At 42.1% G+C, this 68,040-nt stretch overlaps 7 protein-coding genes across 18 annotated transcripts in view; 4 read left to right on the top strand and 3 right to left on the bottom strand.

Moving 5' to 3' along the window:
• Window positions 1–6,997, top strand: part of GNAS (GNAS complex locus) — a 132,383-nt gene extending 125,386 nt beyond the window's left edge. For all 4 annotated transcript variants that reach the window (XM_042884863.1, XM_042884864.1, XM_042884861.1 and 1 more), the window contains 4 exons: window positions 449–569; window positions 1,063–1,193; window positions 2,229–2,296; window positions 3,151–6,997. In XM_042884863.1, coding sequence (XP_042740797.1) covers window positions 449–569; window positions 1,063–1,193; window positions 2,229–2,296; window positions 3,151–3,297 — 467 coding nt within the window. In that variant the 3' untranslated portion in view covers window positions 3,298–6,997. The remainder of the gene's footprint in view (window positions 1–448; window positions 570–1,062; window positions 1,194–2,228; window positions 2,297–3,150) is intronic.
• A 4,215-nt stretch (window positions 6,998–11,212) lies between these two features.
• NELFCD (negative elongation factor complex member C/D) lies at window positions 11,213–20,581 on the top strand. The gene is made up of 15 exons (XM_042884925.1): window positions 11,213–11,334; window positions 11,607–11,722; window positions 11,836–11,945; window positions 12,447–12,556; window positions 12,857–12,964; window positions 13,952–14,104; window positions 15,419–15,549; window positions 15,984–16,149; window positions 16,799–16,933; window positions 17,298–17,437; window positions 18,079–18,193; window positions 18,460–18,555; window positions 18,783–18,923; window positions 19,182–19,311; window positions 19,681–20,581. The coding sequence occupies exons 1-15, from the start codon at window positions 11,269–11,271 to the stop codon at window positions 19,713–19,715; spliced, it is 1,752 nt and encodes a 583-aa protein (XP_042740859.1). The 5' UTR covers window positions 11,213–11,268; the 3' UTR covers window positions 19,716–20,581.
• A 1,548-nt stretch (window positions 20,582–22,129) lies between these two features.
• On the bottom strand, window positions 22,130–27,584 carry CTSZ (cathepsin Z). The gene is made up of 6 exons (XM_042884866.1): window positions 26,860–27,584; window positions 26,296–26,459; window positions 24,798–24,977; window positions 24,071–24,221; window positions 23,567–23,729; window positions 22,130–23,042 (listed from the first exon to the last, which is right to left on the bottom strand). Exons 1-6 carry the CDS (start codon window positions 27,582–27,584, stop codon window positions 22,929–22,931), a joined length of 1,497 nt encoding a protein of 498 aa, XP_042740800.1. The 3' UTR covers window positions 22,130–22,928.
• Window positions 27,454–34,536, top strand: TUBB1 (tubulin beta 1 class VI). 2 transcript variants are annotated; one of them, XM_042884850.1, is made up of 4 exons: window positions 27,454–27,544; window positions 31,815–31,923; window positions 32,101–32,211; window positions 32,332–34,536. In XM_042884850.1, the coding sequence occupies exons 3-4, from the start codon at window positions 32,151–32,153 to the stop codon at window positions 33,393–33,395; spliced, it is 1,125 nt and encodes a 374-aa protein (XP_042740784.1). In that variant the 5' UTR covers window positions 27,454–27,544; window positions 31,815–31,923; window positions 32,101–32,150; the 3' UTR covers window positions 33,396–34,536. The 2 variants fall into 2 exon arrangements, with proteins under 2 accessions (XP_042740784.1, XP_042740783.1); XM_042884849.1 differs by lacking the exon at window positions 27,454–27,544 and adding an exon at window positions 30,023–30,195.
• A 641-nt stretch (window positions 34,537–35,177) lies between these two features.
• On the bottom strand, window positions 35,178–36,322 carry ATP5F1E (ATP synthase F1 subunit epsilon). The gene is made up of 3 exons (XM_042884860.1): window positions 36,212–36,322; window positions 35,996–36,131; window positions 35,178–35,308 (listed from the first exon to the last, which is right to left on the bottom strand). Exons 1-2 carry the CDS (start codon window positions 36,241–36,243, stop codon window positions 36,008–36,010), a joined length of 156 nt encoding a protein of 51 aa, XP_042740794.1. The 5' UTR covers window positions 36,244–36,322; the 3' UTR covers window positions 35,178–35,308; window positions 35,996–36,007.
• Window positions 36,323–36,436: 114 nt separating this feature from the next.
• LOC122187394 lies at window positions 36,437–59,447 on the top strand. Of its 5 annotated transcripts, XR_006181304.1 has the most exons (8): window positions 36,440–36,720; window positions 39,656–39,770; window positions 40,260–40,354; window positions 41,451–41,527; window positions 48,939–49,037; window positions 52,750–52,895; window positions 58,049–58,327; window positions 59,054–59,445. XR_006181304.1 is itself a non-coding variant. In XM_042884853.1 (6 exons), the coding sequence occupies exons 2-6, from the start codon at window positions 39,705–39,707 to the stop codon at window positions 59,194–59,196; spliced, it is 660 nt and encodes a 219-aa protein (XP_042740787.1). In that variant the 5' UTR covers window positions 36,437–36,783; window positions 39,656–39,704; the 3' UTR covers window positions 59,197–59,447. The 5 variants fall into 5 exon arrangements, 4 of the variants coding, with proteins under 4 accessions (XP_042740787.1, XP_042740785.1, XP_042740789.1 ...); XM_042884853.1 differs by lacking the exons at window positions 48,939–49,037; window positions 52,750–52,895 and having other exon boundaries at window positions 36,437–36,783; window positions 59,054–59,447; XM_042884851.1 differs by lacking the exons at window positions 48,939–49,037; window positions 52,750–52,895 and having other exon boundaries at window positions 59,054–59,446.
• Window positions 43,510–49,489, bottom strand: PRELID3B (PRELI domain containing 3B). 4 transcript variants are annotated; one of them, XM_042884858.1, is made up of 7 exons: window positions 49,384–49,489; window positions 48,626–48,794; window positions 48,197–48,286; window positions 47,453–47,523; window positions 46,257–46,359; window positions 45,963–46,081; window positions 43,510–44,429 (listed from the first exon to the last, which is right to left on the bottom strand). In XM_042884858.1, the coding sequence occupies exons 1-6, from the start codon at window positions 49,413–49,415 to the stop codon at window positions 45,980–45,982; spliced, it is 567 nt and encodes a 188-aa protein (XP_042740792.1). In that variant the 5' UTR covers window positions 49,416–49,489; the 3' UTR covers window positions 43,510–44,429; window positions 45,963–45,979. The 4 variants fall into 4 exon arrangements, with proteins under 4 accessions (XP_042740792.1, XP_042740793.1, XP_042740790.1 ...); XM_042884857.1 differs by lacking the exon at window positions 43,510–44,429 and adding an exon at window positions 45,551–45,642; XM_042884859.1 differs by lacking the exon at window positions 45,963–46,081.
• Window positions 59,448–68,040: the final 8,593 nt, after the last annotated feature.

Raw genomic sequence — 68,040 nt, 5'->3', positions numbered from 1 at the left:
AGGTAGAATGCAGTTTAGAACCCTCTTCACTGCAGTTACTGTCACAGTAGTATCAGCTGCATACTGTTGATATACGTGAGACTACGGCGCAGTATTTTCTTCTGTGCTATTTATAACAGATCTGTTTGGTTTCTACCTCTGCTCCTTCCTCTTCCTGTTACCTCATGATCTGACTCATCTCTTCTGCTGTTGATGTCTGAGGCAGATGATCTGAGAGGTCAGTGTAGTGGCATAGAGCAGCACAGCCACACAGAAATCTGAATTCTGTAACCCTGCGAATATCTCCAGACCTCTTTAGATTTCTGGTACATATTACATATGTAAATAATAGCATTCTGGCCTTATCTCCTAATGAAGCTGAAGGATTGGCAGCTTTTTTGTAAACTCTTAAATTCTGGGATGTTTCTTCTTTAGGTTGGTATTAACTGATGAGTATTTCTTGATTTAGATGTGACTGCTATCATATTTGTGGTGGCCAGCAGTAGCTACAACATGGTCATACGAGAGGACAATCAGACCAATCGGCTCCAAGAAGCACTAAATCTCTTCAAGAGTATCTGGAACAACAGGTCTGTGAGTTGAAGTTTCATTGTTAATGCCAAATAAACTGGTAATCCTGATGAAGACTTGTTAGAGAGTAAACTACATTATTTGCTTCTCTTGGCCCTGTTTAAGCCAGCCTTTGCTCACAGCTGCCTTCTTGTTACATTAATGTCTCATGCACTCAGCTTCTTGAAGAACGCTTTGGAGAGTTACAGACTGGTAGTATTGAGGGTTAAGTAATTAAAGCAGTGATGACCACTTCTTAATTTACTATTGTAAGCTCACTTGTTGTGTCTGGAGTCAGAGGGTAAATTGCATTGCCTGCATTGGAATCACATAAACCAAACCTCAGGGAGGTGCAGTCTGAATTGCACTGCTGAATTCCCGTGTTAAAATCGCGTTTCACAGTTACTGTATTGGATCATCGTGACATGTTGTCTTCAGAACTAGACTGTGTTTCTTTTTACTAAATGATCCCAGCTATGCCATCTCAAGTTACCCAGCTTCGATTTCTTATAGGTGGCTACGGACCATTTCAGTAATTCTTTTCCTGAATAAACAAGATTTGCTAGCAGAGAAAGTTTTGGCAGGGAAATCTAAAATTGAAGACTACTTTCCAGAATTTGCTCGCTACACTACACCAGATGATGGTAAGATATTTATGTTTTATCAGCAATTTATAATTTTGTTATTAATCTCATTTGCTGTGTTACTGTTAATTTCAGGTAAAATTTGAAAATTCTTGTTGTTTCTCAGGCATTAGAATTAGAACACAAGGGAGCAGCACAAAGCTGTGATAGAGGAGGTTACAGATGAACATTGGGGAAAATTTCTTTAGCATGAGAGTGATCAAACACCTGAGCAGGTCTCCTAAAAAGGAGGCTGATGCCCCACGCCTGTCTGTAGTCAGAGGCATTTGGAAAATGCTCTGACATGCTTTCACTTTGGCTTAGCTCTGAAGGGGTTGGGTGGTTGGAGTAGATAGATGATCTTTGTAGATCCCTTCCAAGGGAACTGTTCTATTCTGTTTTAGGTTTCTGTAATGTGACAATCCTATCTTTTATTTGTTTAATATATTAATAGTTTCGTCATGCCAAAATCCTGTTACTTTGCTGGTAGAGTACAGTGCAGCTTACAGCAGTAGTGCCGGGGCGACGCTGCAGCAATCTCTGACACGTACCGAACGGACCAACTTTGACCCTGCTGTCTGAGATGGTTGCCACAAGTCAGCAGACTGAACCTTTTTTCAGTAGGAAGCCTATAATGAGGGGCCTTCCTCACAGAACTGTGCAGATCCATACCTCTGTACATGGATGGACCAATAGTAAATGAAATGTATACAGTTAGCATTACGATTTATCTGTAACCTCATCAGTACTGTTCCCAAGCTACTGCTATTGGTGTGAGACCCAATAGTAGCAAGAGTGTATTCCTTTCAGTCACATTTGCAGTCATTGTTCTGATCTGCCAGATGTCTGGTATTAGAGACACTTTAACAGTACTTTGTTCTAAAAATTTTAATGTCTTGCTGTTTTGAATATAATGTTTTGTTTAATTTCTTAGTCAGGTTTGCATAATACAAATGTTTCTATCACATGCAAACAGAAAACAGGACAAGTTAGGATTTTTAGGGGAGATCAGCAAAAAATGTGTTTTAATGAGTTGCTTATTCTGTTATTTATCAGCAACACCAGAGCCTGGTGAGGATCCCAGAGTTACAAGGGCCAAGTATTTTATTAGAGACGAGTTTCTTGTAAGTATTTTCTTTCATTCAATATTACTTACGTGATTCTTCTAAAATTCAGGCTTTAGCACTTCTTAATACTGAAAAATGCTGCTGCTTCTTGTGTAGCTTATATTTGATGTCTGCACTGCACGAAACAGGCACATTTTACAGCTCAGCACTTTGTTAGTTGCTCTTGCAGGTACGTTTGTTGATGCAGACTGTAATTAAGCAGCAAAAGCATTGGTGAGAAATAAGAAACCTCAAATGGAGAATAACGAGTGAAATGCTGCTGCTGTTGTGGGGCCAGGCTTTTATTCATCACTTTTAAAGACAAAGACTAATGAAAAGATGCACCATCTGCAAAATGTTAATGATACATTTTCATGTAGTTTTTCCATTACTAGTCAGCTAAAGCTATACTAACCATAGGGGTTTTAAGTATTACTAAATTCAGTTGTAATGGTGAGTATGGCAGTCGAGTTGTGAACTCATTTTATACTGGAACAACGTAAGATTTTCAGGCAGGCTTTTTTAGTGTGAAATGGGGCTAAAGAGGTTTGTACTGTGAGGCAAGTTCTCACTTTCTACGTGCAGTGATTTGCCAGGAGTTGTGTGACTAAATTCACTGAACATACATAAAATAGCACTTTTCGAGTTCTCTTTCAACTCTTTCCCTGGTACATGATGACCTCTCACCATATAATTACAGTCATTTTAATTCACGTTCTAGGTGAGAGAGTGAGAAATTGTGGGCATTTTGCCTCTTAGCTCGCCCTATGAAAGCACAGCTCACACACACTTACCTTAACCTTCATTCACCTGAGGTCTGAGACCATTTTTTGTTTTATTGTAACCTGGTATCTCTCTCTTACTTTGAACAGAGAATCAGCACAGCAAGTGGAGATGGAAGGCACTATTGCTATCCTCACTTCACATGTGCAGTGGATACAGAGAACATCCGGAGGGTTTTCAATGACTGTCGGGACATTATTCAACGCATGCACCTTCGCCAATACGAGTTGTTGTGATGGACAGCACTTTTTTCTGTGTTTTGGACTCCTTATTCCTTATTAGAAAGAAAAAAAGCACCCTTGCCCACAAGGGATGGAAGAGAACTGTTTGAATCTCCCGTTGATTTGCACCCCTCAACTTTTTCTCCTTGCTGGACAATAGCAGCACTTCTAAGCTTGCTTCTTTACCCCTCGGACAGTTTGAGATGGCCCCTAACACTTAAAGGCCATTTCCATGAGGACTCCCTAACACTGTTATTAACAACAACCAAAAAAAAACAAAAAAAAACAAAAAAAAAAAGAGAGAGAGAAAAGAAAAAAAAAGAAATAAACTAATTAATTGAAAGCCCTGAATGTGGAGCACCTGAAAGAATTGGGGTTTGAAATTTAAAGCATAAAACAAAAATTGGGGAGAGAATACTTTAGGTAATTTAGCACTGTTGTGGGCATAATCATATAACCCGTGATCTCCACTTTGTACCATTCACTGCATCAGACTAAAGAAGGTGCCAAGTCACAGACCAAGTTTGAAGACAGACACTTGAGTTTGGCTCTCTGACTGTAATGTGGCTTTGAACGGAAATACTGACAGTTCTACAACAGACCTAGACAGTGCAAAAACCATCTGCTACCTTTCAGAAGGGTATTTTTAAAACCAGTCTTGGTGGTCTTAAGACAACCGTGGACGTTTATGAATTGAACTGCATATGGCCTGTGATCGCAGAAAGAGTTCACCACACACTGTTTTCAGTTTGTCCACTGATGATCCCGTCTGCTATAAGAATCATTATCTGGACTGTAGTCCTCACAGTCTTTCCCTTCTTTTTCTTCTTCCCTCCCCTCATTTTTTATTTTACTGCTGGATTATTATTCTTGTACAGACTGTAAAATGTATTATTTTGTACAACTTTATTGAAAAAAAAATAACTTGTAGAAGATCTTTGTGCCTTGATTATGGCTGTACCTGTACAATGAGCTAAGATGTAAGTATGTTTGATTGCGCTGTACAGCTTTGTCAACCCTATCTGCAGCATTAGCTCAAGGTAGGGAAAATTTATCTGTAGTTTAGTTTTTCTGGTTTATAAAAGAAGGAAAAAATGCTGTTTAGTAAAAAAAAAAGAAAAAAAAAGAAAAAAAAGATAAAAAGGAAAAAAAAAAGAAAAAAGTATAAATTGTGCAAACTTAACCACTTTAAAAGTGAGGTCTTCAACAAGTGACCAGATGTTGCAGCATCATGCTTTTTAATTTTAGCTTTAATTCATTTAAATCTCTATCCAAATGCAAAACATGGCTTGTTTCTACATAAACCAAATTTTGCTACCAATTATAAATGTTAGTCTTTGGTCATTCATAGTCCTTTTTGCTAAAGACAAAAACAGAACAATAACAAACACGTAGGGCATCATGCAGGTCTGGTGACCATCTCTAGACTGGGCCAAATACCCACCAACCTCCACTTCCACTGCGTGGGCATAATGCTACCAGAATGACAAGGTGTGCACTGCCCTTGGATTTGGCCACTGAATTCCAGTTTCAAATGACATTTTTATTTCTCTTTTAATAAAGAGATACTTTAGAACCTTTTTGTTTTATATTAACTATATAAGTAGCTTAAAGTGAAGATGTGTGGATTTTTCTTAAACTTGAATAATTTATGCAAATTATATGCTTAGAACAACATGTGGTACAGTAAAAAGAAAAAGAGCAAAAATCACTGTAGCAATAAGAGAGCATGTAATTTTAGTAACTACTACACTGCTTTATATTTTATACCTAGGTGTTTTATGTCTCTGTGAGTGTGTTACTTTTTCATGTGTCTAAACCTACGTGTACAATTTGTACAGAGTCAGAAATTACAACTGTAATAACACATCTAGAACAGTGTTAGCTTATATTACTCAAACCCCCCTGTTCCCTTTCATTTACACCCCTAAACTGATCTGGATCTTAATGCAGTGACTTTAAAAGGAAAACAAAAGGAAATTGAACACTTGCCTCTTTGCCTTTCACGCTGGTTTCCCTTTATCTGAGATCCTGTGATTCTTTTTTGGGAAAAGGTCCAGTTTAAATTAAAAAGAGAGTGTGGTCAGTGATGTCTGTGCAGCTAGATTTGCTTCAGGTATCAGATGCCTTCAGTACTCAGACTGCAGCTGTTCAGGATTGCGAGTTGGCATTGCTTTTGTGGCTGAACTTGTAAATGAGAATTAACTGCCTAGTCCATTGTCATGTATGTGAAGAGCTGGGATTTGATGGAGTTCCTATCCCAGTCGTTCCAAATAATTCAAAATTGCTGTGGATTTTTCAGAAGACACTAAATCATCTAAACATATGAGCTGCAGTTGATCTTTGTTTTTGGAAAATTGTCTTTCCTGTTCATGCTTTTAGAAAGTTGTCACCTGAACCTGACAGAAACGTAGGAGAACGTGACTCAAAATGGCCCTCAGTCCCTTCAGAAAGTATCCAGTGCCTGGTGGTTAAGGGAGGTAAAAACGGGACACGCAGAGTGAGGAGGAAATCCATTGTGAGCCTTAATTTTAGTTACAGGAGCCAAAATGTTTAACGTAGTGCCAACCCTTAATCTTCTTAAGCCTGGGAGGAGTTGCTGTAAACAGCAAATGTATGAAAGGGGAGAACCTGTTGTGGTGGAAGGAATGTAATCTCTCACCTGAGAGAGGCAAAGCCCCTCCTTCAACCAACCAACAAATAAACCAACTTCTGATAACGAGAAGGGTTCATCAGAACAGTGAGCTGCAGTAACGGCTCGAGAAACCTTCCTGTAAAGCTTTACATGAACAGAACTGTTTAGGGGATGCGTTTCTTTAAGTGAGGAGAAAGGCAATTGTTTTGAATAGAGTTGAGTTGCACAAGTATGGAGTGTGTATGTGTCTTAATGTCTCAGTATTGCCTTTGTTAGTCTCTTTATTAGTCCATGCAGTTTGGTGGCCTGGTAAACGCAAGTCTTATTTTTAACAGCTTCTTCTTTTTTTTTTTTTAATTACAAAACCATAAAGCTTTAATGCTTGCTATTTAATAAGTTACTGTGTTTTCTTCTGTCTCTCTAATTTAGCGGCCATAATTTGCAGTTAATTGAACCATTCCAACCTAATGCTTACCCATATTTCCTAGTTTTGTTTTATTTATTTATTTGAACTTCTTGTTTTTATGATTGAGGACTTTCACTTCTGTCTCATTCATCTGTTTGGAAACTTCTGACCTTACAGCCAAAATTTTACTCATTCTACTCAGTATTCGTTGTGATGCTGAAGTGTAAGATACCTGCAAATGTAAACACTACCACTTTTATTAATAAAAGCAAATACAGTGTTTTAGGGCACATTTGCATCACTGTAGTTGAGGTTGTGTCAGTATTTCCATTTTCAAGGGTCTATATCTTGGCACTAAATTGCCCTAAGCTCAATCTTTGCCATACAAGGCTACTGCTCTAGCATGATTCGGTGGGTTGGTTTTTAAGCAGTCTCCAACACAAACTCTTGTTTCTGTTTTAAGTTATTCAACTGTTCCGTTGGATGGGGGTTGGTTTAAAAAAAAAAAAAAATACTGGTTCAAGATTGTTTTTGGCACTTCTGTAACTCAGAAATGGTTTTGATTTAAAAACATAACCTTTGGCAAGCCAGTAACCTACAATATGGTCTGATCACTTTGGGTATTTTGTAAAAAAATAATAATAAATTGTAGAGATGTTGTGGTTTCAAAATCAGCTACTGTCCATTTGCAGTAACTTATTTCAATGCAAGAACTTTTAGCAATCTGTACATCAGTACCCACTCAGCAGCCACTGTGATGCAGCAGGTTAGTGATATCTCCTGGAGGTTCTTAATAATGTGGAGAGATAAATTGACTGCAGACTTACAAAGCAAACAAAAACATTCAGCAGCTTCTGAAAGCATCAGGAAACTGCTCTGTTAGAGGCTCAAACTGGAGCTGTGTGAGTTGCTGGAAGCAGGCTTTGATGCAAAAGCAGGATGGCGCATTGGGGCAGTTGCCAGATAGGAGCCCTAAGGGCCTATCTTCGTTTGTCTGAGAAGTATTTTGAATCACAGCACTGAGGATAGGATTTAACCTAGAGAATGCCATTAGCTTTGGAGGAGCTGAAGCTAATTCTGTTTCAGTGTGTTGCATGCAATTGATACCGGCAGCATAATTTCCTTTTCCCAGTAAATCTATGCACAGGAATATTAACAACCATGCTTTAAAGTCCGAGCACCTTGTAATTAGTTGTGGCACAGCGCTCCTCTAAGTGATTGGGATGTTTTGTATTGTATTCCATTTTCAGATGTCGAAAATGATGTACCAGGAAAAACAAAAGTTACAAATATGATTGTGGAGGAAATTGACCGCAGATGAGGAGATAGAACCCGTGCAGTCAGATACCATGCAGTGCCTTGGTGATCCCAGTACAGCGTGGGATTGGTGCTGCACAGTGTCCAAGATGAATAACGACGATGTTGCAGCTGTACAGTGATGTAAGCTGTCCTGGAAAAGAGCAAATTCTCTTCTTTCCCCCCAGCCAATCTCATGGGCTGTGTGTGTTCCTAACGGTGCCAACACTTACAACACCTCTTCTGTGGAACTCAGTGATAAAATTCCCACTAACCACAAGCAGCAGCATCAGGGCTGCAGGCTGCTGTCAGTGGAAACCGGAGCAGATCCTCATACCTAAAAAAAAAAGGATAGTTTGTGTAACAATAAAAGTACTTACGAGCAAACATCTGTTTGCAGTCCAAGAGAAGAAGTGAACCCTTCTTCTGCAGCTTGACGATTTCAAAACTTGTCCACTGGGAAGAATTCTTTCTGAAGAACTTTGAAGTATCTTTGGAAATAAAATAAGCTGCAGAATGGGTTCTGAAGCTCTGCTGGTGAAAGCCTTTCACTGAGAAATCTGCTGACTGGTGGGACAGATTCACAGAGGGGACGTGTTCTAATGCCGGTCACAACCAGTGAGCTCAGTACTGTGAGCAGATGTGTTTTGGTGACTGGATAGAAAGAAGTGCTTCGGGTGTTTCTGTATTGCAGTGACAGCTGAAATTCCAGCCCTTAGTACTGCCCTTTGATTGTTTGCAGTTCTGATGTTTCATGTTATCAGACGTTAAAGCTGTTTTTTACCCTGTTTCTGTACTGAGCTGAGCAAAGTGGGTGCAGTTTAATGCACATTTCTGCTGGGGAGAGCAGCTTGGTGAGGCGCTATGATCATTTCTCACTGCATTAAACACATAAAGATGATAAGGTTTCTTAAAAATAAATTCTGAGCTCTATGAACCTGGCACGGTTCTGAGCAGAAACAGGGAGCTCTTCTGTAGGTTAACAACACAAACAAGTGCTTATGGATACCTGTGCAACAAGGGTAACTGACCAAGCCCCTAATTTTATTTTACAGAAAATGTTAAAGTAGGAACAACAGCTTTTCCCTTTTTTTTTTTTTTTTTTTTTTTTCCTCTTAGGAATTCTGCTTTGGAAAGCTTTTAATGACAAGAAAAAATAAAGGCTTTAGGCATGGTCCTCAGCCCAGAGGGAATGGTAAAACTTAAAAGGGGAAGATGGGTGCCGGCTCCAGGATGCTTTTATGTAACATAACGTGCTGCCCGTGGTTGAGGTCCCACTAAACGAATGGGAACAAATTAAAATGTGAATGTTTCTCTTCACTTTAACTCACCCAGTTGTGATATTAAATCAGAGGGTAATGCTTTTGTTCATAATCAATTACTACTCCAGTTTGGATGAAGAACAGGCTTAGCCCAGAGGTAGTAAGGTCAGGACTTCCCTCTGTGCCATCCTGGTGTGCAAACTAGGTAACGTTTTTAAGTTGTGAATTTTATATGCATTATTAGCAGTGAGGAATAGTGTTTCTGTTTGTAGTTTTCCCTGTATTTGACATGAATTTGGAATGTTATCATTCTTACAACCAAAATGCTGGGGTGCCAGCAGAGATCATGCAGAGAAAAGAACTGCTGTGTAAGGGTTCTGGATCCCCTCATCAGGTGTGTGAATGGCAGGCTGCTTGGAGAGGGGCTCCGTTCCTCTTCACATCTGGTATTTTATTGGTATTCTCATGGCAGTATCAGAAGAGGAGTGCTGTGTTAAAACCAAATGTGTGTCCATGTAAAACTTGGAGGTATTAATGAAAGATGTTTTGTACTGACCTAGAGCACAGCATGCCTTTTCTGAAGTGTGTGTGATGATTCACATGTATCTCAGTAGTTTTAATTTTTGCTCACTTTTTACTTGTAGACATAACATCCAAAATGAAGGTTTGGATGCTAACCTTGAGGTCTGTTTCCCACAGCTTTGCCAGTAGTGCTGGGCTACAAAGGTCCATCTGAAGGCCCAGTGCAGGCAGTGGCTGTTGTCATCTATCTGTGACTTAAAACTGGCGAGCCTGCAACCAATGGTTCTGTCCAACAGAGCACAAGAGTGCTCCCTTTGGATGCAGGGTGTCCCCAAGCAAGGAATGACAGAACGTGCACTTAGGGAACTGGGGGGAGCTGCAGTAGGTGCAGTTTAACGTGTCCATTGACCGGTATGCAAGTGAACAGTGGAACATGCTTTTGAAACAGGAAAACATTTCCACTGTTGGCTTATCTTGAAAAGTACTCAGAGCATTGTAAAACTGCTCTCAAGCAGCCCTTGGGATATAAATAGAGCTCTAATTTTTAAGCTGAAATTTGAAGGGTGTTAGAATGATGTTATGTCTTCAAGTTAGCTACCGTGTTCTGTCTCTGGATGCTTCTTTCTTACAGAACAGTTTTGTACTCTTCAGTTCCTGGAATAGCCCTGCTACCAGTGAGTCTCAAGGTCATGCTTGAAGTATCATGCTGCAGACAAAACTCACTGGCCTGACTTGATGCTGCTCTACTTTCCTCCGGAATGGGAAAGTTAATGCCTTATCTCATGTTAACTGTATTGTCTGATTTGCAGAGGGCTAATGCAAAATGCAAGTTCTTTTAGCACCAATTTGTAGGGGGCAAGGAGCAGAGAGAATGAGCATACAGAGAATTCCAGGATGGGTATTTTAAAAATTGTGGCTATAAGGCAAACGTTTTTGTTGGAGGTCAGCCCTTCAGTCTGGGATATCTCTCTTGTTCCAGGCAGGAAACCAAATGAAATTTGGTGATTTCATACCTGTACCACATGAAGCACTTTAGGTTTGAAATCTCAAAGCCGTTCAGCAATTTGCTCAAAAGACCAGTAACAAAATTGGATAAACGGGTGGGTTCTAAACATCGCCATTAGGTACTTGGTGCATTTGTTAATCCTTCAGAGGAGCAGTTCCCATCCCCACCCCTACAAAAAGGGTTTCCCCCATTCCTTCACCCACATCTCTCAGTTCCCTCCATGGCCGCAGTGCCGCACTGAGCGCTTATCCAGCTCAGACATCGGCGCTCCGTGCCCCGTCGGACCCTCGCTCCTTGGGAACCGCAGCTGAAGGATTTTTCACACAGGAGCCACGGTCAGATGTGTGCTGGGCGGGAAATGCGCTGCGTTTGCGTGCAGGACAACAAAAGCTGCCGGGGACACCTGGGTTAGCCTGAGTGCTGTTTCTTCTTTGTATGCTGTGGTGGACAGAAATGAGAGAAACACAGATGAGAGCGCACAGTTCAAACCAAGGGCCACTTGTTCCACTGAAGCTGTCAGACTGATTTTCATTATTTCCGAAGCCGTTCTCTCCGCTCCGGCTCTGCCTGCCGCCCGTCGATCCGCAGCACTCCGCCGCTCTCCCGCTCGTGTGGGCGCTGCGTTCCCGCGCGCCGCAGTCCCGCTCTCGGCCCGTTCTCCAGCTGAAGGCCCACGCCCCGTCCCGCGGCCCCGACACAGCGACCTCCGCCCCGCAACGAACCGCAACGAACCGCTCCGAGTCCCGGCGCCGCCCCTCGGCCCCGCCCCGCAGCCCGGCCCGCCATTCCGCGTCGCTCCGCCCAGGGGCGGGCCGCGGCCTGGTTCCGGCTGTGGCCGCGGTTCTTTGGCTGCGGAGCCATGGAGGATGCGGATTACTTCGAGGGCGGCGCGGCGGAGTGGGGCAACGAAGCGGACGGAGGAGCGGTGAGCGCTGAGGGCGCGGGGCGGCCCGGCGGCGGGCATGAGGCGGCTGGGCGGGCGGAGCCTCGGTGCGGGCCGGGGGGCTCGGAGGGGCGTCGAAAGGAAGGGAACGGCAGCGAGGTGGGCTGGGTTGGTGCCTGCTGTGTTACAGCGTGTTTCTGGGGAACGGGTCGTGTTCTGCGGTGCTGCGTGTGAGCAAAAACGGCCTGCCTATGGAAATAGAGGGGGGGCACCAGAAATAGCGGAGGTGGCTGACGTGTTGTGTTTGCAACCAGCAAGATGATGAGGATGGGGAGGGAGAAGATGATGCTGAAGTCCAGCAGGAGTGCCTGAAAAAGTTTTCAACCCCTGACTACATCATGGAGCCGTCGATATTTAACACGCTGAAAAGGTGAGCGCAGCTCCCTGTGCGGTGCTGCTGTTTTATATGGAAATGTGAGTATTTTGCTTTTTTTTTCCTTTAAACTTAATTTTCTAGCAGCTCTTCTCTGATCTTTCCATCAGGTATTTCCAAGCAGGAGGTTCTCCAGAGAACGTGATCCAACTTCTGTCTGAAAACTACACAGCAGTGGCACAGACGGTGAACCTGCTGGCAGAGTGGCTCATTCAGACAGGTGCAGTGGGTGATGCTCTGTAACTGGGGTCTGTAGGCTGGCTTGCACCAAAAGAATGTGAATTGGTGGTAAACCCACGAATCCATGAAAATATCTTCAGGATGAGTATTACCATTCCTTCCCATCCTCGTGTAACTTCTCAGTGCTGCACCATCCTGGTAATTCCTTTTGTGTTTAGGGTATTTTCCTGTAACATCCAGTAACGACTGTGTGATTACTGGCGTTGCCATTATCCTGAGAGAAGATGGATGGTGTAACCTGCTTGTGTTCCTCAGTGCAGACTGCATTTAGGAAAAATGAGTGAGAATTTCTGAATCTGGACGTGTGTAACTGTGTGGCTTGATAGTAGAGCTGATGGCTCTTTTCCCATCTTTTGCCTAACGATAAATTACTACTAAATTGTTGAGTGCTTCCTGTTCCCATAACAGAATGTTATTGGAAAATTTAAGAGGCTTGATCAGATTGCATCGGCTAAGTTTTTTCTTTCCCCCTTCTCTGCAGGTGTTGAGCCAGTGCAAGTTCAGGAGACCGTAGAAAACCACTTAAAGAGCTTACTGATCAAGCACTTTGACCCTCGGAAAGCAGATTCCATCTTTACAGAGGAAGGAGAGGTATGGATGAAAGCTGTGTCGTCATCATACATGAGTATCCACTTGTGCTTGGGCAGAAGTCTTTGTGTGGGTGGTGGGTAAAGGTGTCTCCCAAGCTCTTTAGTTAAGAAATAACCACGTTTGGAAAACCATCTGTATTTCAATGGACTCCTGAGAGGTTTTGATAATTTAGGAAAGTTATATGGATATGATAAAGTCCCTTATAGCAACTCATTGGATTCTTAAAAGTAAAATGCTTACTTTAACGATCTTCACAGGTTGAAATTCTTATCGTTGTTTCTGTTGCTTTAATCTTTTCAGACTCCAGCTTGGCTTGAGCAAATGATAGCACATACAACATGGAGAGATCTCTTCTACAAGTTGGCAGAAGCCCATCCAGACTGTTTAATGCTTAATTTTACTGTGAAGGTAATTCACTGAAGTGCAATATGTAAGAATGTCCTTAACAGGTTTATTGTTCTGGCATCAAATGTGGGCTGTAGTGTTACCTGTAACTCATCTGTGTTCCTGTTGATGCTGCTTATTAAAATGCGGAAGAAATTGCCCTACAAGTTGTGAATGTCATTTTCCAATTTGATGTTCTGCTTTTGGAGGTTTTTTTGCTCTGCCTGGGGTTTGGAAATTCTGCATCACCTGTTTTCTAAGCAACATTTTTATATTTACTGGGTTGTAAATTTGCTTTCAGGTAAACCTTTGCTCTGATTTAACAGTGAAACTTTAGTATGCTGCTTAAGAGAAAAACAGCAAGGCTGTCTGTTTCCCTTACTTATTTTCCTTGCTTTTGTGCCATAACAACAGATTTATTTTGTACGTACTGGGAAATACTTGTTTGCAGGGTTTTTTCCCTACCTCTCCTGGACTTTTGCAGATGGCATATATGTGTGTGCATAAAGCCCTGTTACTGCTAATTGTATTTATTACATATGTACAGATCTGTATTTATGAGTACAAAATACACCAATTCTGATCTTGCCTTATGGATGTTGTTGGCTCACACAAAGTAAAAGCACGAAATCTCATGTCAGAAGATGGTCTCACCTTATAGGAAGGTATTATACCTTATGGAAGGTATAATTCCTGTATAATATACCTTATGGAAGGTATAATTCGTGTAGTTTCCTATGCAAACCACAAATATCTATCAATTTGTGCTTTAATGGAACGCTTCAGCTTCTTATGTCTCTGAGATAGGGAAAGGAAATATTAGAATGTATCTATTTCGGAACAAAGCATGATGGTTTACTTTCCTTTTGTGTGGTCTAAGTAATGAGCATGAAGTGCAATAAATGTATGCAGGTGAAAATGTCATATTCTGTGTGTTCTAGACTTGCTGGGATATCTGAAATATTAAGTAATACATGTCTGCTGTGACGTTTTATTGTTGTTTTGTTACAGCTTATATCTGACGCCGGTTATCAAGGAGAAATAACCAGTGTTTCAACGGCCTGTCAGCAACTGGAGGTGTTTTCCAGAGTTCTGCGTACATCTCTGGCAACAATTTTGGATGGAGGGGAAGAAAACCTTGAAAAAAACCTCCCAGAGTTTGCTGTAAGTCCTTTATTCCTTTTTATGTTTCAAAAAGTAGTTTTTGTTCCTTTCCAGTTAGGATGTACAGACCATTGTGGGATTGTAGGATACCTTGGCATCTTATGAAGTCATGCAGAATCTTACAAAGAAGAGTTATATATGAATTCAAAAATAAAAATTGGTTTGTTCTGTTGCCAGGAACGTTTTGGGCTAGGTGTGTGGCGTTTCCTATGGTTATCAAATACATTGTGTAAAGTATGTAGGTCACTCTGAAAGTAACTCCTCTTATTTATTTCCATGGGAACTACCACAGGTACAAAAAGCACAACGACACAGTTTGTTAGTGCAAATTCTCAGCCACAAAACACCAATTTTCAGTGCAGCTACCACCTTTAGCTGTGCGTTTTTGCCAGCAGTGACCCAGAGCTGCATGCTGCGCTCCTACAAAGCTGCACCAGCAGAGGTGGTCACTGTCAGCACTGCTGAAAGACACCACCCACCACATCACTGTGCTCACAGCCCCTGTGTGGTCTCCATAAACATTCAGCAAGCATTGATGAATGCCAGTAGTTGCAGATTTTCCCACACCAAGAGTTCATGGGCACACCTTTGCTCCATACGCACTCCCATGTCAGATGCTGTTCTGTCAGTCTGCCCCTCTGCTGCCATCCATCACACAGCAACAGCATATTTCAGGACCCTGGTGGGAAGGTTCAACCTCACTGCCATGGCACCAACATCTGCCCCTGAGGTGGTGGGCCGACATCATACAGCCACAGAATCATAGGGGTTGGAAGGGACCTCCAGAGATGATAGAGTCCAGCCCCCCTGCCAAAGCAGGTTCCCTACATCAGGTTGCACAGGGGGCATTACTTTCAGAACAGCCCTCATAAAAAGCAGTACTGTCTTCTTTTACATTAATGCAAGATCTCGAGGTCAGCCTCATCAGTTCCTTGGCTAATCAAAAGAATTGTTTTATCGTCCGTGTCAGTGTGAAAGTTTCTAACTAAATTAACATAGCATGTGTTCTTTAATGTGAGATGGTGTGGTGACTTAGATGGCTTTCTATTTGGCTTACTTTTTAAATAGTACTAAAGATTAGCAGGCTAGAATTTCCTCTGGCATCTAACAAATACAAGTTTTCAATGTAACCATGTCTTCTTGTATCAGTGCACAGCAGTAGACAGCTTTTCTGCACTTCCTTCTTGGCCATCGATTGCTTCCCCTTCTCCCTTTTCATTTGAGTAGATTTTGGTGAAAGCCTTGCTATTAAGGCAGCATAATCATAGAGACATATTTCTTGTCTGATAACGTTTTTGACATGTGTGTTCACAGAAGATGGTGTGCCACGGAGAGCACACGTACCTTTTTGCTCAATCTATGATGTCCATATTGGCTCAAGAAGAGCAGGGAGGGTCTGCTGTCAGGCGGATCGCTCAGGAGGTTCAGCGATATGCTCATGAGAAGTAAGTGCCTGTTGTGTCCATTAGTCCAATATGAGTCACCACGATTTGTAGAACTGCTTCTTTTAGCCATTCACACTTGCCTTAGGCCAGCAAAAGGAGGATTCTTAGCTTTTCATTCACGCTGTGGTAGAGTGAAATCACTTGGAATAGAGCACTTTTTTCTGTAGACTTAAAATCCATAGAATGAGAGATGTTTCACATCAAGTACTGGGAGACCTGAAGTGGAATCATCAGCTCTTGGTGTCCTATTAAAAATTATCACTTTTGTTATTTGATGCACGTTTTAGAATCAAACATGGGAAATACAGGCCCGTTTCTGTAATCAGCCACGGTAAAGGATGCGTTGCATCAGATGTGCCCTGTTGTTGAAGCTACAGCCAAGATGTCTAAATGAAAAAAATCAGCTGCTTTGTATGTTTGTGTTGCTCACCTAGAGGCCACGATGCCAGTCAGATCACTTTAGCACTGGGTACTGCAGCCTCCTACCCTCGTGCCTGCCAGGCTCTCGGTGCAATGCTGTCCAAAGGAGCTCTGAATCCAGCAGATATTACCGTCTTGTTCAAAATGTTTACCAGCATGGACCCACCTCCAGTAGAACTGGTCAGTAGCTGTCTCTTCATAACATCTGTAAACTTCTTCTATTACAGTAGCACTCAAAATTCTGAGGTCTTGTTGTGCTAAATGTATCAGCACAGAACAGAAGTTACACTCTGGCTCATCCCTCTACCATTTTAAGTGATGTCAAAATGTGGGACTACTATTTATACTGTATTTGCGTTGGCTCCTTGCATGGTTGTTTTTGTTTTGTTTTTATTTTTCATTATTTCAAGCTGTCTTTTTACATAGAATAAATTAATTTTTGAAACTTGCTAATAGGTTGGAGGTAAGGAATTAAATTCCTTCCTTAGAACAAACAAACAACAAAATCAGCTTTGCAGTTAAGTTATGAGCAGTCCTAAATGGCGTGTTTCAGGTTTCTTGCTGCCTTGTTCTCACATGAGTTCTGGTAATAAATGATGATGTTTGGATACTTGAATAATAGTGTGCTTTCTGCAGTGTTTGTAACCTCCTGCTCTTTAGTTTGCTTTTTTTGAGTGTGGTTGTCAAAACTTCAGATCTCTTCAGAAAACCATCTGACTTCCTCCTGAGGAGGAATATTTTTATGTCTCATTCTCTGCAAGGCGTATCAGATAAAAAATGTACTTTTTTCATAATTCTCAGACTCTGATGAACTGTTCATTTTCTTCAGATCCGAGTGCCTGCCTTTCTGGACCTCTTCATGCAGTCACTGTTTAAACCAGGTGCTAAGATCAACCAGGACCACAAGCATAAATACATTCACATACTGGCATATGCAGCCAGTGTAGTGGAGATGTGGAAAAAGGTAAAGTTCAGTCCTGGTCACAATGTGTTCTTTTCACCCTGCAGTCTAACTGTGCTGAATAAATGCATGGTCATTAACTTGGTCACTTTAAAATGGCTTGGTTTGTTTATTTTAATGAGAAATGTTTCAGGATTCATAGGCAAGTTTTTAGAAGAAAAATTATCAGTGATCTAGGAATTAAATAAATCAAATATCCTTTTATTTCAGCTCAATGATACTTTTTTCTTCTAAAGCTTGCTTATGAATCCAACTTTTGAGAAATACAAAGTAATCGTAGGGTTATGGCAAGCTACACTTCCTTTGCCAGAAACCAGAAACTCCCTGTATGTTTGTGGGCTTTGTATTCAAACTTTGCATTTTTCAGAACAAGAGAGTGAGCATAAACAAGGATGAGCTGAAATCAACTTCAAAAGCCATTGAAACTGTTCACAATCTGTGTTGCAATGAGAACAAAGGAGCATCAGAGTTGGTTGCAGAGCTGAGCACCCTTTATCAGTGCATCAGGTGAGCAGAGAAACCAGTCCTAACTTCTCTTTGTTGGAAGGAGAGTAGCATTTTATGACTAATGCTACAGGGAAGTGCCTTTGTGGGCAGCTCTGTGAGAACATCCTTACTTCAGAACAAGTGAGATGTGGTCTGAAAGCAGCTTTCAAGATTAGCCATTGGACTTCTTGAAATCCTTCCTTCATGAAGACATAAATTCTGGCTCACTGACAAATTGCCCCTCTTGCATTGCAGAGCATGTTTGGCTCTGCCACTGGAAAAGGATGACAGATTGTTTTGTCTTCCTAATGAAGCCTTCTTAGCAATAGATACGTCTTCTTAACACTGAAATAGCAGATATTGAACAAACTGGAACAAACTTTGAGTGTATGTTAATTATGTTGACTGCTTTTAGCATTTTGTGCTGAGTAGGAAGTATCTTATAGAAAGAATTTTTCTCCAGCCATTTTTTTTTCCTTCTGTTTTGATAGGACTCATCTTGATGTGATGACAACTTTTCAATCAAAGCTTTTCAAATGTTATTAGTTCTGGCCTAAAGTAGACTATGACATTCTAGCAATCATTAGAATGTACTGGAACATCTTCCAGCGGTTGCTGGTTGTTTGGATGGTCCTTTTCTAAAGTGATCTCTGCCTCTGCAGGTTTCCAGTGGTGGCAATGGGTGTATTAAAGTGGGTGGATTGGACAGTGTCAGAGCCCCGGTACTTCCAGCTGCAGACTGATCACACTCCTGTTCATCTGGCATTATTGGATGAGGTACAAATGTACAAATAAGTCCTGTTGAGAGCAAAAGCAATTTTAATCCTTGTAACTAGAATTACATCCAATTCACAGTCAGTAAACATACAAAGGTGGATCTGTTTCTCTTCAGTTATTTGGATTTGTCAGCTCTGTGTAGTGGAATAATTTTTTATAAAAGAATTTACCTCTGACAGTGAATATGAATGCAAACTTTTCTACCAGGCCCAGCACATTGGTTTTTAAAGTGAAGTTTAAAGGTGAATTTCTCATCTTGTTTGCAGATCAGTACGTGCCATCAGCTGCTTCATCCGCAGGTTTTACAGCTTCTTGTCAAACTCTTTGAAACAGAACATTCACAGCTTGACGTAATGGAGCAGGTGATTCTCAGAGGATTCCTTTTTTGTGTTCCTTCGTATTATATATGCCTGCTTAGAATAAAGTTGTTATCACAGCAGCTTTAAGAGTTTAATTTAGCAATATGATCACGGTTAGCAAGCATCGCAGTAGATATTGAATCCATGAAAAAAGCAATGAAAATAGTCCTGTTTTGAGAGTCCTGACCTGTTGGTTTTCTTCCCACCTCCAATCCTTCCCTCCTTATCAGCTGGAACTGAAGAAGACTCTCCTGGATAGAATGGTGCACTTGCTTAGTCGAGGATACGTCCTGCCTGTGGTCAGCTATATCCGCAAATGCCTGGAGAAGTTAGACACAGATATCTCTCTCATCAGATACTTTGTTACAGAGGTCAGCAGCAAAAACTGTTAACATATAGAAATAAGCTTTAATATTTGATGTATATGTCTGGATGGTAAGTCAGCTTGCCTCAAGTTCAGAAATTCTCAATGGTATGAAAGCAGATTCTGAGTAAGTTGGTAACTTGTGTGGAGGAAGAAAGGTCTCAAAAGTGCAACTATTTGAGTGCCTATGAGAAGACTGTGAATTAAATACTGCCTCTACCACTTGTCTACCTGCAAGAATGATCCTGTTCTGTCTGCATTTCAGGTGCTGGATGTGATTGCTCCTCCTTATACCTCAGATTTCGTACAGCTTTTTCTTCCAATCTTGGAGAATGAAAGTATTGCAGGTACTATTAAAACAGAAGGTGAACATGATCCTGTTACTGAGTTTATAGGTAAGTCATGCTTCTTTGTGTATTTGCTACAATTTGTAAACGACTCTTAGGAGGAGGATTGCTAAAATAGGAATGCCTACCAGATATTTTAAGATTATTTTGTTTTTATGGACCTATGTTTAGCAGTTTTCCTTTAATTAGGAATCTGAGTAGTAGTGAGGAGCTTAAAGACAAATGCTGTTTCTGAAGAGGTGCTACTGCTTACTGAGAAAATAAAGGAAGGAAGTGGTCTTTCATAGTACACCCATTTCCTGGACTAAAGTGATCTGCTTCTTAAAATCCTAATTAATAACATAATAGAGAAATCCACATGCAAGCAAATAAATCAGAGTAATGTACTGAACACTTTATTCCATTTCTTCTTTTAAGCTCACTGCAAATCTAACTTTATCGTGATGAACTAAGCAGTGGAAAAGTCAAGAATGCAGAGCACGTGGTCACTGCTCTGACATATTCTCCACCAGTGAGGTTCTGTAACTGGGCAACCCAGCAACAAAAAAAAAAAGGAAGAAAGGGCTGCAGGGCATTTGATTTGCGTGGTGACCTTAAGCCTTCTGTCAGAGGATTGTTAATGCAGTTTGGAAGATGAAACAATACTGAAGGATTCTCTAATGTTAAATAGCATAAATCTGAATATTCTGAAGAGGGCAGCAGGAGGCAGACTTGTCTCAAAGAATGTTCTTTTCAGCTACTTGCAGAACTTGTCTCTGACTCTTTGTGTAATATATATAAAAACCTGAAGAACGGGGCAGGTAGTTCCACTAAAAACATTTTTCAGATGGTTCTCTGATGATTAAATCTTGAATGCTGTCAGCTTTCATCTTGTGAGCCTAAAAAAGGAAAAAATCTGTGTACTTAGTTCTGTGCTGCAGAGAATCCATAACGCCTCTCCCTCACCTTTGTGTTATATTAGAATTCTAAATATGCTACACACATACTGCAATGAAAAAACCCCACATTTTAGGTAATACAGATGGAGTTGTAGCAGTCAGGGTTAGTTTTGTATTAACACCTGAATCTGATGTGAGTGTGGTATCCTTCAGAATCTATTTTTTGTTAAATAGATGCATTAAATGTTACTGGTAAGTTTCATTACCACATCAGAATTCTGTTGCTGTCTGAAAAATAAGTGTGCAAAAACTTTGTTACTGTGATGTGGCTTGGTTTTTTTAATATTTATCTCTACTCTGTTCTGGTCGATGCTGAACAGTGGGGGATTAGCCCAAGATTTTAATGTATCTTTAAATAAAGGTCTGTTCTTTTCCAGAGACTTCTTACAGTGTATCAGTCCATTCTTTGTTTCTGTTCATCAACCTGGATTTCTCCCGTACATGTAAAGTATTTAAAAGGGGCACAAACAAGCCTGGATGTGCCTTACAAGCACATTGCTTCCTGAGAAACCTGTTTTCTAAAAGACAAAGGTGAAAGTTTTAGGTCCAACTGTTTTATAAATTAAAAAACCAAATCGCTTTGCTCTTTTCTGCTGTCAGCGATTTATGAATGGAAACTCCAGGCTGCCATGACAGCTTGAGACAGAAGCTGGGTGCACAGATTCTTCACTCCTTTCTACAAGGAGAGCATCTTTCCTTTCTTCAGCTCTTCCCTTGCATCGCTGGCAGGTTTCCTAGGCACAGCTTCAAACCTTCCTTTCTGTGCCTATCTTTGAGTAGATATCTAAGCGCTTAAACTTGCTTGAGATCTTCTCTTTCATACTATTTGTGTAGAATCATCATACATGGTTCTTGACTTCCTCTCTTAGTTGAATTAACAGCTGCAGAAACAACTTGCCCTACAGAACTTCATTTTAGATTGTAGCCCTGCCTCATGTATCAGCTTAGTGATAATCAACAGCAGTTTGTTCCTGCCTCCATTGCAAATTGGCCAGCTGTTCAAACAAATCATACTTCTTCACATTTCTCAGCACTCAAGCTTATTATCCCTTCCTCTAAACACTTGAATTCTGCATTCACCTAAGTGATGCTTGATTAGTTAATACTTAACAGTGCTATTGTCAGTACTGCTACACTCCCTTATTCTGCTGAATGAGGCTTAACTTACACTAGGCACTGCAGTTTGGCAGAATTAGTCCTTAGTGGCACTGTGAAGTCACTTTCCTAAGGTAAAGCAAAGAGGCACATGGAACTAACCAGTACAGTTCATGAGATTCTTGGTTGTCTTTTTATCTAGAGTTAAAATGTCTATTCCAATTCTTTAATGCCTGCTGGAATGTGGCCCAACTAGTCTAAAACATGTTCTTAGGTATCAGAGAGAATCAGAACAGCACAACAATCTTAATTTCACCCTTGACTCTAGTAGCCTTATTCATTTGTGGGTCTTTACCACTCTGCCAGCCCTAACTTACCTTCTGGTGATGAACAGACTGCTCTTGCTTTGACAGATAAAGCCAAGGTAAGTTGCAGAAATTACCCACCGAGAGACAACAGATAACAGAAACTGCTTTGCTTCTTGTCTACACCAGTGAGGTTTGAGTGAGGCATAATTCACAGGTTAGTTTGATTTACAGTAGTTCTTGGAGATTGATTACTAAGTTGTATTGTACACCATGGGAATGTTTCTTTGTTCCCTGCTATCCCTCAACAGTTTCCTCCTAAGTTGTAGCTCAGGCTCCAGTGTGTGTAATGGAACTTCACTTGAGGTTATTTAATAAAAAAAAAAACCATCATAGTTGCTACATACTGTGGCACTGAGCAGCCCTCCCACAAGTTCAGTTACAGCAGTACTACCTCAGCTAACGACGCTGCCATGTGAGACTTCTTGTCAGGTACAGCAATAAACAAGTATTAATAAACTCTTAAAATTGCATACAATCACGTAAGATAATGTTGTCAGTTTATTAAATACAATTAACAATGGCAGTTAGTGACACTTGCTATAGCACTGATTGCCACTTAGTAATTGACTCAGCTTTAGGGAAGAGAATTTTGCAGCCTTTCCTCATTGGTGAGCAGGAGGAAAGCTCTGGCTTGTAGCAATTTATACTTTGCCTTTCTAGAAGCAAAATATCAAAGCTAGTCATAAATTAAAGCAAGGAATTGGAACAAATGAAAGATTTAAATCCTGCTGTCACTTTGGTTGGATAAAAACAATAAGACTTACAGCAACATTTTTTCACTAGTAGAATAAGGAGGATTTAGTTTTTGAGCCTATCATGTCCAGAGTTAAAAGTCTGTTTTTAAATCTGCATAAAGTATTAAGCAAATATCATACAATTATTTGTTACTTTAGTATAAGCTCTAGATCCAAATACTGCGTGTATTTTTTCTGTCTTAGTACACTATGCAATTTGTCTTTATAAAAAAGTACATATATATACACACAAAGATTTGGAAGACAGTCTGATTAAAGTACTGTGCAACAAGGCAGACAACCGTTTTCATAGGTGAATTACTTCTTTAATTATTAAATTCTAAATTATTATCTGAAGGCAGCTTTTATTTATTTTACTTTGAAGACTCAGTGTTGCATTATCTGGGCTAGTTTTGCACAACAGCATGATAGAGCTGCACTGTGAAAGTTTTAGGCTTTTCTTTGAACAGAACAAGGTTGTGCTGGGAAGATTCCAAAGTTACTAAAAAAAAAAGGTGTACAGTGTAGAGTCAAGGAAGGATAACATCTCCATATGCACAGTCCTCTTCAACAGCAAGGTTGTACTCTGCTCCTCTTCCACCTTTATATGCACTTGTCACAATTCTGAGCCACCCTCTTTCACCCTGCAGAGAATTAATTTGCATCAGTATAAGCAGAGACATTGTGACTTTGAAAACATAATTATGCTGTTGAATCTGTTCTGTTTTCTAAATGGGAATGATCTAGAAGTGAATCTCAGAATTCACTGAAGAAGCATTGCAGTAGGGTCACAGGACAATCCTGTTTGAAGGGGCAATTTGCCATGGTGAAGTTACATCCCCTTTAGATAAATATCCTACATCCAAGACTTGATTTTTGCCTACAACCAACCTATTTGCAGCTGCCTGTACAGAAGGCGTGTGCCCAACAAAGGGCAGCATTTGAGATCAAGTAGATGTGAGCTAAGTGACTTTAGCCAAGTATCTCAGTCCTCAGCTTAGGCAGTTCCCATTTTTAATTAACTGAAAATCTAGTTCAGAGAAAGTTTTATTTTCCCTAGGTGCAAACTCCTCTTGCAAGTAGAAAAACTACCTCTCTGCAAGTGGAGAAAACTCCACTGTTCCTCTAAAGTAATTCTGTAAGCATCTTTCTTCCCCTGCTTCCTTACCCAGGGTTCACCCCATGAGTTACGAACAATCCAGTATTCAGTTCCATTTTCTACTCCCCAGCCAGCCACAGATACAATGTGATTCACTGTGGGTGAGGGGTTGTACTCGGTATAGAGTCCTCCAGTGTAAGCATCCAGCTTCTCAGTAGCCATTATACCACAGCTGTAATGAAACAGAGCAAGCAGCTTTATACACAGGAATCAGGTTGGAGGCCTGGCTAAAAAGCAAAACAAAACCAACAAAAAACACCACCTTTTTTTTTTTTTTTTGCATTTTGACTTCAGAGCTCAGTTTATCTACAAACAAGCTGAAGTGTGCATTAGTGCAGAGCTACTATTAGTTAGCAGAGCTGCTAACATCTGCTGGAGCACAGAAATTCACTTCAGGCATTAGACTGACTGAGACATTAGACTGAGTTCCAGATATTTCAATCCAAACATTACTAGTACATAAACGTTTTCCTTTTTTCTACCTTTTGGTTTTAATATGTATTATTTATTTACCTAATTGGTCCATTAGCATAGATTTCTGCCATCATTTTTTCCCTTCCGCTGACAGCACCATAGTCAGCAACTTTCCAGAGGGTGTAGTTCTTAATCACGTGGCATTCTCCAAAAGTGACACATGTTCCACACTGGTTAAACTTCTTGCACTCTGCAAAGTGAAAGAAATTATCACAAGAGAATGCTTTTCTTTAAGTAAATTAATGATACCATGCTATTTTTTTTTTTTCTTTTACACTTAATTTGAGGAAGATCCTATAAGGAATAATTACTGATACATATCTCTAATGAACTAATTGTTTTTCTGGATATTATACTTGGAGCTTCTATCATCACCAGTTGCTGTTCTTTTCGGAATAGGCACAAGTGCTTGGATGATGAAGCATGCTTCTCTACAAAAACAAAAGCCATTCCAGTAATACTAGAACAAACATTTCATTTCTTTTTTTAGGTTGAGGAGATACTCCTAAGTATTTTGGTACATGAGAGATTACGTATCGCAGACTTAAGAGATCAAATTTAGACAATTTAGGTGGTTTAGCTTGTTTGGACACGATTTGCGTTATGCTGTCTAGCTAGAGTGGAAGACACACAGAAACCTGTTCTGTTAGTCAGGCAGCAGGTACTACACTGAAAGGCAGCAACGAGTAAATGCAAAACCCAGGAAGCGATCAAGATCTTCTACATTTGGACTGAAACCCTACCGCAAAGCAAACAGGCATCATACTTTGGTTCTTAGCTTGGTAGTTGTTACAGGTCTCATCTGGAATCCCATGGTCATGGGCATACATCCAAACACCCGTGTGGTCTCCACCTTCACAGGATCCTGCATTAGCACAGTCAATCACATTCTGCACGGAGAGATAGGCAGAAGGCCATGCACCTTTTCTCTTTATGTTGATTCGATCTGCAATATAAAAAAATAAAAGTATAAGTAGCAGTAAGTAGTTGTTACTGGAGCGCTTGGGCTGTTAAACACTGCATCTAATGTTAAAACAGCCTCCTTCAGTGAACCTGTAACTACTTGTAAGCAACAGTTTTTGTGGTTGGAAAAGCCTCTATTGCAGAAAGGCACATAGCACGAGGCAGGCTGAGTGGTTGTGGGTTTTCATTACAAGCCTTTTCCATTAAAAGCTCAGCAAGAAGATGCAGATAATAAGATCTGTTCAAACCCTTGAAGTGCCCTTGAGCTCTTAATTCAAATCAAAATACAAATCATGAAACCAGCTGCTAGTCATAAGCCCATGCAGCACAGCTGTCTGGCTCCAGGAACAGCAGTCCCAAGCTTGAAGCAGTTAAAAAACTTTCAGAAGTAAACCCACACTGCTGCGAAAACCTCTCACCATCTGCTCTCAGATGGGTATTGCCATCCTGCTGCCTTATTTTTTCTGAAACAGCTGCTTACCTAACAGAAAGGCTTCCTAATCGATATTTACAAGGTGCTTCTCACAGGGCATTAACAATCTTAACTGACACAACCGTTCTTCTAACCCTATTAGACATGTGACATTCAGCTACACTTTCAGAGAGCTTTGTCTGTATGCTGTGGTAGTCAGTTCATTTGAATTAACAGGGCCCTTCCCATAAGTGGAAACTTTCATTTCCTCATGTCTCAGCACAGCAGGGCCTTTTGCTGCCTTAGCAGGGGGTGCAGCAGGCTGAGCTACCAACAAAGGGATGGGGGCACACTGACTGCTTTTGTATTTGCTTCTACCCTCATTGCCCCTCCGAGAAGAATAATAGAATGGGTTGGGTTGGAAGGGACTTTAAAGCCCCAACCCCTGCCATGGGGAGGCTGCTCTCACCAGATCAGCCTGGCCCTGGGAGCCTGCAGGGATGGGGCACCCACAGCACTGTCACAGCCTCGCTGCTACGAGTGAAAATTCTTCCCCTAACATCTAACCTGAATCTCCCCTCTTCTAGTTTGAAACCATTCCCCTTGTCCTGTCGCTGTCAGGCCACATAAAAAGTCAGTCTCCCTCCTGTTTATAAGCTTCCTTCAACAGAATGCTGAATTCCTGCTCTAGATAGCAGCTTGACAGGCACTACAGATAGAATCCTTCTGCAAACAGCTTTTTAACCACCTCAGTACTCCCCCCTCACGTGATCCTTGGCTGCTCTTGTATCAGCTGTTTTCTAAGCTTAAACTGAACACCCTTTGCTCAGCAAAGAGCTACAGATCACCGAGGGCAAGAGGCTGGTGGTGAGAACACAGCTCTCAGTACCTGCCAGTGCACTGGTGCTGCCGTGGGCCCAGCAGGACCCGCAGTACTGAGGGATGTGCTGGTTGCGGGTGGTGCTGGCGTAGTTGACGCCATTGACGTTCCTCCAGTCCCAGCTCTGCGGGAGCTTGGCGACGTCCAGGTACTCGTGAGGCCGGGGGTAGGTTCTGTATGGAGACAAAGAAGAGCTCTGGTTGCCTGTATCTTCAGGCAAACTAGGGGAATTTTCATGGAAATTAAGGGAATTTAAAGACAAAAGGAAAAAAAGTAAAACCACAACACGGGAGTTTCCAGCATTTCGTAACGCCCGGCCCGGGGCGCGGGTCACGTGACGGCGGAGCGGTGCCGACCTTTTCCCTCAGCCCCGTGACAGCCGCAGATCGGGCAGCGGATCCCGGAGCCACGGGTTCGGGGCTGCCCGGAGCCGCTTCCCGACCGTGCCCGGACGATGTCCGCCTCGCCAAGCTGCCGGGCGCCACGGCTGCGGCAAGACGGCGGCAAGAGGGACCGGGGCAGCTCGGACAGCCCGCAGCCGGGCGGCGGCCCGCGAGAGACGGGAGAACTCACCTCAGCCCCGGCGCCCTGCGCGGGGCCGGCTTGTAGCAGTGCTGCCCTTCCTTGACGTACAGACCGGCCCGGCAGGGGTAGAGGCAGCCGCAGAGCAGCAGTAGGAGGGCCGCGAGGAGCCGCGCCGGACCGGCCATGCCGAGCACCGCAGCACCTCCCTGCCCCGCGCGGCCGCAGCGCCGGCGTTGAAGGGCGGGGCGGAGACCCCAGCGATGGGCTGGGACCGGGCGGGGCGGCTCCGCTCGGCTCTGCGGGCGCGGCCCCGCGGGGAGCGCTTGGAGCGCTTGTGGAGGTGCGAGGGGGTTGTGAGCAGCGCGGCGGGTTGTGAGGCTGCGGCGCTGCGCCGGGCCGGAGTTCCCTCCGGGCTGCCGGGGCACGCCGCCAGGCCACCCGCTCCGCTTTGTAAGCAGGTTTAGCAGCCCGCAGGCAGCTCCTCCCCGGCTCTCAGCGCGTTTTGTAAGAGGCGCGAGGACGGTGCCTTTAATGGTCAGAGAAACGGAGGCGCTGAGGAGGAAGGGAAAAAAGCCAACAGCGCGGCGAGAGCTGAGCGGGGCTGCGGCAGGACGGGCCGGGTGTGTGAAAGGCAGGTGTGTCTCAGACTGAGCGGTGGCTGCCTGCCCCTCTGCAGCGCAGAGCAGGTCTGAAAGAGCCATGGGAAGGACGGGCTGGCTGGGATAGGGATGAGGTGAGTTACAGCGCTGAGGATGTTGTTCGTGGCTCTTCATTTCAAATTTAAAATATATTCTCTGCTACTGTGGAAAAACTGGTTCCTTCTAAGCAAAACTACGTTAAAAAAAAACGCCCCTGAATGCCTCCCTGCATGTGTATATTTGTTGCTAATGTGTACTGGAGTGGTGAAAAGTGAAAAAATAAGGAAAAAAAAAAAAAAAGAACAAATAAACAATCCAACAACCCAGTAACCACAAATGCAGGTTGCTTGTGGTCCTTCCTTACACCCATCGCTAGACTTTGGTATCTCAGGCCCACTCTGATGGTGGTGGAAGCAGCGGTCAGGCTGATAACAGGAGCTGTGGGACAGGCTGGTAACAGCTGGGCTCGGTGCCAGGCTGCCCCTAATCTCTGCTGTGCCAAAAGTTGCTCAGAGCCAACCCTTCCCCACGTCTCCTCTCTCCCTTGTGACACGTGCTGCTAATCTGCAGCAGCAAACGTCTGTCCCTGGGAAGTGTACTTGTGTAGCTAACAGGCTCAAGGTTTCTCAGCATTGAAGCATGACAGAGCTGCAAACAAAACCTAGAGAGAAACGTGCTTTTCATACAGGTTTGGTACGACGGGAGATGTGAGGCCACATGGAAGCACTCTTAGGGAGGGCCAGAAAAGAGGCATAAAAGCACTTCTACAAAGCACTGGGATTCCTTGTGTCACATGCAATAGTAATAAAGGCTGCATTAGGAATTGCTTCAGAGGAGGCATATGACTCCCAGGAGATATTTTTAGCAAGAGACAAAAACAATGTTTCGTGATTCTATATTGCATATTTCCTTCACTTCCCTTTTTTTTCTTTTTTTTTTTTTTTCTTCTTTTTTTCCCCCTGCTTGTGAAATGCCCTGAAATGCCCTCAGTGAGTGCTGCTGAAATTATGTTGCCAAACATTTTGGACAAAAAATTGGGGTCTTTGGCTTCTCCATAAATCTTAGTTATTGTAAATTAACACATTGGATATGTTAACTAACATTTATTTGCTGTTAGTTGCTATCTGACACCTTGTGTCCTTGCAGCCCCCAATCAGAACCCAACAGAAGGGCTGTGGGGGGTCAGGCTCCATGTTGGGAAAAGGCTTCTGCACCAAAGGGTGGTGGGCACAGCCTTGACCTGTTGGAGTTCTTTACTTACAGATCTTTATTTACTTTACGTGTTACTTTATTATGGATCTTGCTTTTAATGACAGTTTATAGCTTGGCAGGGAGTGACAGAGCGTTTCCTAGCTCCTTTCTGTGATGCTGCTGCGTTGCTAAACTTTGTCTTGGAAGTAGTTATCTGTTCCTGCACTGGCTGGTGGGAAAGTGGAAGTCATCTGTGGTGGGGAAGTCTGGAATAAGCTGATTTTTCTCTTGTAACAAAATGAAAGCTCATAGATTCCTTATCATTAGTAACCCATAATGTGGTAAAAGTTACTTTCAAAAAGCCTAGTCCTTGCAGTGCCATCTTTTCATGCAAAATAACCAAAAGTGCTTTCCTAATTATAGTTCTTTCTCCTATCCTTAAAAATAACACTAGCAAAGCAGTGTCAGTCATCTGACATAAACAAAGTACTCTGTTTCCAGAAGACAGTCCATCCTGGGCTTCTGTTGCTCAGTGATATTGGCCCTGTTTATCAGCAGTCACGTTTCACTCAGGCTTGCATTATTTCCTTGAGTGCAGTGAAGCATTTCACGCTATGGGCGTTATAGCTAATTGCACCAGAACTGGGATTTCACTCCAGCATTTTCCTGGAGAATTCCAATGCTACGCCTCAGATACAAGAAAATAAGAAAAATAATATAAGAAATATTGTCTTTCTTAGTGGTGGAAAAGAGGAGTGGGGACAGAGAAGGCGTCTGTGCAAGTTGGTCACTGGTTGACCCAGTTCTCAGATTGGCTGAAAATTGTGGATTCCTATTAAATGTTTGAGCAGCACACAGGGAATTGGGAGTGCATTGTTATGTTCAGGTCTTACAAAGTATTTTTTCTTGCTGGCTGTGTCCCTCTTCTTCATGCAGTTGTACACTGCAAATGATGTTTAATAGTGAACTGCAAGTTTGCCAGGCAGCGTGCTAATGTTGTCATTATAGGGAATTAATGCTCAGAAGCTGTTATTGTTTTTATTATGGATGTTGCAGTGTGTGACTTTCATTATGAGTAGTTTATGTGGTAGAAGCAGAGGTACTTAGTGCTGTTCATTTTTGCTTGTACTCTTCCTACATGAATATGTGTTTCTACATACGATATACGTAAAATCATTAAGCACCAATGCAGTGCGCACAGTCTGGAGTCACACTGCTGCACAAAGAACTGGAATTAAGTGTTGTGTGTATGTGACAATTGTCTCTTCCAAATGGTGAGTGGATGCTTTGCCTCCTTGTGAAACATCTGATGAGCCACTTGTGAGGAGTCAGCTACTCCCCTTGCTGGCAGAGTGACAGTCCCAGCAGTATAAAAGGGCCCTGAGGGGCAGACTGTGCTGGGTGTAGCTGATACAGCAGCAGAACGAGGGCTTCTCCTAGGGACTGCAGCTGGAAAAGCTGTGCTAGGTTGCAGCTACCAACACTTCAGCTACACAAAATGCGTGAGATCGTGCACCTTCAGATTGGCCAGTGTGGAAACCAAATTGGAGCTAAGGTATGGTCTTTCAATATTACTTATTAGGAATAAGTGCTATCATTGCTACCGAGTCAAACATCGTTAACAGATGGGGATTTTGAAGGAGGGTCAATTGCTTTGTTGACTCAGGGATAGGATGAAGAAAATGTTAGCCATGAAAGTGAGTATATTGATGAGAACACAGTAAGATGGACCTGCTCTTCGTGTGAAGGTTGAAACTCAAAGAGTGAAGCATCTGCAATGACTGTAGTACAGTGTTTGTAAGTGCTCCAGAGTGTGCTGGGATTGTGTTCCCAGGGGCATTAATCCAGTCTACAAATTACCAGGACAAGTGAAGGAGCCAGTGACTTCAGGACTGCAAATTTGCCATGGCAGTACTTTAATTCAGGTGCACAGCACTAACCGCCACATGATGATCATTGGTATGGGATTGTATTATTCTGCAGAACACCCTGTGCTATCAGTGAACAATTAGGCTTTCCTAAGCTAAGGACTCCTGCCTACTAGCCTCCTATGAGAGACAGCTGTGTCATTTGGAGTCCATTTTTGTAGGTTAAACAGTGGTTTAGAGAGGTCAGTCACTGCTAACTTTATGTACCAGGAGGAAAAAAACCCCAAATGTTACTTTTTGCTGTGTGATGTCCTAAACATTCTTTTTTGTTCATTAGTAGGAAGTAGTACCAAAAAATAAAAGTAAAAACTAGTGACTGGGGGTGTCTTTGAAGAAGCATGGTAGTTGAAGTGCTGTTCCCCTGTGTTCTTCCTCCATTTCTCGCTCTTGCAAATGTCACCTTGGTTTCTTTTATTCACACGTGAAGCTTGGATGGCCAGGAAATGTAATGCTAGACACAGTTTAAGTGCAACCATTTTGAAGGTTGAAAGGTGAATCATGTTTCTATTGTATTTGCCCTGGGAACCACTTAAGTCTAACAAGACCTATATGAAAGCACACGTACATAAACATACCACACACATGTTGGCAGTGTTGTGTTTGTACAGTTAAAATGAGAGTGGATGTTAAACCAAAAGATCTTTAAAGTTAGAATAGCTGGGTCATTATAGTAGCTGGGTGGGTCTACATTGCCACTATGGCAGCTCCAAGATAAGAGCCCCAGCACAGGACAGCCATATGAATGTCAAGATAAAACATACTTGCTGAGACAGCTTTGCCATGCCGCAGCCCCACTTGTCCATGACAGACACCCCTCCCTGCCCCAACACTGGGTTTTTGTTACGTTCATACCAAATACTGGTGCTATTTAAACTAATTCTGTGTTGCTTAAACTTACAATAGTTTATTGCTAAGGAATGAATTGAGGTCTCCACCTTAAAAGTGCATAGGCAGTAATCCAACCAGCATAAATGGGCTACTAAGCATTTCTCCTGAACTTATTAGGTGCAGGGGGATGATGAGGATCCCTGCTGTGATGGGTACTATTGCATTTCATTCATTTTCTGTACTCAGATTGTTCTTCCACCCTCTACAGCCTAATTAACAAATGGCAAAGCCTTCCTTGCTTCAGGCACAGTTCCCTCCTTGTGTGCAGCCACCGGCACAAGAGCAGCAGAGCTCATGCTGTACACATTGCACTGAAAAAATGAATTAATTATGACTTTGAACCTCTTTCTTTTTCCAGTTCTGGGAGGTGATAAGTGATGAACATGGAATTGATATTGCTGGAAACTACCATGGGAATGCATCGCTGCAGCTTGAGCGAATTAACGTGTACTTCAATGAGGCTTATTGTAAGTGCACAGCACGCAGGGCGTCAGCAATTTGCAGGGCCAACAGGAAGGTTAAAAGAATTAATAGAATTAAAGAAATCCCCTCCCCAAGACCTGTAGGTGGGTTGAATTTTTTTGAATAGATTATAAGTCTGTCTCTTATTTCTAACAGTAGTTGTTCATTTCCTTTTGTCCTAGCCCATAAATATGTGCCCCGTTCTATCTTGGTGGACCTGGAGCCTGGTACAATGGACAGTGTACGATCTAGCAAAATTGGCCCACTATTTCGACCTGACAATTTTATTCATGGTATGTACAACTTGCTGTTAGCAAACCAACCAAGGCTAATGGTCCAAACTTGCCTTTACCTCTCCTAAAAAAGCCCTACTCTTGTTAATGTGGTTGTTCTTTCTGTAATTCTGCTTACAGGTAATTCAGGTGCTGGAAACAACTGGGCTAAGGGCCATTACACAGAAGGAGCTGAACTGATTGAAAATGTCATGGATGTGGTCAGGAACGAGTGTGAGAGCTGTGACTGCCTGCAGGGATTCCAGCTCATCCATTCTCTTGGGGGTGGTACGGGCTCAGGTATGGGCACGCTCCTCATCAACAAAATCAGAGAAGAATATCCCGACAGAATTATGAACACTTTCAGCGTTGTTCCTTCACCCAAAGTATCTGACACAGTTGTAGAGCCCTATAATGCCATCCTCTCCATCCATCAACTAATAGAGAACACAGATGAAACCTTTTGCATCGACAACGAAGCACTATATGATATATGTTTTAGAACTTTAAAGCTCACCAATCCCACCTATGGTGACCTCAATCACTTGGTGTCCCTAACAATGAGCGGTGTTACAACCTCACTCCGTTTTCCTGGTCAGCTGAATGCAGATCTGAGGAAGCTGGCTGTTAACATGGTGCCCTTTCCTCGCCTGCATTTCTTTATGCCAGGCTTTGCTCCTCTAACAGCACGAGGTAGCCAGCAGTACAGAGCCCTCTCAGTGCCAGAGCTTACTCAACAGATGTTTGATGCACGCAACATGATGGCAGCCTGCGACCCCCGTCGTGGGCGTTATTTGACTGTGGCATGCATCTTCAGGGGCCGAATGTCTACCAGAGAAGTGGATGAACAGTTACTGTCTGTCCAGACCAAGAACAGCTCCTACTTTGTGGAGTGGATCCCTAATAATGTCAAAGTGGCTGTGTGTGACATACCACCGCGAGGACTGAAGATGGCAGCTACCTTCATTGGCAATAACACGGCCATTCAGGAGCTCTTCATCAGGGTTTCTGAACAGTTTTCAGCTATGTTCAGAAGAAAAGCGTTTCTCCATTGGTACACTGGAGAAGGCATGGATGAGATGGAGTTTTCTGAAGCAGAGGGAAACACCAATGACCTTGTTTCTGAGTACCAGCAGTACCAAGATGCCACTGCAGATGTTGAGGAATACGAAGAAGTGGAAGCTAGCCCAGAAAAGGAAACATAAAAACAATGGCAGTATAAAACATTCTCCAAGTAAGCCTGTTGTCAGTCACTAAAGGAAAAGCACCAGCCACAAGCCACGTAACAAAAATAACACCTTCCTTAAGATTATTTTCCTCTCCAAAGTTACAATACAGTGCTTTTGAAATTAACAGCAGGTATGCTCTACTTTCCTGTCTACACTAAATCACTCCCAGAAATGATCCACTATGAAGACAGGTTCCCTCCTAACAGTCTTGTAAATGTATTCCCTTGTGGAATATTATTGCTAGATATACAATATACAGCCTGTGTGTGTGTATTAGGATCACAAGCAATTGCAAAAGATGTTATAAACTTGTCAGATTTACTTATTTTCAGGTAACCACAGTCCATGTTCTGCTTGTGAACTTGCTGCTGTGTTGGGAACACACACGTGTAGGGTCTATAAAGGCAGCATGCCATCATGCACTCTAGAGATGGATCTAGAGCTGCAGACAATTTCAGTTCCTTTACCAGCAGAATGAAGGGGAAAAACAAAAGACTAAATATTCACTTTTTTAAAATTTTGTTAAGAGGATGTATTTTAATAGTTCTGTCACATTGCTGGTTTGCATTACTGCAGAGCTTGTACTCATTTTGTGGCTTATTTCAATTTCAAACTATAGCTTCAGTTACACTAGCATACCAAGTTGTAAACAGTTTAACAGTTTTGGTGTGGTGTTTTGGTTTTTGTTTCCCTCCTATGTAGTAACTATTGTAAATTTTCTTCCTATCACTCAGTACAGCAACAGATGGAATGGTTTGCAGCTAAATAAGAGAAGTAAATTCAATGTCAATCACTAAATAAGAAAAATACCTTGAGGAAGAAAAATATGCCTTTCACAGCCATCTACTTAACACTGCATTTATAACATTCCTTGAAATAAAAATATATAGCATTCTGTAAAATACTTTAACACTTGAAAAATTTAGTAGGCAAAAATCATGGTTTATAATGACTAACATGCACTTAAAAATTCTCACTTGAAAAAAAAAAAAAGCTTGTTTTACTGTTCTCCCAGAAGAGATTTTGTTATACTCTGAAGAAAGCCATGCCTCATGTTTCAGTCTTTTGTATTATAGTCAGCAGTAGAAGCATCTCAGTAAACACAAATCTGAAGCCAGTCATGCAAGTACGTCATCTTCCTTCCTATGCACAGGGACAATGTTATACTTGCTGTTGAGATACACAGCAGCAGAAACATACTCCATCTTCACTTGGTTAGGGGAAATGACTGTGTTCCCCTCCATTCCTGCTGCTTCCTAGTGAATCCATGCCTGCTCCCTCACAGGGAAAGTGACCAAGTGCTAACAGGGACAGTAATACAGTCCAGAGCCTTCTGCACTTCCCACCCCATACAAGGAGCCACCTCCAACTCCTGATTCATTGATCGTGGTTCAGTCTTGGAAATGGATCGCATGCAGCACCTCCATGGAGAAGTATTCTACTTTGTTCTGCCTTTAATTTAAGTGGCATCAAAATGTCTCTGACTGAAAAAGTTTATTCTGAGCACAAAAGTATTCATTCATTATGGAAATGAAGTAGGCAAAAAAATGTTAAACAGCACTTACATCTCTCTCTTATTAATAGACCTGAAATATCAGCATGAAAGCCACAAAGAGATCTGCCTTGACAATAAGCATCTGTTGCTAACAAATGGTAGTGTGTGATAAAAAGTCATCCATTCTAACACACATGAAAGATAAGTGTCTCTGCAAAAGGGAGTAGTTTGTTTCCAAAGGAACAACAGTTGCCACACATTCATTTGTTTATTCAGCACTGAAATTTATTAGCTGATTTATGTACATGGGCAAATTTTACAGTTAATGTGTTGATGTTATACTGCAGTCTTGCCTACAGCTTGCAGTTTGCTGTTCATGTTCACAGAGCAGTTCCTACGAGAGATTTAAAATACAAATTACTCGATTCAAGAGAACACATGCAGGTAGACTTCAAGCAGTGCAATGCTTATTCTCAGATTCAGAATAGATCTGTGCAACATTTATGTTATCACCACTTATTTTTTCTGGATGTGTAACGCAATCAATCACTCCTGATCATACTTACAACAACTTTTTCAAAACCAAGCCTTATGAGCTGCAGGCCTTGGTACAGAGATGTATTTTATGACAGTCTTGTCAGTTACAAGCATCTTACAGAAAGACATTTCAGCAACAATACTCTCTGCTAGCATAATTGCAGTAATGTTAAGGTACAAACACTGACTTTATGGGGACAGGCTGTTGTCCCATCAGTGTAACAGTCCCAGTCACAAAACTGCCCTTGCAAATTACCTGTTATGTAGTGCTTCAGGCAGAGCCCAGAAGAGACCTGACTTGCTGTCTGCACGTGCAGTGTCACACACAGAGATACAAGCAGCAGGTCTCTTCCACAGCTATCAAGCAGCCTTTGCACAGATAACTTCGAACAAAACCCAAACCGTTCAACGCAGATCCTAAGTGGCGCACAGCCCTGCGCTCAGAGCGCAGCGATCCCCGCACTGCCACAGAGCAGCCCCAGCCCCGCACACGGAGCCCCGTGCCGCTCCTCCAACCGCGGCACGAGACACGCCGCGCTCACACCTATTGGCCCCGCTATTCCTTCTTGGCCTTCACAGTCTTCACGGTCGCCGTCGCCGCCCTCTCCGCCTCAGCTTTGTACTGAGGCTTCATCGCCGCTCTGACAACCTGAGCGCAGATCTGGGAGTACCGGATGTAGCTGAAAACAGGAGAAAGGAGAGGAGAATCAAGTTGGGAACCTAACGGCACCGGCCCGTCCTCAGTCACCACCGGCGCTACCTGAGCCCGGCCTGCCGCCAGTACGCCACCATGGCTGCGGATGAACGGACGCTCCGCTGCCCACAAGGTCAGCACCCACCGGAAAAGGAAAGACCGCCCCGCTGCTTCCTAGGCAATCAGCAACCAAGAGTGATCTTTCTTCCAATCAGAATTCGACTTACCTTAGGAAAACTGACCAATGGTAACCGGTCGGTTACACTGGTCCCAGTTACCGCTCTCTGGTAGCGACCAATCGGCAGGCTGAACGGGGCGCGCGACTTCCGCCTTTCTTCTCGAGGTGTCTCGCGAGAGGGAATCGACTTTCCGCGGCGGTTGCGCTGGGCGCTCAGCGTGGCTCCGCCCCGCAGTTCTCTGCGTGTTTTACCCGGGGCGGGGTGTGGGTCGGGGTGGCCTCGGCTTCAGCTCCAGATTCGGCCGGTTGGGCCCTGCTTCAGGGATCCAGAAAAGGTCTGCGCGTGGCCTGCAGTGGTTCAGAGCCGGTAACGTGCCGCATTACACGTGGCCGTAAAGTACGTATGTTGGTGACGTGTTAACTCTTCGCTAAGAAGCTCTCGTGTAATCCAAGAATTCAGGCAAGGGTTAAAGGCGTTTTGGGTTTTCTTTTCCCCCAGGCTCTATCAGTTGTCTTTCCTTCTTTTTGCCATCACTTCCCAGCATTTTCAATTTAAGAGTGTGAGGATGAAAGCGATCTGTAAACCTGTGCAGCCACTGATTGCTGCAGTGCAGGCTGCCTTTGTTTGGAGTTTAAGCTGTGCCTGTCCTGATCCGTGCCCTCAGTGTGGGATTCCTTTGGCTATAAGTTGCATTTATTTCACGCACCTGAAGTGCTATGAAGTGCTATGAAACGCTTTCTCCAAACAGATTAACCACAGAAAATACAGCAAACTCAAGGTTATGATCCACTTTTCAGTAAACGATGGGAAAACAGACAATTCCCATATATAATATGCAAATGTTGAAGTAATTAGGGCTAAGGAGATCTTGGATTGTTTGTTTTATTAAATCCTTGTATTTAAGTATTCATACCTCTTCCCTGTGTCTTCTTTCCAAAACCAAACCAGCCTGTGGGACACCCTGAGGAGCCATGCAGGTCCTGGGCTGACTTGGTTCCTCTTTGCTCACCTTTGGGACCACGGAGTGCTGTCACATCACTGTGCAGTGATGATTTAACTGATGATAGCAAAGCTTTAAAGCATAGAATAATGTTCTTTATTAGAGATCGCAGCTCAGAGCTGCTGTAATTAACAATCTGCATAGTAGCGATAACAGGATAGATTTACAGGGAAAAAACAAAACAATTTTTCACCAGGTACATTGTCATCTGTCTCCAGAATATCATAAGCCAGTACAAGAAGATGATTACCTTATTAGTGTAATTAATAGGCACAGCAACCAGGAAGGGAGAGTAGGAAGGCAGAGCTTCCTGTCCTTATTTGCCAGTTGATGTCTCTGCTGAGATCACACTGCAGTTACACTGACATTATGAAAGCAGGGTTTCCTTCTGTCTGGACCAACAGTTTAAGCCTTGTGAGCTGCCCAGGTCATAAACATGGCTTAGCAGAACAGAAGTTCTTGTAGCTGAAATGGACACCTGAGTTCCTGCTGTGTGTCCCTATGTTCTCTCTCCCCACCTGGCTGTCTCTCACCTGTTCCTCTTTTTAATCAGCTGTTTTTTCCCCCCACCACATCTTCCCTTTCTGTATCTTCATGTGAAATGCCTCTGCAGTTCTGTGCAGTGCACTCAGATTTCAGTCTGTTTTGGAGATGCATGATGTGGGTGCAATTGTTTACACGTTTAGCTCTATGTACTATTTGTAGGTTTTGAAAGACAAATTGTCAGCATGAATTCAAAGTTAAATCTGTGGGAGAGGTACCATGCTGAGACAGAATGGAAATTACCTTAATGACTGAAATTGAACTCTACAAAAATTGCAGAGTATATATTGATATTTATAAACCTGTAAACAAGGCACCGTTGTAGAGTTGTACAAACTGTTTTCAAGCCCTGTTCAAGTTTTGTTTAAATGCTAGAATGTATTTGTAAAGCCTGAATCTCCCTTCAGACAAAATCTTTTAGAGGCGTAGGAAACATAAGTTAAAAAGGAGCACACAAAGGAGGGAGGCTTATAAGGGTACAGTGAGTTTGCAGAGAGAAGAAAGGATATATTAAAAGAGTTAAATACAGAGATGAAGAGAAGCTGAAGAGGTGCGATTAGCAACATCTAGAAACGTGAGAGTGGATACATCAGTGGGAACTGAAGTTGTGAGGTTAGAAATGTCCAAAGGAATTGAGGAAGTGAGGGAAGAAGAACCCTGAAAGGAGACGCTGGAGACATCCGTGAAGGGTGCAGAGATGAGGTTGGAAACATCCTCAGCAGTCGATGAGGGTAACTCAGGGGAGCCCTGAAACATGAAGTAGTTAAAATCAGTGAGATCCAGTGATTCTGAAGAGGTTGAGGTTTGCTCTGAGATGCATGTTGGGGTCGAAGGGATTTTGCAGGAATCATCTAAGGAAGCTGAATGACTGGAGGCATCTAGGGAGGGTGAAGAAGTGAGGCTGGAGAGGTCTAAAGAGGATGAAGAAGTTGGACTGGAGAAGTCTGGAGAAGGTATCGAGGTGAGACTTGAGAGATCTAAGGAGAGCGAGGAACTGTCGCCAGAGAGATTCAGGGAGCCTGAGGAGGTGAGACTTGATAAGTCCAGTGAAATGGAGGAGGTGAAACTGGAGTGCTCCCAGGAATCTGAGGAGGTGATACTGGAGAGCTCTAAGGAGACTGAAGAGGATGTACTGGAGAAGTCTGAAGAGGTTGAAGATGTGAGACTGGAAAGGTCCAGAGAAGATGAAGAAGTGAGACTGGAAAATTCCACAGAGGATGAAGAGCTCAGACTGGAGAGATCCAAAGAATCTGAAAAGGGGATTTTTTTTAGGAGTTCCAAGGAGGCTGAAGTCTTTACACTGGAGGGGTCCAGGGAGGCCAAAAAGTGAGACCAGGAAGGTCCAGGTGAGAGACGAAACTGAAAAGCCAAGTAAATTCACAACATGACCAATTTTAAATTGGAAATATTTTTAACTGAAGATCTCTACTAACATCAGAACAACTTTAAAAGACACAATGAAACTCAAAAAGTATCAGTTTTGAAAATAACACACAATTCTAGTCCTTACCTCTCTTGGTGTTGCTGATTTTGTGCAGGAAAGTTGAGTAGTAAGAGCTCGTAGAATTATTTAGAATACTGCTCCTTCATAGGGGAGCAGTACAGAAGTACACATCCATAAGAGTATCTACAGTAGAAGCCATTTTTGTGTCTTGGCATGGCTCTCCCTGTTCAGTGAGATTTTAACATCTGTGACAGCCTGACAAAGAGTACCCTCTGAAGGTCTGCAATAAAACAGTGGCAATGCAATGTAATGGAAATGAAAATGTTTTTGTTTCTCTTTTCCAGATAGCAGAGGATATCCAGACACCAGACTGCTTACTGCTGATGTACAGAGATGAAAATACAAAGTGCACAGATGTACATGGTGGCTTCGAGTCAAACCCAGCCTCTCACTGTAAAGGTGTGACTGATTCCTTCCTTCTGATTCATAATGTCTAACTCAAAACTGTGGATCTTCCTGATGATGCTAACAAAGTAGCAAAGGAAATAACTAATTTTTCTCCACAGCGAGTACAGGATTTATTTTTGAAAGCCAGCAGTATGCTAAACTGATGCTGTGGTAAAGAAATACGCAGTCGTATCAGTTCTGCTTGGTTTTAGGTAATGTGAGGTCTTATTTTGTTATTTTAATTTTGTACCTCTGGGCATAAAACTTGAACTGTAACGACAGTAATTTTTAGGTTGTGGTAAGCTTGAATTGATGAATAACATTACAGAGATAGAATGGAGGCATTAATTAAAAAGAAAATGGAACAGCTGATATTTTAGTTCAAAAAGGTACACCTAATTATAGTATGAGTGGATCAAGAGGCTGATCTGCAGCTGCTGCCTTCTCATCTCAAGACTGTTGTAAAACAGTAGTTGAACCCTGTTGTTTTTCCACTCATAGGCAGAAGATGGCACAGAGTTCTTCAGACAGTTATCCCAGGAGTATTTTGTGGACCAAGGAAGTGGATATAGCAACAGGAGACTGCCTTTTCTCAGGTGAATACATCCAGGCTTTGCTGTGATTACACAACTGCTGCATGTATAACGGATTTAGCATAATCACCAGCACTCCCACTGAGGTCACCTTTTAGCAGCAGGTGTCTGCTGAACACAGGCTGAAGGTGACAGGAATAATGTTTTACTGTGTAAATATTAAAAGTGGGGGTTTAACACAAGACAAAAATTAACAGAGTAAAAAAAAAAAAAAAGCTGATATGTGCCAATGATGAGATCTGAAATAGTTCATGAATGCACCTGAATGTGTATTCATAGTGTATCTGTAACTTTAGAGCTCATGCAGCGTGGTTGTAATTTTGTCAGTATCTGTAGATGAGAAGGCAGAGCACACAAATCTTTCCTGATGCATCTTTGTATGCTGTCCTCTACTCACAGTAAGCAAATAAAACTAAGAAGTTCCTTAAAAAAAAAAAAAAAGCCCTTGTTGTTTAACAACTGCACTGCTTGGTGACTGACTTTATCTCTAATCTTATAAAGTTTCTCAAGTACACTGTACAGGGAAGAAAAGTAATTGCACAGAAGGAAAATTACAGTAGAAAGAAAAGCCAGTATTAACATGACTTCCAACAGATTATAAGAGCCATTACCCCTTCACTGCATTCTTTATGCCTTAACTCCATAAGGTTATTGCCTAATTTTCTATGAAATAACACTGTCAAGAAACATGGAATTACAGTTACTATTGTATAAAATATACAGATCAGTAGTCATACTTCCTACCTTTGATAGCTGTGGATTTATCTCCTTTCTCTGCTTGTGTAAGCCGTATTGGGCTGTGCTGCTAATGCTCTGCTGTTCTCTCTGCTGATGACCCTAATCTGCTCCACAGCTACTGGAAATCATGGCATGCTGATGACAATAAAGGTCATCTCCTATTAAATCTCCTCTTTGTTTAAGCACAGCACTAAGCACAGAGCACAGCAGAAAACATGCTCCAAAATCAGCTCTAATCTTAAAATAAAGTTGCACTTCTGTGTTGTTTTCTATTACATTTTGAAGGTTATTTGATGAAGCAGATGAGGAAACTTATTTTTAACTTCTGGACATCTGGATTCAAGTTGAAAATATTTTGCAGGGTCTGCCAAGTCTTAGCTGCCCATCTGGGAATAAATAGTCTCTGGAGGAGCCCAGGATCTGCAGAGAAGAATTCAGGTACATTCAAGGTCTAAGAATGTTGTGCATGATTTTGTACATGTTTTGATGTGCTTGCTAGCTTTTTCTTGAATGTTACGATAAAATAGCATGATAACCCAAAACTTTCTGTCTACAGTCTGTTATAGTGTTGAATCAAACTTTAAAAAGCATGGAGGTGGCAGCCAGGGCTGGGGCACTTTTTCAGAAGTTTTAAGTCTTACAGGTGCTTCTGTTTCTTTGAAAGGTTAGGCTGACTTAGGATCCTGCTGTAGGGAACCTGGACTCTATGATCTCTGGAGGTCCCTTCCAGCCCCTATGATTCTGTGATCCTAGTTAAATAAGCACCATTATTGCACTTCTCTTTACAGACTAGGAAATAACATCATCTGTGCAATACCACCCTACTCCATTCCCCCCCCCCCGCTTTTCTCCCCCTGACCAGAAGAAATAAGGGGAAATCGTGTAGCTGGCTGAATGTCTCTCAAAACTGAGGATTAAAAAGAGAGAAAATAAAATGGGCGGAATATCAGGCTAAGAAAGTGAAATGCTTTTACTACTTCAGCTAGATAATTCAAAATACAAGGTGACTCTACAACATGACTGAGTCCCAAGTGCAGGTTCTGGCACACAGTTTTTATAGCAGCAATGCTGAGTCAACAAAAACTTTCAGTGCAGATGGGTGCATGGAAGCTGGGCAGCTACACAGCACAGAGAGGTTACAAACCCAACAGATCTTCTTAAAACACCTTGTAAGTAATATGAAACAAGTTGTTACTTTAGCTGTCTCCAGCATGTGTGAATGAAGAAGTGAAGAACAAGTTAGGTATAATTTACAGTAAAAATCTTTAGGACCAGAAAAGTGCAATTTCCTGTACTAAGTTAACACCAAAATTCCACTACTAGTATCACCAATTCTTATATCATATGTGAGCAAAAATCTTTTACACATTGTTTTTTCAAAACATTTAAAACAATGAATAGCAACAATAGCTAATGATTTCTAACTTAGTTAAAAATTCAAGTGAACAGTGTAATAAGCCATCTTATCATCTTCTCCAGGCCATGAGCTTTGGATCTAAAGCTCACTCACTTCTGTTTCTTAGAAAAGTTATTCAGTTGAGCTTGAAGTTTGTCTAGTTCAACAGCATCTGCAGGTGAGGTGAAGAATGAATCCACTTAGGTAAGCTGAAAGAAGTAAGGATCCAGACCCACTGCTGATTTGTTCTCATCATATTCCTCTATCCCTCTCCCACCCCCTTTCTTTCTTTCTAGCCCTTAAATTTTGTCCCTCCAATTGTAATTCCATTTTCTTTCCCCCCTGCCTCATTAGTTCTGACCAGCAGAATGCACAGCTGCTCTGCACAAGCAAACATCACATTCACTGCAGCATCAAAGCATTCAGCCACAGCACCCTGCATTCACCTGAGCATTGCCAGCCATGACACAGCTATGCAGGCAGCTAGCAAAGAAACCATCTGATAGCAGTGCTCACACTTGCTTCTCTGATGGAACTCAGTGTGTAGTTGCTGCACAGCCCATCACACCAAATCAAACAAAGCTTCTTTAGGTGAAGTCTCCTCTTATGACCTCTGTGAGTAAACAACCAAACTGTCCCATGACTGTACAGACTCAAGCAACCTTCTGCTCTTAACAGTATGAGGTTCCATGTAGAGAGACATACTCCTTGACAGCTGAAGTGTACAGATCTCAGTCTAAGTAGAGCAAAAACCTTCCCCGGTGATCTAACAAACTGAAATTTGGTCACTAGTTAATGTGTGAGATTGGTGGAAAAAAAGTGGTTAGTTATAAAAGAGCAAGAAAGACCACAGCAGCTGCAAAGAGGTTTGATTTATTGCCACTTACAAATGTATACTACAAGATACACATCTGAATAAAATAAGCTATTAACCCTGGACTATTCCTTCAGCTCCACGCCCCACCCAGATTAATACTCTAGCAATTAAAAGAAATGAATAGAACACAGTTTGAGGAACTAGGCAGAACGCAGCTAACATTTTATTTAAAATAAAAAACCAAGCACAATACAGAAAGCAATATCCCTTGGAATAATGAGTGCAGGCATATAAATAAAATAGCACAAAATAAATCATCCAATCTTCCAAGAAGTTGTTGAATGCTTGCAAAAATTAAGTAGTCTGAAGTTCTTTTTCAGTGCAAGGACAAACTGAATTCGTACTGTGTAGGCCCTTAGTGCACAAAAACTAGGAAAAGATAAAACTGACTTTAAAATGGCAAGTGATGCTGAAGGCTGAACAAATATTTGAAGTCACTTTTAAGCACTGCATTTTTCAATCAGAAGTTACAGTACAGTTTTGCAGAAGTTTCAAACACACTTAAGTTGAAACGCTATTTCAGCTGCAATAATCTTCTGTAAAAGCACAAGAAACCACAATTATTTCAGTTTATAAAGGTATTTTCAAATCATTTGTTTTAGAAAAATATTTAGAATAGTTAAACTTTTAAAAGGTGTATACATACATACCTATTTTTTACCCCCCACACTCATTGTTTTCCACCCCCCTCTAAGTTTCCCACTTAAAATAAGCTGTTTACATAGCAGATACTATTCAGTGGGCAGTTGCACATAACAGAAATGGCATGCAACATGAAATATGCTGGAACAGGTGACATTACAGTTCTTAAAGGTTAAGAGAGTACTGAGATTACTTGTAAGCTTAGATCAAAATTGCAGGAAATGTCTCTGGCACCAGAATGAAGGACCCAGCTGACTTGGGGCTGTGTTTTCCCATTATTTTTTCACACCAAAGGAGTCAGATGGGACAGGCAGCCTCTACTGAAGTCAATAGGACCACCAGCAAACTGTGTATTATTGAAGTACAAATGTCAGGGTCTGAACTTGAAATTCCCACAGCTCATCACTGAAGTCAGTACCGAGAATCTGTAATAAGTACCAGGAAAGAAAAGTGTAGAAAACTTGAGGTTTTCCCTTAAAGAGCCTTATTTTGTGAGCAAACAAGCCTAAAATGTAAAGGACCTTCTGGAACTCAGAACACAGCGTTTAAAGGACAAGAAATCGTTGCCCTTTGTTGTGTAACAAGTTACTTCCAGAGCATGATCAAGTTAATGAGTATATTGTTAGTGTTCTTAATATTACTTCCTTTCATGCTCAGGTATCTCTACCCAGCTTCAACACCTTTTAGTCCTTTACACAATACTTTGAAAGTCTGGAGTGAACAGCTGCTATTCTCAGAAGCGCCATCGGCTTATGAAATTGTTAAGGCTCAGTGCATATTGTACCCCTTTGTTTAGTGGGCTCCTAGAAATGGAGTTATTCTGTAAGTTTAAGATAAAACTCTATCTCAGATTTCTGCATTTCCAGCCCAGCAGCGTCAAACTTAGGAACAGAATTTAGGTGTTAGCAGATAAGAGACACTTCTGAATGTTTTACCTATACTGACTGAGAAATAATAGAGTACCAGGTTAGCTCAACTAGTTAAACTAGTTAAAAAGCATATAAAAATATTTTCTACATTCTTTTGTTTTTCAAGCTTCAAGTAATAAACTTTCTGTTAAACCGAGTTGTATCACACAACTGTCAATGCTTAACAAATAGGACAATGCTGGAACAAACCTTCTGTTCATGTTGGGCTTGGTCCCAAGAGGTAGTCCATAAGTCACACAAAAACAAAAGTTCCACAGAAGTCAACCAAACATGCCAGTCTCCTTCAACATATACAGCCTCACCTCTAAACGAGGCCATTTCAGGTCTGAAGTATTATAAGTTAGTGTTCATGTAAATACAGGAATACTAAAAATTATTTCTTCATCTGCAATTGAAGTTCGGTCCAGCTGAACCAATATATTAATTAAGCTTTGCCAATCAGCCTCATTAGTAAGAACTTAGCTTTTCTCCAAATTAAAACTTGAAACATACCTAATACATAGGTATGCCCTTAAATAATATATATATTTACGTTTGGAGAGAAGCTTTAGATTGCTAAACCTTGTTAATAACACAAATATATTTACTATCATTTCTCTACAAATGCTGCTGCTGCCATTGAATTCCTCATTGTTCCTCTTGCTGAAGCTGTGAACTCCTCAATTTCAGCATTGAGTCTATTTATTACCCATTCCAATGCTTCACGGCCCTACAGGTTAGAAAAAATAGGTTTTAGTGTATGAATCCTAGCAACGATCCAAGCAAAGGTAAAGAAATACACAGCTTTGTGACATTGTTTACTTCAGAAACCTGACTAACACAGAAAGATGTGCTGGCTCAAACCAAGAATATTCCTTATGTCAGCAGTGCTGTGTTATGAAGCACAAAGTGGCTTTTTATTCAGTTTGTGTTTTATCATTCTTGAGGCTGAACTCAAAGGGTAAACTCTGAAAAGATTCACAAAGAACAATCCTTCAGACACCACTTCATTGCTCCACATCACTGCTGGAGATGAGTTTTGATGCATACCTTCTCAACAGCAAACCTCACAGATGGCACCAGGAGGGCAGCCAAGGAGTGACAGGCTTAAGTGAATGGAAATGCTTTTCCAATGAAGATTCAGAGCACTCGCCAATAGGATTTATCATCCACATTCACAAGGAGAAAAAAAGAGCGAGTTCAAAAGGCTGAGCATTCAGGAATCTACAGTACAGACAGTAGAACTACTTGTATTCTAAGACTGCTGACAAAGCCAAAAAGTAACAGAGAGATCTGTACTGCCATTTAGCCAGTGGTCACACATTACACAGAGGTCATACTTACTTTATTAGCATTGGAAGAAATCGTGTTCGCCATTAATCCCTCTAGGTAACTGCTAAGACTGACACCTTTCACAGATATTATTGCTTCTTGTGTCAAAATGGTTCTGAAATAGAACAGAAAGTGAATTGTGCAGAGTAGTTTAAAGCAGTGCATTGCCCGAAGGCTTCCTGCTCCGCCCCAACAAGGACACTGCCATTGCCTTTGCTGGTAGCACAACCCCCTCTCAGTTGCTTAAGTGCACTTAGTTCTACCATGAAACAAAAGCCAGGAGTCCCCACTAAGTCCAAGTGATTCTTTGTAGCACTCAGCTCCAACTTCAGCAGCCTGCAGTTAGAGCGCACAGAGCAAATGGGAAGATATACTGGAAAAAAACAGCATGTCTCCTGTAACAGTGGGTTTTAGCCTTTGCCATGGCCATAGGCAAAAAGTCTTCACTAATTCTAGAAGTACAGATTCAGCACTCTTTGAAGTTGCCTTAAACAGATAAATAATTGTATGGGAACTACTGAGTCACGGCCTGAACCTCTGATTGATCACCTGAGGCGAGCCATGAGCCAGCCAGAGGAGCACAGCTGAAGGCAATTCTCCTGTGCTGCAGGAAGGGGGGGGAGCCTGGCTGCACCCCTCCTAGACCTATTTAAGAGCTGGCTGCCAGTAAGGAAGGATCTCATCTGGAGATCCCTCCTTCTGGTGTTTTGTGGTGAGCCCAGCTGAAGGGTAAGCCTTCCATTTATTCTCTTTTGTTATCATAGTCCACTTTGCCTAACTCTCTTGATTATATTGTGATTGTAACATCTTGATGTCCATTGATTATACAATAATGTTCTCCAAAATGATAAAATAGAGGCAGATAAATGTGCAGTGTGCAGTTTTGTGCTTGGACTGATGAAGGGATCAAAACTCAGAGCTGTTAAGTGAAGACACACAGATATGCTCAGCTACATGCAGGACGCAGCAGAACTCCTTGAACAACTGAGATGAACTGGGCTCCACTGTGCCATGACATTCACGTTCCCCGTAGTGCTCTGCAGAAGCAGTGTAGCTAAAGTGACAGTGTATTATCTCTTTTCAGCCAAGACAGCACAACAGAAGTCACACAAACCCCACTGCATCATCCTCTGTAAGGAAGACCAAAGCAATTTACAGAGCCAAAGTCTGCTCTCCCTCAGGCAGTCTCAGAAGGAAGAGGTACTCACTTGTCTGGTTCGTGAGGGTGTGGTTTATAGACAAGCCTCTCATCTACTGACACGAGGTTTGTAAATGAAATCTGCAGAACATAGAACAAGATTACCCCTCAGTAAAAGTATTACAGAAATACTATGTAAAACTGCAGATGGAAAACCAACACAGATCTGATTTAAACAAGGTTGTTCTTGCAAGTATTAGCATTAAGGTTGTAGAACTTGATAAATGAATCTCTAAGTTCAGCAGTTGCTGATCTCATTGACTTTTCCTGGATTGTTTGGATCATTTATCAGCTACCAACGTTTAGCATGCACAAGTACCACCTTTATGTCAAGGAATCAGAAAGGTGTGGCAGTACATAAAGCAGATGTTAAACCATCAGGAAACTGGGACACTGTGCACCAAAGGGCTTGGAGAAAAACATTCCAGAAGAGCAGACAAAACCAAGAGTGGCAATCTGCTCATCAGTGTGTTCTGTATGCCTTGTGGTTGGACTTGATGACCTTAAAGGTCTTCTCCAACCTGCGTGATTCTAGAATTCTACGATTCAGGTGCTTCACATCTGAGCAGTGCCAAAAACACAGCAGCTCCTTTCTGAGAAAAAGAACTGGTCAGCTATAAACACATCACTTACACATGTAACGCACCGTTCTAATGCAACTTGCAAATCATTTGTAAGGTGCCTTTCGTCTTCAAACTTCTAAGGCACAACTATAAGCTGCAATCTACTTGAACTGCAGAACCAGAGTACTCACGTTACTGGATTTAAGCTCCATTGTTTTTTTCAGTGGGTCAACGATGGAGTGCTCCTGAACGTAGGTCTTCGTTCTGCATGTGCCAATGAGCTGGGAGATGGGCACGAATACACACAATTAATTATGCTGCCATTATTTTTAGTGCTTTTAAATGCACAGGAAGTGGTTACTGCATTAAACAGACACTGATGACTGAGGTTTAGTTAAAAATAAAAGCACTCAGTGAGGCAGATCTCATTTTTACAACTGGAAGCAATGTAAGAGCTTGCCAATTTTTGTCTGTCTGGAATTCAGTACATGTAACACTGTTAAAAACTTCCTCGTGCACAACTGCCTGGACTCGTTACGAGCTCACACATCTCTATTACAACATCCTCACAAACTTCCCTTCCCTGCGGTCCCTTCCCAGCTGTGCTGCAGCACACGCACCGATTTCACAATGGCTGGGATTCCCCACTCCGTGCTCAGCAGTCTGTGGCTGTGCAGCTTCCCGCTGCTGTCAATGTGTCTGTCCAGGACGTCCACTCCGACCACGCTGGGGTTCATTGGGTTTGGGTATTTCTGCATGGCAGCTGTTGTTACAGTTTCCCAGGGATGACTGCCAAAACACAACCAAAGCATGAGGCTGAGCACCGCAGCGTTGTAACCGGAGTTCTATGCAAGCTGAACCCAACGCAGCAGTCGGGTCGTGCTTTTAAAGCAGTTCAATTTACGTCTCTTAACCGCAAACGTCCTTCTCCAGCAGGAAGCAGCGGCGGGGCAGTGGCAGGTGGTGCGAACTGAGCACAGGGCACCTGGCTAACGGGGATCCTGAGATCCGTTACCTCCCGGTTTTAACGTGGTAAGAACGCGTTCGCCGTGACATAACGCCGGCAGACTTAAACTTCTCGGGTACTTTCCCTAAAAAACGCGGGCTCAGCTGCCGCCAATCGGAGCGGTTTTTAAGCCCCGGATCGCCCGGGAGCGGCCCCAGCACAGCCCACGAGGGGCACGGAGCGGCCCCTGGAGGAGAGGCGGAGCCGCGGCCGCCCAGTCCGAGCTGGGACCGGCATCGAGCCGGCCGGGGCAGTGCGGCCCGGAGGCGGGGAAGCTCCTCCAATCCCCGACCGACGGAAAACGAGGAAGACGAGAAAAAGGAGGAAGAAGCCGCCGCCCCGCTCCCTCAGCCACCCGCGCCGGGCACTCACTCGAATACGTGCTCCGAGGTCCAGATCTTCATGGCGGCGGGCGCGGAGCGGCACTGCCGCGGCTCTCCAAGAGCGGAGCCCCTCCGTCACCCCGCGGTGCCGGGCCGCCGGCGGCAACAGCGCCTGCGCAGCGTGGCCGGGTCGCGGCGGCGCCCAATCCCCGCGCGGCGCAGCGGTGACGCCGAGGTCGCGGAGCCCTTGGAGTCGCGCGGAGGGCGTCGGGCGCCGCCCCGCGTCCCGCTCGGTGCGCATGCGCGTGGCACGGCCGCGTCCCGAACCTCGCCCAGCGGGCGCCGCCGGCACCACGTGGCACCGCGGGGCGCCCCGGGCGTTGCGCTTCCAGCAGCTTCGAAGTGACTTCTCCCGTATCGCCAACCGCAGCGGGCGGGGCGGCAGCTGCTGCGTTTCTTGAGCCGTTTCCCCTGGCGATCGGCGGCGTGGCTCAAGAGTACAACGCGGTGCCGTTCGTTAACCGAGAACCGACTTCTGGATGCATCTTAAAGCATTTCAGATCGTGCCGCTACGGCGCGTGTTTCACAGGCGCCGCCGTTTCCGCCCGGCCGGAATTCAGCAGCTGAAGGCGGCCCCGCCCCGCGCTCAGTGCCGCCGCCAGAGGGCGTAGCGGAGCCGCGCGGCAGCGCTGTTAGGTAACGGCGCGCGGCCGCCCCGTTTTGTAAGCGCGCGTGCCGCCCGCGAGCGCTTTCATAACGCCGGTACAGAAAGGTCTCTTCAGTGCTTTATGAATCAGCTCCTCATGCCTTGCAAGTCATCTGTACATCTCTGTCTGGACGAGCTGTACAAATTCTTACAAGTCCCAATCTTTGCAGAAAGGAAGCACAGCAGCATCTCAGTGTGGGTTGGAACCAATTCCAGTTCCAGTTCTGAGTTCTGTTCAAGTCGTTTTGGTCATTCTGGATTTCTGATTGGGATTACAAGGAGACGGGAATGGGGAAATGTCACCATTCCACTATGTGTAACACTCTGCAAACGTTGTTGCAAATGAGGACACGTTTGCCAGGTGAGAACTGAGCTCTAAGTACGCCACAAATTAGCATTCAGGTGATTCAGTGGAAAGCAGCCACCTTTTTTTCTCTTCAGAGAAACCATGGGGTGATGGTTTCTTTTTTAACCTGACATTCCACAGCATTCCAGTGACATTTGTTCTTCCTCCACCGGCACTGACTCAGTATCTGTTAGTATCATGCAATTCAATTCAACCCAAAATAAAACACAGACCACTGTAAGACAACCAGGTGTCTGCATTTGTTTCCATATTTTTGCAATTAACCTGGAGTCTTCTTTTACCCTGTAGGATATTCTGTCTGCTCTTTTTCTCTCGTGAAGAAAAATTGGACGATAGAAATAGCCAACAAATCTCTCTTCTCTCACTCCCCACGTTCTGGTAAAGATGGCGCCACGCTGCCTATGAAATGCAAATCAGAATTGTTACAGGTTATCATTTTACACATTTTCATTATGCTGAGATTAATCACCACCTAAGAAGAGATGGAACAGCAGTAAGCATGCTAGCTGTCAGGGAAAACAAACAGGAATATATGTTATTATTCAGAAGAAAGGTTGATCTGATTTGTACATTCTGTGTGGAAAATCCACAAGAGGGGGCTCAATTTCCGTAAGGTTCTCCACAGGAAGACTTCATCAGAGGAAAGGACTCGCCTCCTCACAAGCAAACTCACCTCCACGTGCCTGCATCCCTAAGCACTGCCCTGAGGAAGGGGGCAGGTCTCTGATTCTCATCCCAAGCCCTCTCAGAAGGCTCCCCAGCCTCAAACCCGAAGAATGATTTTCTGCAGAAATAAACTGTTCCTCTGCTTCCATATTAAAATGGATGTAACAGAAATTCCTTGCTGGTAACAAAACAGAAAGATACATTCAGTGCTTTTCCAGTACTTCAAAACTATGAGTGAAAACATAACAGCAACAAAACATCCCCAGATAATAATAAGAGAGATTCCTTTTATATCCTCTGGATAAAGCCTGGTTCATTAGGCAGAAAGTTAAACCTACAAAGAAGAGCTAACTTTCTGCAGGAGCCATTTGCTGATATTGCTGGTTATAGCAGCATAACTGATAGCCAAAAAATGGAGGAGACAGACACATACAGCCACAAACACTCCCTCTGACAACAGAATGATCTTAGGCTAGTTTAAATCATTTTGGAAAGTACAGCCCAAGTACCCTGCAGCTGTTCAGCAGGGTTTTACGCCACAGAAACCTGCTGCCCCTTCAACACTGGTGTTCCATGCTGCCAGAGAAAGGTGAAAGGAAGGCAATGGGCAGTCTGATTTCTGACACAGGAAACATGAAAGAGCAGTAAACAGAGGTGTTTACACATCCAAATCTCCATTGTATCATCAGTACTGTAGCAAGAGAAGAAGGAGAAGAAACAAGTTTTCAGATAGCATGTATGTAGATAACAATCTTCCAGCATCTTTGCGCATATTCACCTTCAGTATTTTCCTTGACCACAACGACAAGCAGAGATGTGAGACAGGCTGCAGGAATCCTGTCAGACTCCCAAGATTCAGAACCTCTTGTTGCCTGGCCAGAAAGTTTCCAAAGCACCTTTTTATGCCATGAATTTCAATCACATGTAAACCTATTCAATGGAAAGAAAGGACAGAAAAGTGCATTGCTCACTCAGCAGCATCAAACCCAGACGCATGCAATGTCATTCTCTGTGCTCTGTATATGGAGACGTGTATACGTATTTTTGCAGAAATGAAATGCACTGAAGCACAAACCACAACACACAAGTGTGTCTCACACAGCTTTTCTTGTCTTTTGGGGAAATAAAAGATGACACCACAGGAAGAGTGTCTATAACATAAAAAAGGGAGAAAGAAACTTTGCTTTTGTGACTGAAACCAACAAGGAACTCTGTTCCACAGATTCATATGCAGATCCAGAAATTGTTTTCCAATAGGGATTGTATTACAAGGGTTATTTCTGGTGTTTCTTAACATGTATTATTTGTCTGTAACGTCAAGCTTTGTATGACTTATGTAGTAAAATTGTGGCCCTGTTCTGAAGTGTGGTGATACAGGCAGGGTCAGAAAGAGGGATGCAGTTTCTTAACAATACCATTGTACATTTATTTCCTGTTTCGAAAAGGCCTTCATTTCCTTCTCAGACACATTTAGTCTGGTTCCAAAAATCATTTCTAGGTTCTAAAATAGCATATGATCTTGTGAAAGCCATCTGAGATTTATTTGTGGGAAGGAGGGAGTTTGGATCTGGACTGCCTCCATACTGATGTTTCCATTTACTCAAGAAAACAGTCAAATTACTAACACATCAACATTATTTACTAGATGACATAAATCACTTCAACACGTTTTGCAGAGAGTCATTTAATCCCTCTGTATGGCTGACATCAAAGGAGCAGAACAGCAGCACATCCTCTCCCAAGGCAGCAGACCTCTGTCCATTGTCCATCGCTTACAATGACTGTCAGCATTCTGAAGAGGTGCCTGGCCTGCAGAACAGCAGTAAGTCACACTGCTTCCCGTGCTCACTTTCTGCACACTAACAAACACTTCTGCTCTGCTCACCTCCTACACAAACACAACTCACAGCACTGCTGCCTGTGCCAGTGAGTTTATGTCAGGAAACCTAGAAAGGCTAAAAATGATATTTCACTAACACCAAATTTTTATCCGAAAAAAATTTAGGTGCTGGGAACATAGTATGAGAAATATGTGACACGTACCTATGAAACAACAGCTTCTCTGACTTGCTTAGATCAAAGAATTTGTTTCTGGCTATAGAAACAGTTGCATCCTGTCCGTATCATCAGTGGGAGCAGCAGCTGCCACCAGGTGTTTGACTGAAGAGCAGATACACAGCAGTGCACAGTTTTTGTGGATGTACCACAGCTCTCCTGTTGTCTAGGAAACAGTCTCTTGGAATCTGTGTAATATGACAATTACCAGCTAGACAATGTTGCTTCTTGCAAGCATCACAAATGTGCATGTGATCAAGTAGGCAGATGATAATCACATTATCACCCACAACTCATGAGCAAGCACAATAACAGCACAATTAAAGATAGAACGTTTTAAAGTACTTTAAAACTTCAGATTGTTTGGAAATAATCGTGCTTCTTCCCTATATCTCATCCTTGTTTAATTCTAAAGACCACAACATCTCTCATAAAAGCACACCAGGCTATTAAACGTGTGATGAATGCAAACGTCCAATGTAAAACCTCAAAGAACCAGTAGTGATCATGACATATTACATGTTAAATCACAAATATGGAGCTATACCTGTACTCACGGTCTTCAGACCATGCTCTTTTATCCAAAGTGCATATAAAAGTCTGGTTCTGACATCTTGAACCCATCAGGTTTAAAGAAACCACAACCTGAAATAAAAGCTGAGAATTCTTCGTACGCTTTCAGTTATACTGAAATGAAGCTGTCCAGGAAGCTGACTGCAACTTAATGCTTCAGCAAAGGCAACAATTAAAGGAATAAATAAGAAATGTAAATGAAACAAGAAGTTAAATCCAAAGCACAAAGCAGCAAACTTACTTTTGTGTGAATGAGCCAACTTCAATGAATGCCATTCACCTCCCAGGAATGTTAAGTTCTCTGTTATCTGCAGTGAGTCCAAGACATAATAACCACAGAGTGAAAAATATAAAGGAATTGCATAAATATTTGTACAAAGCAGGCACAGCAATGACTAGTATTCTCACAGAGCAATCATTTAATTTTTTTTCAGATCTAGTTCTTGCATTGCATTCATTTATATATTTTCTTACTAGCTGCCTCCATTTATTATTTTGCTCTAAACTGAAGATTCTATTAAGAAATCTTTTACATTGCTGCACAAGTAGTTAATATCCACTTCAGCTCTACAGCACTAAGTCAGTAGGAAATACATTGTTGTCAGCAAGATGATGACAGATAAGGCAAAACTGGAGTTCTTGGCTGATGTCAGTGTGTGGTTTTAATGCTCAGAAAGAAGAATTGCTCTATTATATATTTGGTGGCTAATTCAGGGGATGCAGTACTCTGCAATACATTAAATACTGTAAATCAATAATTACTAGGAACTGAAGTCTATAAACAGGTAAAATGAAGCAAGTAGGAGCTACAGCTGCTTTTCTTTCTAATCAAGATATGAATACCATGTGCCTTCTAAATAAGGGACTCCCAAATGTGCGATGGTATGGGTGCCATAGGAACAGAAAAAACAAATACTGCCTGAACAGCTGAATGCTTCCCTGTGCATATGGGCCCAAACAACCAGCGATGGGATCAGCAGGCGTGGTGAGGTCTGAGTAAAAAATGATATTAATAAGAAACACAAAGCTTCAGTAAACTTGAGACATGCTGAGATAAAGAAGTAAAGACAGAAAAAAAACACACCATAATCCAGTTATTTCCAAATCAGTGTTTGTTAGTGTTATAAACATGTATTTCAGTGTACCACACAGATCTGACTCCCTGCTGAAATGCTCAGAATTTAAGGAGTACTTTCAAAAGGATATGGACACACATATAAGGGATCTGAACAGATTTAAACAAAAACAAGATAACTACAAGTGCCTGAAAGAGAGCCCCTTCTTCAGGACAGTGAGGGCAAATATTCTTTTCAGTTCAATAATTACTCCCATGATTATTCAAATAATCATGAGGAACACAGACATGAAAAATGTTCACAATTAGGACTCAGGCAAACCTCAGCTGCTGGATCCCTTCATTTTTCAGAGCCAGAGAGGAATTCCTACCTCACTAGCTGCAGGCTTCAATAGGGCTTTCTGGAACACTTTCACATCTCCCAGGAGGGGATGTTATCAGCACATGAAACTGGAAGCACAGAGCAAAGACAAGCACTCCACATCTGCTTCTTTCTGTACGACATTTAGTGCTCACTCAGTGCATTACCACTGGTGGGACTGGGTGGTGGCATCCTCCCACCAGGCACTTCCCACATGCTGAGACAAGGGTTGCTTTGCCCTGACCTGCGAGTCCTTGATAAGGGATCAGGATTTACATCTCCTGTGGAAAATGACGTTCTGAGCCAGGAGCATCAACCAGCTCTACACAGGGCTGAAGCCTATGGAGATCACTGCAGGCCTCTGCACATCTCAGAGATGGAAGTAACCAGGTGTCTTGTCCCACTCAGCACGGTATGACATGAAGGTCTTGGTCTTGTAGTTGCGACAGTAGTTGTAACATTCATTAAATAAATTACAGGACTTTTGTTAGTTAATCAGAATAAGTAATATGGAGACCTCCGAGGTCGCTTTGTTTTTTGTGCTAAGCAGAGAGATTTAATAAGGAGCAGTTTTTGCAAGATATTGTAGCCCTGAAGGTGCAACATATATGATTTTTTTTTTAACTATTTACATTTTTTAAATTTGCAATGTTATAGACAGTATGGAGTGAAACAGCTGGGGGTTTTTTGGTTTATTTTTTGGAGGGTGTATGGGAACTGCTGAGCCATGGCCTGAACCTCTGATTGATCACCTGAGGCGAGCCATGAGCCAGCCAGAGGAGCACAGCTGAAGGCAATTCTCCTGTGCTGCAGGAAGGGGGGGAGCCTGGCTGCACCCCTCCTAGACCTATTTAAGAGCTGGCTACCAGAGGGGAAGGATCTCTTCTGGAGATCCCTCCTTCTGGTGTTTTGTGGTGAGCCCAGCTGAAGGGTAAGCCTTCCATTTTGTTCTCTTTTGTTATCATTGTCCACTTTGCCCAACTCTCTTGATTGTATTGTGATTGTAACATCTTGATATCCATTGATTATACAGAGGGAGGGAGGGGAAGTGAGAGGAATACAAGAAATGAACTCACAGTTCCAGTTTGCAAGCCTTTTTTGGGGGAGTTTTGATGGACTGTTTCAACATGGGTTTTGTTTTGTTTTGTTTTTTTAGCTGAATTGAAGAACACCATCTTCAGTAGTTTGGTTTAGGGATGAAAAAGTGTGTAAGGAGTCAAACTGATGCCAAATTAGAAGTGCTTCATAAGGCATTGCTCCAATTAAATGATATGAATATTGTTGAGGCGTCATTGCATCATTGGCCTTGTGAGGAAAATCAGATGAATTTCAAAACCGACATTTTCCATGTTGTTTTTCTGTTTCCCTTGAAGCTCAGCAGAGGCACCTGAATTTTACCAAAGAATTCATTACGGTTGCCTGTTTTCATTATATGTGTTCAAATCCTATCTGGAGCTGATATCTTTTCAGTTTTTCAGTGTTAAGAAATATTCCCATTACAAGGTGTAATAACTGCAAGAAAAAGAGGCAGCGTATCGCCTTCCTGGTACAGATAATTATGATTAAAATCAGATAAAAGATAAAGAGATGAAAGATGAAGTTAAAGAAGGGCACACTTAGGCTTCTTGAATTACAGTAATTAAAAGGTATAATTAATATAATTGGCCAGGAAGCTATTTACAACTGACAAGTGAAATGATGAATGACCACAAGCTCAAGTAAAAACTTATAATCGTGTCACAGATTTTTAAATGGTTTTATTCCAAAAATTAAGAAATAATGATGCTTGCAGAACACTAGTGAAATATGCAGTATGTATGTGTATATATGAAGTATGTCAGATGTTATGAATACAGAAAGGTTGAGATTTTCTCAGAGCTCTAAGTGCTCAAAACCCATCAGGAATAAGCCTAAGATCAGGATCTAAGATGGCTTTCCCAAGTCAAAAGAATGGTTCAGCAGGGATTAACACTTCAGAATTCACAGTTCCCAGTTCAGCCAACTAAGTCACATTTTCTCACTGGATTTTCCACCTTTCATTTCCATGCACACACACAGGAAGGATGTGTCCTTGCACTCATCATATAGCTTAAGAATCTGCTTTCTCAAAGTAGTTTTACAAATGATTGGAAGGCTGGACAGTCCATCTTATTCAGCTTTTTTGCACATGCTAAGATTTGGACAGGTCGGTTACTGCCTCAAGGGCACTGTTCATACATTTTGTTTCAATGCTGTTTTTAACATGGGGCAACCTTGAGGTGTTCAGTGAATTGCTGAACACTTCAGAGACTTCGTTGTTACTAAAATTAATCCTGAAATTATAGTTTAATAACATACCTTTACAAACACAATAATTGAAATGTGTAACGTGGACAGCAGCTAAGATGTCTGTTTCCATAACAGCACACAGCACCAGAAAGGCCTGCAATGACACAGGATACTGTTTCTATGGTAATACTGTTTCTTTGCCTCAAGGATGCAAGAAAATCCATGATGAAAAGCAGGAACTTTTTAGGTTAATGGGAATTCCTTGTTTATAGTGATCAGCATCTAGCTCCTTTCTGTCACGTCTTTCTTATATCAGCTTGTAACTACTTTTAGGCTGGAGACCCTCTTTAGCTTGTTTTCTTAAAAAGATTCAGGAACATGGGAAAAGCACACAGAATTGAGAGTCCCAGTGTAGCTAGGAACTGCTATTACTTAGAAGGGCATAACTCACTTTTTCTGAAGACTGAAACTCCTAGATAGTTTGCCTGTCTCTGCCTGTGTGTACATTCCTACCACGCTGAAATTGTTACCATGCTGCCTTCTCACACTTTTTATGTATTTGTTACACTCTACCTACCTGTCTGAAGTGGCTACACTGCACCATAAATGTGTATTCTGTACCTCTGCCTTTCTTACTTTCCAGCATCAAGCTCCTCCCGTCCTCAGCCCCAGCACATCTCGTCCTGTATCCCCTCACCAGGAGGCATCCCCACTCGCACTGACTGGCTGGGCACCAGGCCGAACAGAACTGAATCCATCACACACAGCTCCTACCAGCAGTGCCACCACTCTGGGTTTCTGCACTCTCAGAGTGGACGTGGTGGATCATCTCCCCCGACCTGCTGGCCATTCTTTTTAATGAGCCCCGATGGCCTTCTTAGCCACAAGGGCACACTGCTGGCTCATGCTGCTGGTATCCCAGGTATGTTAGATATTTGCATGTAAAATTTCTCCCAGTTTATTCTTCTGGTGGTCAAATTTACAGAAGTTCTGAAATATGTGAAATGTTGGGGTCAACACCTTGAAAATTCACAATAGAACTTCTATCAGAAGGCTCCTATCAGAAATCAGAGCAACTGGAAAGACTATTTTCAGTAATTTCAGCTCGTATTTTGTGCCAAACAGGTGTTTGGAAATTCAGCCAGTGCCAGATAGATGGTCATTAGACATGATCAGGGAAACTTCAATTAAATTATAATGGTTGCATTTCAATATAGTTATGGAGGGAATATTAAGCAACTAGTAACAAAATAAGCAAAACCTCCACAGTTTTGCATATACCTTATTAGTGTATGCAGAAAACTACATTTAAATATAAAGAGATTGCCCATCCCTGTTGAGAACTCAATGACTTAAACTGGAGTACCACGTGTAGAGCCTGAGGTTGGATGCTGGAGAGTTTTCTCAGCATGTATCCAGTATTTCAGGACAAGGGGATGCTCAGCATTAGTAGCTGAAGAACTGCTGATACAGTTCTGGTGTCTGCTGTTGAAAATTGGAGCCATTAATGGTGCCAACAAATTAAAAAAAAATTAAGGTAATCCAATTACCGCTATTTTAAAACACTAAGGTTCCTTTGTAGCTATGGAAACAAAAATGCAGACATTAATGAGTCAGGGGGAAAAAACTGGTGTTTCCTTGACAACAGGAAAAAAGCATAGCTCCATGAAACCCAACGGGGACAATGACAGGAATACCTTTAACCACGATCCACAAGCGAAATGCGCGTCCATTGCCACGACGTGCACCACTGGGAAGGGTGGAAGTACTCTGCCAGGAAGACACAACTAAGAAAGAACGGCTTGGACAGCGGTCAGGTCATGTCAGCAGTAAGTGCCAAACCTGAGACAGATGAAGCTCTTTGCAGTGTGGATGTGACTACTGCACTCTAGAGAAAGGCAGCCCTGGGCTGAGCAGACACTGATTCACATTCGAGTGCTGAAGAAGCTGGAGTTCCTTGGAGTGCATCATAATTTCTGTGTGTATATAGTACCTCCTATCCCAACAAAAAGGCACACAAAAATTATAAAGAAAGGTAAGTTTATGGCACAGGAAGGGATACAAATAGTGTTAAACCTTATTATCACTGGTAGCCTCCCAGATTTTTGCTAGAGGAACATAGAATTGCTCAAAGACAACAAAATATAAGAGGAATTGTGACAGAGGTAAATAAAAGGTCAAGATCAAGGCAAACCCTGATATTTTGGTAGAAACAAACCTTTAAAAAGAGGTTTTTCTCTGAACCTATCAAACTTATATTACAGAAGAATCATTTCATACTGGAAAGTACATCAATCAATCCAACATCCTAAACTGTTCTGTGTTTATAGCAATAAAGAGCTGGATACTGAGCTACAAGAACGTAGGGCTTCCTTGACAACACGCTGAGAAAAAACACAACTACATAAAAGCTTATGGAGAAAATAAGAAAAAAACATAGTTGAGTTGGCTGAATGGTGTGGAACGTGGATTTAGCCCTGTGAGTGGTACTGGGCTGGAATCAGTGATGTGCCTCTACAGTTCTGGTTACTGATGTTCTCCTTCATTGTTTCTGACATTGATCTGAAAGTTGATTTTAGTGATGAACGACCCTGTCAAATTCCAGTCTCGTTTTCTGCAAAGTACATTTAAGTTAATGTAGCTGTTGGTTTTTAGAACATTTCTGAATACCATCAGCAGTTCTGAAGTTATCTGTTTTCTATGACAAACAAGAAACAGATGGAGGAATTGGTTTGAGTAGTCTGTGCATATGTAAAAAAAACTAACCTTCCTGACTTTCTGAGTTGAAGCAACTGTTCCTCTGAAAGCTACATGGCTTTTAAGCACATCATAATTATAATTAATCATTTTTATGATGTGATATGCCTGAAAATACTATAGCTCATTACTCCAGCAATCTGAAAAACCTGGAAAGATTCTTCATGCTCCTCCTGCAAGACATTTATTTTGTAGAAGACACAGCTTTAATGTCCTCCTCTTTTTACCCTTTCAGCTCTCAGCAAAAGAATGACTTGAGCACAGAGGAGTAAATGAAGCTCTCTTCATTCCCACCCTGTGTCCAGGTGGGTTAGGACCAATTCTCAACTCACTGACCTGTTGTCTCTCTCAGTTTTAAGTTTTGTTTTGGGGTTGTGGAATATCCTTATGAATTAATGCCTAAATCAATCATTTGCCAGAACTGCTCATGCTGAATTAATACTAAAAATATATAAACCAAGTGGAGCCCCAGATCAACCCTGTATGATGATTCGGCACTTACAACCTTAGCTAAAGCACATTACATATAATTTTATGCAAAATAAGGTCTGTAACTTTTAATGGGAGACAGCTTGAGGCTACAACTAGCCTGTGTATGTATGCACTCAAGTGAGTGTCTACATGCACAACCCTGCTGTTGAGGTATGGAAAAACTATGAGCACTTTAAAGCAGAAATTCAATAGCAAAACACTTTGGTTACATGAATAGTCAGCTACACTTTGGTCCTGATTGCCTCAGCGTTTTCTCAGCAGCCCTTGACTCTCTTCCCTATGGGACCTATTACTTATGCCTTGTGTTTTAGTTCTTTTCCCTGTACTGGCATTTCTTTGGCAAGTAGAGCCACGTTTGCTTCTAATGAAAGTGCCTCTCCCTTTTGCTGTTCAAGCACGTTTTTGTCTTCTAGCTCTTTTCTCTTGGACTTCTATTTTTTTTTTGGCCTGACATATGTGAGGGATACACTTGTGTTTAGGGTGGCAGCTTTTGCTGTCCAGCAAAAACATACAAAAGTGCCACACGACCACCAGTAGCCATTATTCATTACTGACATTGGAGTCATAATTAGCTCTCCAATTTACTGGAATGCCCTGATTGATCTTGCTTTCAATTTTTTTTGTTATGGTCTAATGTTTCCAAATTTTTAATACTTGCTTTAAGAGATTCTATCAATTTATAGAGCTGTGTTCTGTGGGGAAATATATCACGTTAAGTACCTAACTGTACTCTAAGTGTACCTGTGGTCAAATGGAAGCTATGTAGGCAATCGTGTTCTGTACATTCAAACTTAAGAGTTCACATGTATAAACACTGCTGTATGTGCTAACTGATAGAATCATTATATAATAACTGTTCATGTGGGTTAGTCCCGAAAAGAGGACTAGGTGCATTCAGACATTTGAGATGTCACTTTATCTGCAGCACAGTGGCTGATGATACCATGGCAGAAAAGATAAATGCCACAGTGGCATGGAAATAGAAGCACTACAGCTGACAGTCAGCACAGTGTCCATGACATACGAAGTGAGCAGTGTGTACCTGTCAGAGATACTGCTTCAAGCACTGCATTTTGTTGCTACTCTTTCAAACTGCCGTGAAAGTTGCAATCAATGCTTTTTTTTATTTAAAAAAAAGTAAGATTTAAAGGACTCATGAATAATGCACACTGTATGTCTGACCACAAGTGTTCTCATGGAGCATGCAGTGCACATAATTAACTTACAGTTAGAGGAAGTCACCAGAACTGAAGGAGATAAAAACCTGTCTTTTACTTATTTGCACACAAAAAAATCACAGTGCTAGGAAGATTACCAGTTTTACTGAATTGATTCAAGCAATTTCAGTCAGCATTCTACATCGTGCTGTACAGTTATAGTCAGTCTGCATGACTGTAACGCTGCTAGGAGCCATATTTCTATTCCCCCTAACCATGTGCTTTTTGAGACCACAGACATTTCTCTAGCAAAATTTACTGGAGCTGACCTCAGCCTGTAGTTTATACAAGAAGAAAAGACTCAAGCTCCTACTATGGCTAGTGTCCAGACCCCACTTAATACCCCATCAGCCTGTACTTGTGTGGATTAGCAGTAACATCCCTCTGACAGTTTTACCAGATAGATTTAGAAACGAAGATCTTTTTTTCATTCACTGTGGTGTGATTCATTGTTTAACTACCTTCTACTTGTTAAAGGTTGGAATTAGTAGCCTGAAGTGCTCGAGTTCAGTCATGCTGCCTCTACTCACACACTGAATTCTGCTGATTTGGTATTCAGCTCTGGATCCTCTGTGACCAGGATGGGGTGAAGAACTGCTGGTGACACTATGCACTACATAGCACTGTGGGGATCCCCTTCTTGCCATCCTGCTTTGCCCAGGTGTCTGGTTGTCTTGCTCTTTAATGGCAACAAAATACCCAAATGCACCCGTTTGATTTGGGATTCATTTGAATATTAAAAGGATACACATCTGAAACACTGCACTGAAAAATGCGTTGTTCTGGGTACAAGCACACAATTTCCAGTCTAGATGCCTCCTCCCATACATACACGAAGAAATGCATTTAATGAGTTCTAGTCCCTTACTGCCATGGAGCTGATGAGTCACAGAGGTTCCCTGAAATTTTCAAACTCCTTTCTAAAACTGTTCTGTTTCTGTTTCATTTCTGGGGGGTCAACAATGTTCCTGTTAATTGCTCTCACTCATCTCACAGAAAATTTCCTCATCCTTCCCAACAATGGTTTGTTCATACCCACTTACATTCATTCCCACTGGTGCCAGCAATTGTGTTTTAGCTTAAATAGCATTTTCCTCTACTTCCCCATGGTACTATAGAGAACAATCCCTTTGCCTCCTTGCTGTTGGCCTCCTTTTTGTTCTGTACTTACACCAAACATTCAAATTGTTTTCTGTCTGATTTGGATTTGGGTCAGCAAGCCTGATACATTGCAAGAGTACTGAACAAAAATGGGTTGCCAGAACATCCCTTTTTGTCTTGGCTGTGTTTTGTGGAACATTCAAGGCAACAATCATGGCTTAAAACACCCTGCCTTTCTGGCTGTGGGGCAGCTGTTATGTCTGTTGCCCCATTCTGCTTGGTGCTACCAGGATCCAGCAGAGGCAGAAATACAGGCATGCTTTGGAGACCTTTACTGTGGGACCTCGGACACCTTTTGGAATACGGACTCTTCTTGGTTAATCAAAATTCAGCAGTAAAAATGGTAACAAAATGTTCACACTACTTCAAACAAAAAAGCCTTCTTTAAATACTTATCTTTTTTTATTTTAAAGGTCGAGGAGAAAACCTGACTGGGTTAAATCTATTCAATTGAAAAAAAAAAACAAAACAGCACAAAAACCAACAACTCCAACTCAGAAGAAGAGAAATAAAGTAACCATTTTTCATTTGTGCCTGATGGGTTTGTGCACGGGTTTTTTTTTGTTTTAACTGTTTGCAAATCTTCAGTGTAATGGTTTGAAACCCAGTCGTGTCATTTCTTTACGCCCACACACAGAGCTGCAGTAGTGCAGACACTGTAGCAGGCAAACCATATTTCCAGCATCGGCCATTAAAACTCATCCCACCCCAGGCTGGGCTGCCTTCGCCCCCACCTCAGCACCCACCCTTCCATTTTCAAATGCTTGAAAAAAAAAAAAAAGAGAAGAGAAAGACACTGAAAAAAGGAAACAGGATGCTGCTTTTGTTCCAACGCTATTCCAGGGAGACCTGAACCTCTCCACCTGCCTGTGAATTGGCCACCTAAAGGTTAGCAAGTGTTTTGTTATCATTCTGTATCGACAGAGATTAATTAAGTTCTGGGTGTTGTGAGATATATTTTTAAGTTATTAATGTAATGGTTCTTTCACTTAGGAACGAGGAGGATTTTTTACTAAAGCAGAAAGCCTTTCATTTTAGTCCTGGCCCCACTTCTGTTTTTAAGGGGATTTAATCAGTATTTTTTCTATCATTTAGTCCAACCTTCTAAACTTTAAAAGATGGATAGGGGTTATTATTTTTCTGTTAGAACAACCTGTTGATTACAGACTGCTGGCTGGAGGTTAACTCTTTATTCACCAGAGAAATAATGCACAGGAGCAAATGTGATAAAAGGACGAAAGAATGGAAATCCTCTGAGGTTTTTAGGGCTTTTTTTTTAAGCACTAACAATTTTTTTTTTTTTCCATTGTGAAGTCACCAACAGTGTTACAAAACCAACAGATGGCTTAGATTTGATTGCTTACTTTTAAGCAAGCAGTGGTATAGATTTGAAATAAAGACATAATAAACTGGAAAGCATTTCTTGTTACTGGAACTGGGCAGAGTAGAAACATGAGAAGTAGAACAGGAAATATTCACTGATACTAATTGTATGGAGAGCTCAAAAGGGCCAGAATAACATCTAGTTAACATCTATACATTAAAATTCTAGCTGACTGTTATTATCAATGTCAGCCTTTTGAAATATAGAAAACCATATATTTAATAATGATCAGAACAGTCAGTGCTATTTCAGAATGAAGAAAAGGTGCTGCAGATCACATTCTTCTTAAAAGGCTTCAACACCATATTCTGTGCTTAACAAAACATGTAAAAAGCTGATTTAAGATAGTGGAGTAAAGTATCCAAAATGTTTGTCCACAAGAAATAGCACCAGACCTTCAAAGTTCAATGAGTGTGTTCTCTAGGTGCTTTGTACTCTCACAGCAGACAAAGCAGAGCAAAACTTCAGGAATAATTATTTCTTAATGAGCAGCAAGATTTCCAAAAGTCAGAATTTGAGTAAGAAATGATTTAAGATTATGGCAGTTTCAGAATATCAGGAAATGACACATTTTCATCCTAATTCTGCATGGAACGGAGGCTCCCTACTCTGTCAATAAAGTTATACACAGCTTGCATGCTGCTGGTACAGCTTGCAGTCCTGTGAGATCAGAGACATCCCTTAAAAACAAGTGAAAAGGTGAAGTCAGAACTCCTGTTATGAGACACTTTGAGGTATGAAGTCAAACTGAGAACAGAATAAAGGCAGGAAGCAGTTTTCAAGTGAGCCAAACAGGATTTCATTTCTGTGCTAATCAGAAAAGGTATCAGTTCCATTTGCAAATCTGAATTGAGATCTAGAAAGCTCCAGCATTAGGGTGAACTCATAAACATTTATTTTCCATTAAAGTAGCAGTGTTTGACATACCTGCATGAAGTTTCTTTCTGGCTCTGTAGTTCACTATTACTTCATTATAGTTGTATTTAAATAGTTTGCCTAGTCAACTATGAGAGCTCTTCATCAACACTGACACCTGCTAGCCATCAGTGGTCACCTAGCAGCTGGAAATGATAATAACAGTATCTGTATTTTATACACAGATACCCTGTGCTGTTCTCAGCATTACTGTCTTCACAAAGAAAATTAACAAGTTTTAAGACACTTTGTTTCTTTTAACCTTTAAAACACGGCTGATAGGGTCTTTGTAGTCTATTAGCTCATTACTATAGGAAGCAGGCTTACCGCCACTTCCACCTCATCACAGCTCTGACCAAAATCCTGCAGGTGTCTTTGACTGGTGCAGGGTATAAATGGCTGGGAAGAAGCCCCTTTCCACACGTTCTTGGAACTTTAAACAGATGGCAACGGTATGTGGATTTATCTCATCCATTCCTGATTAAGACTAGAATTAAGCATGAAATGAGTTTGTGAGCACCACGTACACCCTGCCCTGTCCCTGACAGCAGGCTTATCCTTGTACAGAGCTGAACTCGCTGCTTTGCTGTATATTGGCAAGTGAAATTAATCGGGTTTCCTTGAGCAGGTTAACAGTTTGAACTTAAATAACAGAAGTGATCTTGCACAGAGATTCTGAGTTAGTAACGCCTACAGAGAGTGGCTAAAATAGAAAACAGAAATAATTAGTTTCAAATTAATTTCAAATAGATTTAATGTAGTACGATACAAGTTGTCAGCAAGCATTCAGTTGACACTTGTAGCCATCAGAGCAGTCTGTTCACTCATACACATGGGGATCATCACACTGGTGGCATCACTCTGATTCCAGGCTCAGTACAAGGGTTAGGAATATCAGACCAAGCTTCCAAAGTCTCTGCTCAGCCCTGAAACCATATGATAGGTGCTGAATTCAGTCAGCCACTTGCTTTAGTTGTAACTTGCTACATTTAACTATTTCTTTTTGGACGCAGGATAACTAGTTTTCAAGTTTACCATTTAGAATTTGATACTCTACTGAGTGTGCAAAATAATTAATCTTAAGAGCTTTTATGTTTTAGAGTCCTTACGAATTCCAGCACATTGCTGGAAATTAAAATAAGCTTCTTTTTTAAGTAAGTTCACCTCAGCTTAAAGTGACAGGCAGATTCACAGTGGAATAGAATATAACTGGCTCCATATATGCGATAAAACTGAAGAGATGTTTTATAAAAAACGCCCGTGATCAATTATTTGTATACATTCCTGCCAGGGTTCTGTTGTAAGACGTGCAATGTTTTGACTCTGATGGTTTGTTGGCAGTAGCAGGCAGTAACCCTCCTGTGTGAGAATCCATTGCTTTAGCAACATGTCTCCCAGCAGAGCTGACAGCAGTTGCTGCACGCAGTCCCCTCTCTCCGTATACAGTGTGGGTCTTTGTAAAGCAGTGCACAATGCCAAGTAGTTTTATAGAGTCACTGATTTTAAGCATTTACATTAGCATGACCAGGACCAATGATGGAAACAAGTAGGCTCTTAGGCAACAATACTAGGCCCTGCTAACCACATAACTAAAAGGCAGGCAAGAAAGATAGGAAGGATAAGACAGACACATTTTTCTGCCATCAGTGTTGGAGGTCTAGTAAAATAGAATCCAGAAAAGAACCAAAAATACCCAAACAACAGGCAAAACTTCCTGAGATCAATAGAGCTGTGTAGAATTAAAATCCATTTACATCTCCAGCATTGGCCTATTAACCAAATTACTAAAAGAAAGAGCTTCTGCTAGAATGGATGTTGGATAAACAATCATAAATATTACAGTTTCACCCCTGTCCAATCCACACCAGTAGGCTGCGGCTATTTGGATTTGGTGCATGCTTACTAAGTTATGAACAGATTAAACACCACATCTTCCAAAAGAGCTCCTAATGGAATTTTACAGGTCAGATATGCCTATGTTGTAAAATTATTGGGCACGAATCTTGCCCGTTGTAGACTGGGCTTTACTCAGTGTAACAGCAGCAGAAGCTGTAGCCATTCCAGTGCATGCAGGTAAGGAACAGCTCTCCTCCTCGCTGCTCACCCCGGCTGACCGTTTTGTTTGAGGACTTTTACCAAAGTTAACCCACAAACAGTTTAAATTCTCTAGATGATCTTTTCATTTCTCTTGACTGCATCCTATCCTTCTTTCACTACAGCTTTTCACAGGTTTTGGACAGGCATGCTGAGAAAGCCCCAAACACTTCTAACGTCCTTGCAGCTTTTGCCTGCTGGTTACCACCCTGCTGCAGGCACCACTGGGAGCTGCTGGGATAATGCCCTCCCTGATGGGTTTAGCTTTTCCTGAACAGAAAGTAGCTTCTCTCCTCCATTGCTTCCTTTTCCAACACATTTTGAGATATCTTTACTTTAAAGTTACAGGCAAATTATCTTTAGGGAGACAAAGAAAAATTTCTACCTTTGTGCCAGCCTATTTCACTGAGTGCTGCCACTGAAAGCAGTGTACCAAATGCCTGTGCTCAGAGGCAGCTGCTTCTGTTTATGGGCTTCTGTGTGAATAAAGGGTAAGAGCAGATTGAAACGCTACTTCATTTTCTTTTGCTTCATCTCTTCCTGTTTTGTGAAGGTTGTTTCTGTGACACCGATGTAAAAAGAATACTTCCTACTTCTAATCTGTTTCAAGTCTTT

The sequence above is a fragment of the Lagopus leucura genome, unplaced genomic scaffold (assembly GCF_019238085.1).
Source record: "Lagopus leucura isolate 7727_CA_CO unplaced genomic scaffold, USGS_WTPT01 Super-Scaffold_100047, whole genome shotgun sequence".
Taxonomy (NCBI): Eukaryota; Metazoa; Chordata; class Aves; order Galliformes; family Phasianidae; genus Lagopus; species Lagopus leucura.
The sequence above is the reverse complement of the archived record's forward strand: the minus strand, read 5'-3'. Positions and strand labels throughout refer to the sequence as shown.

Excerpts from the sequence above, each read along its gene's own strand:
- ATP5F1E (XM_042884860.1), bottom strand. The coding sequence starts at position 36,243 with ATGGTGGCGTACTGGCGGCAGGCCGGGCTCAG. Across the intron at positions 36,132-36,211 it reads TGGCGGCAGGCCGGGCTCAG|CTACATCCGGTACTCCCAGA; the intron begins GTAGCGCCGGTG and ends TCCTGTTTTCAG.
- TUBB1 (XM_042884849.1), top strand. The coding sequence starts at position 30,139 with ATGCGTGAGATCGTGCACCTTCAGATTGGCCAGTGTGGAAACCAAATT. Across the intron at positions 30,196-31,814 it reads GAAACCAAATTGGAGCTAAG|TTCTGGGAGGTGATAAGTGA; the intron begins GTATGGTCTTTC and ends TTCTTTTTCCAG. Across the intron at positions 31,924-32,100 it reads GTACTTCAATGAGGCTTATT|CCCATAAATATGTGCCCCGT; the intron begins GTAAGTGCACAG and ends CTTTTGTCCTAG.
- NELFCD (XM_042884925.1), top strand. The coding sequence starts at position 11,269 with ATGGAGGATGCGGATTACTTCGAGGGCGGCGCGGCGGAGTGGGGCAAC. Across the intron at positions 16,150-16,798 it reads ACCCACCTCCAGTAGAACTG|ATCCGAGTGCCTGCCTTTCT; the intron begins GTCAGTAGCTGT and ends CATTTTCTTCAG. Across the intron at positions 19,312-19,680 it reads TCCTGTTACTGAGTTTATAG|CTCACTGCAAATCTAACTTT; the intron begins GTAAGTCATGCT and ends TCTTCTTTTAAG.
- PRELID3B (XM_042884856.1), bottom strand. The coding sequence starts at position 49,415 with ATGAAGATCTGGACCTCGGAGCACGTATTCGA. Across the intron at positions 48,795-49,383 it reads ACCTCGGAGCACGTATTCGA|TCATCCCTGGGAAACTGTAA; the intron begins GTGAGTGCCCGG and ends GTGTTTTGGCAG. Across the intron at positions 45,643-46,256 it reads TTTCTTCCAATGCTAATAAA|GGCCGTGAAGCATTGGAATG; the intron begins GTAAGTATGACC and ends TCTAACCTGTAG.
- CTSZ (XM_042884866.1), bottom strand. The coding sequence starts at position 27,584 with ATGAAGAGCCACGAACAACATCCTCAGCGCTGTAACTCACCTCATCCC. Across the intron at positions 24,978-26,295 it reads CAGCACCAGTGCACTGGCAG|ATCGAATCAACATAAAGAGA; the intron begins GTACTGAGAGCT and ends TTTATATTGCAG. Across the intron at positions 23,043-23,566 it reads ACTCATGGGGTGAACCCTGG|GGTGAAAGAGGGTGGCTCAG; the intron begins GTAAGGAAGCAG and ends AATTCTCTGCAG.
- LOC122187394 (XM_042884853.1), top strand. The coding sequence starts at position 39,705 with ATGAAAATACAAAGTGCACAGATGTACATGGTGGCTTCGAGTCAAACC. Across the intron at positions 39,771-40,259 it reads CCCAGCCTCTCACTGTAAAG|GCAGAAGATGGCACAGAGTT; the intron begins GTGTGACTGATT and ends TTCCACTCATAG. Across the intron at positions 41,528-58,048 it reads ATCTGCAGAGAAGAATTCAG|CATCAAGCTCCTCCCGTCCT; the intron begins GTACATTCAAGG and ends CTTACTTTCCAG.